This window comes from Mus musculus, chromosome 12 (genome assembly GCF_000001635.26).
Source record: "Mus musculus strain C57BL/6J chromosome 12, GRCm38.p6 C57BL/6J".
NCBI lineage: Eukaryota > Metazoa > Chordata > Mammalia > Rodentia > Muridae > Mus > Mus musculus.
Window position 1 is genome coordinate 54,160,171 of NC_000078.6, and position 72,089 is coordinate 54,232,259.

General features: G+C 45.3%; 1 protein-coding gene and 1 long non-coding RNA gene across 2 annotated transcripts; one reads left to right on the plus strand and one right to left on the minus strand.

The window, feature by feature from the left end:
- The first annotated feature begins 16,916 nt into the window (after positions 1–16,916).
- Positions 16,917–18,589, plus strand: Gm40424. The gene is made up of 3 exons (XR_872760.3): positions 16,917–17,327; positions 17,552–17,726; positions 18,346–18,589. It is a non-coding gene; the product is annotated as a predicted gene, 40424 (long non-coding RNA).
- A 221-nt stretch (positions 18,590–18,810) lies between these two features.
- Egln3 (egl-9 family hypoxia-inducible factor 3) lies at positions 18,811–43,704 on the minus strand. The gene is made up of 5 exons (NM_028133.2): positions 43,035–43,704; positions 25,371–25,490; positions 23,710–23,846; positions 21,461–21,534; positions 18,811–20,485 (listed from the first exon to the last, which is right to left on the minus strand). Exons 1-5 carry the CDS (start codon positions 43,389–43,391, stop codon positions 20,454–20,456), a joined length of 720 nt encoding a protein of 239 aa, NP_082409.2. The 5' UTR covers positions 43,392–43,704; the 3' UTR covers positions 18,811–20,453.
- Positions 43,705–72,089: the final 28,385 nt, after the last annotated feature.

Sequence of the window (72,089 nt, forward strand, 5' to 3'; positions counted from 1 at the left end):
GCTGTGCTACCTGCCACGGTGAGAAGTGTATCCCATAACCCCACATGCCCCGAGAGCATTTGTATAGGTGTATGTGCACCTGGGAGGAGGGACCTGCCTCCTGGAACTCTTCCCGAGGATGACTCTCTGTCAGGCAAGACTAGTGATTTGAACAGAGAGGTTTTACATGCAAAACTGTGACTGAGTATATGCTAATAAATGAGAACACCCTGGAGCCAAGAACAAAGCTGGCTGGGCTGTCCTGCATGGAGCCAGCAGCTTCCAGACTCCTCAGAGAAGATCAGGCTGCAGCCTGTTCCACACCGGATGTGGCCAGCACAGCACACAGGATGGATCAGTGCTTAGGAAGCTTCTAGAGGGTTAGTAACACCTGGATGTGGTGGCTGTGAACATATACATCACAAATGACCACCTGTGGTGCTTTGTATATGCTTGGCCCAGTGAGTGGCACTATTAGGAGGTGTGGCCTTGTTGGAGTAGGTGTGTCACTGTGGCCATGGGCTTTAAGACTGAAGGAAAGACCATCCAGAGACTGCCCCACCAGAGATCCATCCCATATACAGTCACCAAACCCAGACACTATTGTGAATGTCAACAAGTGCTTGATGACAGGAGCCTGATATAACTGTCTCTTGAGAGGCTCTGCCAGTGCCTGACAAATACAGAGGTGGATGCTCTCAGCCAACCATTGGACTGAGCACAGGGCCCCCAATGGAGGAGCTAGAGAAAGGACCAAAGGAGCTGAAGGGGTTTGCAGCCCCATAGGAGGAACAACAATATGAACCAATCAGTACCCCCAGAGCTCCCAGGGACTAAACCACCAACCAAAGAGCACACATGGTGGGACTCATGGCTCCAGCTGCATATGTAGCAGAGGATGGCCTTGTTGGACATCAATGGGAGGAAAAGCCCTTGGTCCTGAGAAGGCTCGATGTCCCATTGAAGGGGAATGCCAGGACAGGGAAGTGGGAATGGGTGGGTTGGTGAGCAGGGGAAGCAGGGGTGGGGGAGGTGGGAGGGGGATAGGATAGGGTTTTTTTTTTTTTTTTTTTTGAGGGGAAACCAGGAAAGGGGATAACATTTGAAATGTAAATAAAGAAAATATCTAATAGAAAGAAAGAAAGAAAGAAAGAAAGAGAAAAGAAAGAAAGAAAGAAAGAAAGAAAGAAAGAAAGAAAGAAAGAAAGAGAGAGAGAGAAATCTTGTATTAGCAGCCTTTAGATGAAGATGTAGAACTCTCAGCTCCTCCTGCATCATGCCTGCCTGGATGCTACCATGTTCCCACCTTGATGATAATGAACTGAACCTCTGAACCTGTAAGCCACCACACCATAAGCTATACAAATTTTACTGGTAGTAAGTCATTTGATAAGTGTGTTCCACCCTATAAAGCTAACCCATTTACCAATGCCACTTGCAGTATTATAGTGGTCCTAGGTGTCCGCAATTCCTCTAGGCTCTGCCCAACAGTTACCTAGCAACAATCTACATCTCCACCCTGGGTTCAGCCAGGAGCCAGCAGTATAAGGACTACTTGGCTTCTCTCTCTCTCTCTCTCTCTCTCTCCTCCATCCCTCTATCTTACCTCTCTGTGTCTCCACCCCCCTCCCCTACATGTTCCAGGCTGGCCTCTCCTTCTCTTCCCCTCTCCTTTCCCTTTCTGTCCCACCTGCCTTCCTCTGCCTCTAACCCCATCCCAGGCACCCTGCTGCTCCGTTCCCTGGCTCCCTTCCCCCAATAAACTTCTTTTGTTCTAGGCCTGTCATGTGACTTGATCCCAAGACTCCTTGGCAGGGACCACTGAGGTGCTCCCTCCAGCCGCACTATACTACATCATCTTATAAAACACAACAATAGTCATGATGGTGACAGAGCTAAGTGAGCCTCGAGAGACAACTGGTCCACTGAGAGTAAATGAAGTCGAGGTCCTGAAGTTTAAATTGCCTGGCAGCAATGTTCCCAGGAGCACTCCTGGGGCAGGGGGATACCCCATTCTCCTTTTCAAGCTCTGTAGTCTTGTCAGAAGAGTTTCTGTTTTATATATATATTTGAGGGGGGGCCATTCTGGGCCAAAGGATTAAAAGGAGAAAAAGAACACATTTATATAAAGTACTGAGGTAAGTTTATTCCCATATCCTTATCTGGGAAAGCAACAGGCAGAGATCATGTGACAGCAAACCCAAAACTTCTCCCCTCATATGGGGGGGGGGGGACGGGGACATGGGGAACGGGGGGGGGGGGGGCGGGGGAGGGACGGACACTGGCTGCTTTGATTAAATCTTAATGCAAAGGCTGCAGATTAAGTTGTCATTCTGTAGAAGTCTTAGTAGCTACAGGCAGGCATCTTAGCTGCCAGACCCTTGTGCTAATCATCGAAAGTCACAGCTGTCTTGTTTTTTTTTAATGGGTGTCCTTTATCAAGATAACATAAATTTACTGACAAAAGGAAATTCGTGGACAGCCTGGAGGGGAAGCAGGAGGTAGGTAAGAGTGAATGGCCCTGCTAAAAACAGCGCCCCACACCCAGGAGAAAGTGTCCCTGCCCTGGAAGTCAATTCACCTTCCCCGCTCCCCACTCAACTACAGTCTGTTAGGAAACCCCAGGCACAAGAGTACGCAAGACGGCAAGAACGAACGCCAAAGGAGGCTCGGAAGTGTGTGAGCCTCTGAAAGTTAGAAGCCAGGAGGAAAGGCTTGGCTAAAAATAGAACTTATCAGATGGATTAAAGTCCCTCCCGAGAATGTTATCTCTCCCCACAGGAGGGTGGGGGGAAAGTCTGTCAAGGGGAACACAGGCCACAGGATGAATAAGCAGAAAAATAGGAGGAAATGACCAAGCCAATGCACGGGGCGTGCGTGCTGTACGAGAGCTGGCAGAGACAGCGCAGCTCCGCAGCTCCGGAGCCCAGAATCGGAGAATTTGCTGAGGCAGGGCACTCCCCAAAGCAAGACACTGCCAAGTACGGGGCGGGGGAGCAGTTTGTCCTTCCTCCCCACCTTTTCAGAATTGAGGCATTCCCGTTTGATTGGATATTACCTTTTCAAGCCATTTATTTAAAAAAAAAAAAAAAAGTCTACAGAAAAGGTTTCTTGGGAAAGTCCGCCTTCCAGCATTTTATGGCACACACCCAATGAAATTTCCCAAATCGATAGTTGGTGAATCCTTAGATCCTTTCCCAAGTTCCCACTGCTTTCTGGGCCACCCCCAGCTTGGGTCAGGTCAAGAGGAACAAGAGAAGCTTCCTAGAGCTGCCGGCAGCTACTCCAGACCAGTGAGAGACCAACACAGTATGTCCAGTCCCCTCCTCTCTTCAGTCCTCTTCCTCAGAAGTCCTCAATAGACAAAAGGCTCTTCTACACCTTAATCCCAAGTTACCTTTTGACATCTACACACACACATACACACACATCACTCACATACACACATACACACACATACACACATACACACACACACACACATATACACACACACACATATACACACATACACACACATCACTCACACACACACACACACACATGTACACACATACACACACACACACACACACACACACATCACTCACAAACATGAGACATCCCGAATTGTGTAGTGTTTTAATCAGCTGAGTATTTATCCACTCCTAGAGCAATCTTTCTCAAGTTGGTAAAACATTATCAATAAGCTACAACAGTATTCCCTAAAACCAGAGATGTCTTTTTAAAAAGAATCACAAAATGACCTCTATAAATGTTCCCAAGAGTCAATTGGAGTGGCATACACCTTTAATTCCAGCACTCGGAAGAATCGAGTGGATCTTTGTGAGGCCAGCCTGGTCTACAGAGTGAGCTCCAGGACAGCCAAGGCTATACAGAGAAACCCTGACTTGGAAAAGCATACCCTGTCCCCCAAAATAATAAGAAAGGGAAAATAAAGGCACTCAGAAATGTAAGAGTTAACTCCCAGGAGTTAGGAGAAAGGCTTCCAGGAGAAAGGTTACTTGTCTTAAGTGGGGAAATCACCAAAGATCAAAGTTTTTTTTTAGTCTTATTTCAACACAGTTGTTCACACTGTTAAGTAGGCTGAAGGCTGTGTGTCACGGGGTAGGAATCTAAGTGTGTCAAGAAGAAAAGGCAGTGAGTGTTCCCTTTCATCCCTAGAAAGTGTATGTGACCCAGGAACACAGGGAGGTATCAGGCACACTGGCTAAAGGCTCCAAACTGCATTCCAGTGTTGTCTGCTCCAAACAACCGGTGCTGTTCAACTCTACCTTAAGGCGGGGAATATACCTCCAAACATCTCACGCCCTCGAGGCCAATGTTGCATAGAAACCCAAAGTCCCTCCTCAGTCTTATGAGGCAGGCAAAGAAAATCCTATTTAAGCAGCAAGAAAGCATTCAAGGACAAAGCTGCGGCTTCTGCACGCATAGCTGTTACTGAGTAAGGAGCACTCCTTTAGGAGGCTGGCCCTGGAACACTTGTGAATAACCCAACAGGGGGAGAGAAAATTTAAATATGCAGCAGCTTAAGCTTGCCTCTCCCGACTCTATTCGTGATCTTTATTTGCCATCCACTCTGCAGGAAGGAACAGAGACCACAAGGACCTGGAGGTCTGGAGTCCAGTCCTGTTATGCTACTCCATCACCGTAACCTTGGCAGAGCCACCTAACTGTTCTGAGTAGTTTCCTCATCCTGGAAAGAGGAAGAGCTGCCTCACTGTGGTTACAAAGAACAACAGTGTGTGCACGTAGCGCAGGCCCCAGGCACACAGGTATCCTCTGAGGACTCCAACCCGCCCATTGTTGTAGGGTTCCGGATGTGACTCTTTGAATCTGTCTCTGGCCTTGCAAATGTAGAAGCAGTGACCCGTGGTAAAGAAAGGGTGACTTTTAAAGGGCCCAGCAGGGATGCAGCGAGAAGCACCACATTAGAAATCATGTTTGGACAGGGCAAGGTTACTAACTGGCCTGGCAGTGTAAACCAGCACGTATTATTATTCCACAGGGTTCAAGTGTGGACCTCAAGTGTGGCTTCAGCTTGGGTTAGCTGTTGGTTTCCACTCTGTCTGATAAGTCTCTAACCAACCCTCTGGCCAGTGTTCTTTCCACACCACACAAAGAATTTAGGGCAGAAGCCAAGCTAATTTTGTATTTTTTTTATTATTATTCGAAATAGCTTTGCTGAGAACAATCCTTGCCCTTGATCAAACCTATATATACTGGGCATGCCAACTCCTGTCTCACACAAAGCGCTGACCAGGCATGGCCGTTCCCACCACTGCTTTCTGAGCACACAGAAAATTTTCAAGACCAAATGGCTGAATTCAGATGACCTAGTTTCTTAAAAAAAAAAAAAAAAAGAAAAGAAAAGAAAAGAAAGAAAGAAATACCGGCGTTACTTATAGAAGAAAACCAAAATCATGTCTGAATTGATAATTCATGATTCAGACAGCCCACAATCTAATTGGCATTAACTACTCTGCTAAAGAGTTTTAAAATGTACTTAAGTGAGGCGTTTTATTTCCATGAAATTGGATCTTTGCTCCAAAATTCAATCTCCTTCTGCGGACTCTGCCCTATTCAGATGATGTAACAGTGAGGTAGGCTCTTAACATTTCATTGCCAGGAATATAAGTGAAATTGATCAGATTATTTGCCAAATAATGTTTCTTCGGCGGGACCAAGTCCTCCCCTAAGTGGACTGTGAGAGCAAGGGACAGGAGAGCAGACACTGAGAATCGCATTTTCCAGTGTGATCTTGCAGGCCTCGGATCAGCCATGAGAAATTAGTGTGCGTGAAAAGTGATTTGTTGTGTGGTTTATTCGTTTAGGAGACCTTTGTCTGGAAAGAATACGCAAAGGTTAAAGAGTCATATCCCTTGCGGGGTCAAAATAATTCGAAAATGAAAGCTACAACATAGAGAGATTAGACAGTAATGAGCAGTTACGTGTTAAGCCCTCCATCCCGGGCAGCTGTGAGAGTTAGGTGAGACAGATACTACTTGCAACTGCACTGGGCAGGCTGTAGGTACTTCATGGATGCTGTAAGTAAGGATGATAGGCCCAGGTCCAGAGCACGAGCCTACTTTCCATTTGAGCCATAGGATGTCTCTCTGGTCCAGCGGAGTCTTGAGACTGAAGTGAACTCCAGACCTGATTCCTACCAGGACTATTTCATAGAACCCACAAATGTTTGGGTCCTCCCAGGGATGGGATGGCCTTCTCCTCAGATCTCAGGAAGCTTCCTGGGAACTGTGCTGAGAAGCGCCAATGGATGCTCGGGCAGGACCTTCCAATAGTGCAGTTCATGCTGGACTTCGGCCACAGAGGCTGAAGTAGAACAGAAGACTCTGGGTACCAGCTGATGGCTGTCACCTTCTGAGATCAAGTTCTGAGCAAATTTCCAACAGCATCTTCAGTAGGGGTAACCCCCATCCCCGGGGAAGTGGGGGGCAATCCCAGGCTCCAGCTTCTTCAAGAAACTCAGGGTTACATTGGTGGCTTAGTCCAGGACACAACAGCGAAGTCAGGCCGGGTACCCACATTGGGCCTACAAGGTTCCCTGCATTGCCCTGTACAAAAAAGCCCAGTTCAGCTGGGCCTCCTGGGAACACTGCTGAGTGGCTTTTGAGTTACAATAGCACCCTAGCCACCAGGGTACAGGACCTCAGGTAGTGGCTGTCACCTATCTTTTCAAAATCCTTCCCTTCTGTTCCAGAGAAGATAAACCAGCCCTTCACAGCCCTAGAGCCAATTTTAGGTGAGGGTCTTGCAGCTAGGCTGCCATTCTTCCATCTGTCCTGTAACCTGGTACCTTTGTGTGGCCATCCTGACCTGTAAGGGCCTTTGTCTTTCCTGGGGGTGAGCATCCTTACATGTCTGTTTACGATTTTTAAATGACACAAGAGATTCAGATCATCTGGCTTGGCAGCAAGCCCCTGAACTCACTAAGCCATCTCACTGCACAGCCCTTCCATTGCTGCAGTATTGCTTTCTCAGATACAAGGCTCATGGTTGACAGGTCTCTTCCTCCTCAACCTCCTCCTCTTCCTCACCCCCATCCTCCTCCTTCATCATCATTCATCACCATGTGCCATTAACTTCTGGTCTTGATGGCTTCAGATCTTCTGTCACTCACTCCATCTTCCTGAACAGGTACTGCGTTCATCTCAGACTGTTAAAGATTTTTCTCTTTTTTGTTTTTGTTCGTTTGTTTGTTTGTTTGGGGGGGATTTAAGTTACTGTGTGTTTTACCGTTAATTTGCTTTGGTATAACCTTTAGTTATGATTACCTTTGAGATCTTGAGGCTTTTTTCTGTTATTGTTGTTGGTTTTGTTTTTGTTTTGTTTTGTTTTGTTTTGTTTTGTTTTGTTTTGTTTTTATGTCTCTGGCCAAGTTTGGGAGCTTGATAGATACTATCTGAGCACTTTTGGGCCCTGTACTCTGTCCTCATTAATGCTGATGATATGAATCGTAGATGCCTAGGTGTTCAGGTGAGTGTCTCTCCCAGATCACTAAGGCTCTGAATGGTCTGTCTGTTGTCAGTTTCTTTACCTCTGGTTTTCACACTGAATATACCCTGATATCCTTAAGTTCTCGGATTCTAGGTACTGTTGTCTTTGGTTTAGTACCTAGTCTGTCCAATGAGGTTTTTCTTTGTTTTCCTTAAGATTTATTTTTATTTTATGTGCATGGGCATTTTGCTTCATGTATGTATCTTCATTGTGTGCATTCTTGGTGCCCGAGGAAGCCAGAAGAGGGCGCCAGATCCTACAGACTAAAGTTATGGACAAATGCAAACGGTTGGTGGGTACTGGGAATTGAGCCTGAGTTCTCTGCGAGAGCAGCAAGGGCTGTTAAGCACGGAGCCATCATCTCAGGCCCTGTCCATTGAGCCATCTATTTTAATTGTATTTTTCAGTTCTGCCATTTCTATATTTTACCACATCTATTTCTTTGCTGAGATAATTTTTCATTGTTCCTAGGGACTCTGTTGACACATTCTTATTGCAGACCTTTGAATCCTTGTGAAATAATGTCTACAGGGTTCATTTTGGTATTTGCAGCAGGCGATTTTTTTCTCATAAAATTTGTAATTTTCCTATGACTACTGAATTTCTGTTATTAATCCCAGACACTTTAGATAAGCTGCTGCAGGACTCTTGGGATTTAGATCACCTTTTGTGTTTTGTTACACACACACACACACACACACACACACACACACACACACACACCCCGGTATTCACATATCTGACTGAATGGTGCTTGCCCAGTCAGTCCTCTGCTTACCTGTAGAGTCATCCATCCTCGACAGACCACATACCTCAAACAGTGAGTTTTTCCACTTCTCTGAGTCCCTAATCTAGTCAACAACTAAAATGAACTAAGTTAGGCCCTGGGCAGGGTGGGGGTGGGGATATGGCAGCTGATGGCATGGCAGTATAATGGTCGGGATAATGTTGGAACTCTGAAACAACCGTGCCCAGCAAAGGAAGAGCCATGAGCTCCTCAGTCAGTTAGGACGCCTGTCCTGTGAGGCTAGCCAGCTGTCCTGGCTCAGCCACCAGGCTGTCTGGTGGCTTTCCTAAAGTTTTGACTGCAACGCCATGCTGCTTTCAAACCTCCTAATCCAAGCTGCCTCTTGGAAACCAGGTTCTCCAAGGAGACCCCTAAGATGGTGTTTGCAGTTACCTTTCTCTCTGGATCAGCTGAGCAGTGGGTGGTCCCCTGCTTAGAGAGAGACAGTTCCATGCTGGCTCAGTACCAGTGTGAAGCAAGCCTTTGTCCTGGGTGAGTAGAAAACCAGCAGGCCAGGAACACGAGTAGACAACTCTCTGGCTTAGGTCCTAGGCTCTAATCCTTTGGAAAGCTCCACTGCTGCCAGCCCCAATGACTTTACACATATGGCTGCCACCTCTCTCTGAAGACCTCGCTGCCGTGCCATCCTCTGAGACTGAAACGCTCAAACTCACAGGAACTTCCTAGAGTTAAAGCTGGTCTGTCCACCAGCATGGGTCACTTTTCAGTCTAAAATTACTTAATTTTATACATTTTGTTTCATACTCTCCTCACAAGTTGTCCATTAGCATCACTAAGTCTAGGCACTGGGCAGTACATGGAAAATGTGGTCAGTTTCTAATTCTGTATCTATATCTCAGGATAGCGTAGGCCTAGTATTAAACTTGGTGCTACATAAAACACACTGTATAAACGATAAAGATAATTTCTAGAGCATTTTTTTCAGACATTGTACATTCTAGAAAAAAAATTCTAGCTGGCGTCTGGGAATGTCACACCTTCATGTGAGGATGGATATTTGGCGCTTGCTTCATAGCTTTTACTTATCACACAATAGTTTCTCGTTAAACAATAAAAAGTACGGAGCTCAGCAAACCAGACCGGAAGTGCACCTGGAGCAATGGCAGTGGCTGCTGTGGACAGGGGCTTTGAATATGGCTCTCGCGACAAGGGCTGGAGAGATGGCTCAGAGGGTAAGAGTCCTGCTGCTCCTTCAGAGGACCTGAGTTCAGCTCCCAGCACCCTTCACAATCATTTGTAATTCCAGCACACACACACACACACACACACACACACACACACACACACACACACTTGAAATAAGTGGCATGACAAAAACCAAGCAGAGACGGTGAGGAGCGCACAGCCTTTGTACCGTGTCCACTTAGCTTTACTCCCTAAACCTACATGGAAAATAGTGATCTCTCTGTCGTGGGCAAGGCGCTTTACAAACAAAGCTGTACCTTTCATTAAAGATATTACTCACCATTAAAAATCAAAAAAGGAACCACCTTCTTTCAACATGTACTGTTGCTAGGTTACACACTAGGAGGACGGTGGCACAAGAAAAAGTTAGAGTCTCAAAGTGAATCCCAATACCCTTGTCCATTTTGCTTTAAACAAAATCCCAATCTAATTTCAGGAAAGGGAAGCTAACTGCCTCCCATCTCTCCTTCTCCCTCTGTCTTCATTTCTCTTTGCACCAATAAGTGGTGTTGAGAAAAATGTACACACACAATAAAAATCAGTTAACCTACTTAATGCTTTAGAAATGCAAATGCATAGTTAATTATACACCTGAATGTAAGGGCCTTAAAATGATTCAAAGAAGGGCTGGGGCTGCGACTCAGTGGCAGAGCCCTGGACTAGCACACGTGAATTAATCCTGGGTTCAATCCTCAGTGTCTATAAGATGAAATTCTCAAAGAAAATGCAGAAGATTCTCATTAAAGTATGACATTTTAGAAACAAACAAACATGAAAACCTTGATAAATGTGACGACTCAAAATGTAAATATTTTGCTCTTACAAAGACACTGTTCAAAGAACGAAAGGACAAGCCACACACTTGGAGAAAATCCATCCCTGAGAAGGGACACATGTTCAGAATATATAACTTAAACCTCTATGGAAAGACAGTTTGAACTGGAAAAAGATTCAGAGTAGACATTTCCTGGAAAATGATACGTAGATGGCAACAGAGCAAATAGAAAGCGGTCCCACAGCAGTCACTGTTAGGGAAATCCAAGTCAAACCTCTCAGGGTAGCACTGCACTTCCGGGGGAATGACGACATTAGCCGGACAACACCAACCGTTGGTGACAGTGGAGAGAAAGCGAACCTCACACAGGCACAGCCATGATGGACGGCAGGCTCTTTGGAAGATAGTTTGGAAGGCTATAAAATCGTAAACAGGAACTTCACAAGCGCACCACAGGACAGCGTCCATGTAGGCGTCTACCCAAGAGAAACGAAAACACCAGTCCTGAAAGAAAAGAATAAAGTGTAATAAGCACACAGGTATTGTTTTAGCTTCCTTACTATGGGGAGCCAAGGAAACCCCTAAGCAAAAGTGCAAAGAATGGATGGAGTCCTAAATGATGCACATTGTTTGTCACAGACATGTAGCCTGCCAAGGACCGCTGACACATTCTCATGGCAGCAGCAAAGCCTTCCTCAGGCCTAGTTCAGAATGGCAAAGCCTTCTTTTTGTCCAAGTACTAGAATTTTCCAACTATTTGGCCAGTTCCGGCAAAAACTAGCTACTGCAGCTTATGCTGCCCGAGTGCCTGACCACCTATAGCGACCTCCTACCCAGCCTAGCTAACCCCTCCCCCTGGGCTGTACATAGAAACTTACTGAGGCTCCAGGTTGTTGCAGTAGTTGCTACCACCCCATTAGAGAGTGCATGGACTATTAAACCCCAGCTGTTTTGTTCCTATATGCCTGCTAGGTCTTCCTTCATTCCCTAGTCACTCTCAGCAAGGTTTCTAGAACCAAGCCTCCTGGGCTGGGCTGCTCACTGAACTTGGAGATGATGATGATGATGATGATGATGATGATGATGAAGGTGATGGTGATGATGATGATGGTGATGATGATGATGATGGTGGTGGTGATGATGATGTTAATGATTTACTTTTATGTGTGTTGGTGTTTTGCCTGCATGTGTGCCTCTGTGAGTGTGTTGGATCCTGCAGAACTGGAGTTACAGACAGTTGTGAGCTGCCATCTTCCTTCAGAAGAGCAGCCAGTGCTCTTAACCTCTGAGCCATCTCTCCATACTGGAGATTATAACTTTAGATAGACTGGCTGGTAGAGAGCCGCCCTCCCCTGTATCTCTGCCCAAATCCCAAGGCTACAACGCTTCTGTGCCTAGCTTTTATGTGGATGCATTGAATCTGACCTCAGGTTCTCATGCTTTCACGCGTTTCAAGTCCTGATCCATCCCCCCGGCCTGTATCCTTGTGAGATTCCGCTACCCTGCGGTGTACCTTGGCTTGCTGCACATGGCTGTGAAGTGTAGACTGATTTCCCCACGCAGTTCCGAGCTTGGTAAGCATCTGAGTGTTTTCTAGTTGGAGGTGATATGAGAAGCACTGCTTAGCAGTTTTGGATTTATCTCTGCCACTGTCTTTCATGGTCTACTTCATAGAAGCCCACGGATACAATTGCTGAATCAAAAGGTGTGTGTGCGTGTGTGTGCATGTGTGTGTGTGTGTGTGTGTGCGTGTGTGTGCATGTGTGTGCATGTGTGTGCATGTGTGTGCATGTGCGTGCGTGTGTGTGTGTGCATGCACCTGTCCAGCACTGTAGCAAAGTTAGCAACTCTCATGAAGTGGATAAGAGCCTTCATCCTCACCAATGCTTAGCATGTTCAGTCTTTTCTCATTTGGACCTCTTTGGTGAGAATATATTGCTTTGTGGTTTTATATAGTTTGATGGACTCTCCTATACTGACTGACACCTTTTACCACTAGTGTCCAGACAGACATCCCTTTCATGTTGCTTCCTGTTGTTGTACATGGTGGGTTTTTGGGTTTTTGTTTTTGTTTTTTGTTTTTTGTTTGCCATTAGTTAGTTGTCTTCTGTGATGTTTTTATTCCATCTTGTTTCATGGCTTCTCGTGGAAGCTTTTTTTTTTTTTTTTTTTTTGAGACAGGGTTTCTCTGTGTAGCCCTGGCTGTCCTGGAACTCACTCTGTAGGCCAGGCTGGTTTATGGAAGCTCTTTATGGCATATATAAAGCTCATTCTTAAGCATATAGACTATATTGTCATAGATGGGAACCAAGACCCCAAAAGGGAACATGGCGAGCCTAAAGTGGAGTGACCCAAGTGTTTGGACCACAGTGCCATCCCTACTTCTGCAGGGTTTGGCCTCCTGAGCTGGCATGGTTATCATCATGTACTGTGGAGCTTCCTCCTTAGAAACTGGCTGCCCTTGAGCCCACAGATCCACCTACCTCTGCCCCCTGAGTATAGGGATTAATGGTGTGTGCCACCATATCCATCTATGCAGAGTGATTAAGCATATCCATAGTTCTATAGTTTCCTAGAGAACATGGTTGCGACCTTTTTCACAGGCTTTCTTGGCTAGGAAGTCACTGAAAAAGTTCTAACTGCTCCAGCTCACCAACCAATGCTGCCTGCTCTATATAGGCCCCGTTTTATGGACCACCGCCATGTTCTCATCCTGGTGTGAGATGGACTGAACACAGTCACATTGAACATCATCTTCCCATTCTGTTTCAGGGACCTGAGCAGGCCCAGATACTCTTCTTTATGTCCTACATTAGAAGGCCTATCTGACAGTCTCTCCAGGAGCTAGCCTCCTGCCTGATATAAGTACAATGTCTTGAAGTAACAGCAGAAAGGACCCTGAAGTATCTATTTCCTGGTTAGTGCCATGTAGATCTCACCTGTGCTCTGCAAGCATGAAGACCCATGAATAGAAATAAGTCATGCATGGTTATGAATAAACACACACGACAGTGCAATCTGCCTCCGGTGTCTTCTAAACACAGCAAGCGTGAGCAGTGCAGTTCTGATTACCAGCAAGTAATCTCAGATGGAGGACCTAGCCAGGCTATGGCGCCTTTCAGGCAGAGAAAGCCCTTCAGGTGAACTAAGGAGAGACCATCCTCTCAGATGAGGAAAGAGGAAGAGTAATCTAAACAAATGGATAAATGGGTGCAAAGTTTCCTAGTCCCTATATCCAAGGCCTACAACCTCTGCAGAGAATAACACCATTTTGGCTAGAGTTCTGGGACTAATGAGGCAATACAGTGCCTGGCTCCTTTTTTAGTGATGTGCCCAGGTAGAGAGCAGCAGGGTCTACCCAGCAGACTTTGTTTGCAGGGATGAGTTAGGCCTGGCTACTTTGCTGCTCTAGAACACACAGACTAAAACAGCTCCTTGCCAACAGGCCTGGTCCTAGGCACTCTGCCCTCCATCACCCTACCTCTCTCATACTTCTACCAGGAGAAGCCTCCACACAGAACACGTACTTCCAGAACTCAGGTGTCTTAGTTAGGGTTTCTGTTGCTGCAGCTAAACATCGTGACCAATAAGCAAGCTGGGGAGGAAAAGGTTTATCTGGCTTATACATCCACATTCCTGTTCATCACCAAAGGAAGTCAGAACAGGAACTCCAACAGGGAAGGATCCTAGAGGCAGGAGCTAACAAAAAGACCATGGAGGAGTGCTACTTACTGGTTTGCTCCCCATATCTTGCTCTGCTGCTTTCTTACAGGACCCAGGACCACCGGAGCCCAGGGATAGCACCACCCACAATGGGCTGGATCCTCCCCTGTCAATCACTAATTAAGAAAATGCCTTATAGCCAGATTGTATGGAAGCATTTATCCAATTAAGGTTCCCTCCTCCTAGATAACTCTGATTTGTGTGTCAAGCTGACACACAACTAACCAGCACACAGGACAGATAAAAATGACTCCCTGAGAGTTTTAGACTTGACCTCTGATCTCTAAGGCCCAGCCTCTGGCCACAAAAGGCATTACAGCTCTATCCAAAAGCCTGGCTATGGACTTACAAGATTTCCCGATGAAACTCTTTGTGCCCAAGAACAACTACTTAGTATCTCTTAATCCAGAGTGCGTCCTCTGTAAGGTTGATGCCTGTGGGCTGCTGTGAGGATGTGTCAAGACCCTGGTATATAATATCTCCTAGTGACCGACTCCTCTTCCCTCTGAAAACAAGAGGGACGGTTTAGATGCAGTCCATGAGCAGGCTGGCTTTGTTAGCTCGCCATCCACTTCTCTTGGGGAAGAGTCCAAAGGAAATAACAATGTCTCTTGAGCAGCACGAACATGGCCCTCCACAGGGAAGCCAGCCAGGCTCTTGGTTGGCACCTCTGTGTATCCCAAAGACTCAACGTCTCTCCGGCAGCCATGCCTATTTAGATCCACTTATTTGCTTGGCTTCTCCCTACAGAATCCCTGACTGTGCAACCTCCTTCCCCACCTGCTGGCTTTATAAACCAAAGGACTGGCTCAGCAGTCACATGCTCGCTCGAACCTGTTCTGACCCCATGAGCAAGCCACGTGGTGTCTCTGGCTCTGATTCCCATGTGGGGCTTACCTGGTGAGCATGGTCCTGGAGCGTAATGTGGTGCAGTGGTAGGCCTGAGACAGCAGGAATGTTTTGCCATGCCAATGGGAGATGACTTGGCCACTCCCTTCAATATGACGTGGTGCTCCACAACGGTCTGGGGACAGATTGTCGGAGTGAGACCTGCTATCCCCATCATGGCAGACACCAGGAACTCCCTTCAGTCTCTCAAGCATCCTTTGACCTTCAGCAAAGACACCTGGGGGTTTGGGAGGCTCACTCCAGCTGCCTGACATTCCTCTTCTCTAAACTCAGATCACCATTAGGCCTCAGACTTGTCTTCTACCACAGGCCGTATTTAATGGATTCAATGTCACGCTCAGCAGCTCAGGCAGAGATTAGTCCCCTCCATTCAGTACAGGGTGCAACCACTGCTAATTCCGGGGAGCTGCTCTCAGCCTGGAAAGTGCCCAGAAGAACTCTACAGACACCTCACTCAGCAGGACCCATCAAAGACTCTACTGCTGACAGCTGCAGCCCCGTGGCCCCCGGTCCTGATGTGGGCATCACATACAAGAAGCAATTTAAGGAAGGGTTGATTTGGGCCGGGGGTTTTGAAGGATGGAGAAGGCCTGGTAGTGGGCTCAGCAGGCGACAGAGAAACTGGTTTACCTGTATTGACAATTTCCTGGGCCTCACAGGGACCAAACACCTCCAGCTAGGCCCCACATCCAAGGGTTCCCCCAACTTCTCAAAACCATGCAGTCTAAGCAGACTGAAGAATTAGGGTTCTGCTGCTGTGGTAAAACACCATGATCAAAAGCAACTTGGAGAGGAAAGGGTTTATTTTCTATCACACTTCCAGGTAACCGTCCACTTCTGAGAGAAGTAAGGGTAGGAACCTGGAAGGAGGAACTGAAGCAAAGGCCATGGAGGAATGTTGCTTAGGGCTTGCTGAGCCTGCTTTCTTATATTACAGCACCCAGGACTACCAGCGCACGGATGGCCCCACCCACAATGGCCCTCCCCCATCAATCACTAATTAAGAAATGCCCTACAGGCTCACCTACAGCTTGATATTATGGAGGCATTTGTTTTTGGTTTTATTCCCTTCTCACTCCAGCCCCACTAGCTCCCGGCCCAAAGATTTATTTATTTATTACATGTAAGTACACTGTAGCTGTCTTCAGACACACCAGAAGAGGGTGTCAGATTTCATTATGGGTGGTTGTTAGCCACCATGTGGTTGCTCGGAATTGAATTCAAGACCTCCGAAAGAGTGGTCAGTGCTCTTAACAGCTGAGCCATCTCTCCAACCCCGTTTTTGTTTTTTAAATTGAGATTCCTACTCTCAGATGACTGCAGCTTGTGTGAAGCTGACATGAAACCATCCAGCACAGGGCCCAAAGATTCATGAGATAATGAGGGGCATTTCATATTCACCCCATAACAAAGACCCTTTCCACTTTATAATAATGAAAGCAACCATTAACAATGATAGTGATAGTCGGGACGCTTTGTGCTTCTGTGGGCTATAGACACCACCATTTACTAGGTAGGAAGTGTACACGAGGTGCTTCAATGGCCTTATGGCTTAAAATTCTGTAACATCTGGCTTTTACAGACCTCATCTCAACATCCAAGAGTATTCAGATCTTCACTTTAAACTGCGATCGTCTTAAAGGATCAGAGCCTCTGATACTATGGGTGCCTAACAAAATGTCGTTTCTAAGATGTCCCTGAGCATGTGGTGAACCTATATGGGCCTCAGAGGGAGACAACCACGTCACAACTTCCCCCAAGACCCTCATCAGAAACCTGGGACTCCAAAGACAGTGTGTTGATGTACTCAAAAGGAATAAGAAGCTAACTCAGCTCCCACCCAGGCCCAGATCCAGGGCTCTGAGTTGGCCCACCCCAACTTCTACCCCATCTGTGAACTACACAAGTGAGTGAAGAAGCCATCTTGCAGAACCAAAGCTGCAGGATCTCCATGATACAGGGCAACAACAGGATATCTGAGAGGAGTCCCCATGAGGATCCAGTATTGATAATGTAGTAGCAGAAGCCAGAGGGACTCATTGCAACGAACATTTGTAACTAAAGCAGTTTGGGTAAAAGGGTATACTGTGTGACATGCCATGACATCACAGGTATACTGTGTGACATGCCATGACATCACAGGTATACTGTGTGACATGCCATGACACCACAGCTTTCATGGCGAGATAGCTTTTTGTTGCTTTGTTTATTTTATTTCTGTTCCTTTTGCGGGGGAGGTTGCAAAGATGAAGGAAAGATAGGAAGGGATATGAGTGGATTGGGGTGCATGATGTAAAATTCTTGAATTGATAATTTTAAAAGGGGGGGACGACTGTGAATCCAGAATTCCACCTCCTCCACACAAGAGGTGTCCTTCCTATGGACATTGGAGATAAAGACCTTTTTTGTTGTTCTCCAACAAAATGCCATGTGAGTCATTAATAAACCACAGAAATTGACTTCTTGTACTAAAGGAACTTAGCCAGTTAAGTCTAATGTACCAAGAGCTGCACAGTGCAAAGAAGGCTGCTGTCTCTACCATGCACTCTGTTGCCCTCACATGCCTGAGGGCAGGACTGGTTCCTGTCCTCAGAGCTCTTCTCTAAGGGCAACACCTTCATCATAACTGTGAACTCCTGGGCCTTGTCACCTAGGTGCCCCACGTCTTTATTTTGGTGTGTTGGGATTGAAGTTTCAACAAGGATCTAGGGAGACACATGCTCACATCCAACACCACGGCTCGCTTCCCCTAGACATGGGAGTCTTTCATGCTCAGCTGGACAGTAGGCATGAACTGAAATCGGAAAGAGATTTAAGTGCTCTTCACAGGTGGGTACAGACAGGGGCGTCAGCAGTTCCTACCAGCTTGAGATGAGACTATGGCTTTCATTCAGAATCCTGTCACTGTCATGAATAATTCTGAAAAGGCAGTCGCCATTTTTACAGAACCTGAGATGCTCCATACATGACCTATCTCCCTACCTTCCTGTCCCTGACGTTTTGAAAACTGTCTGAAGGAACCTTCAGATACTCTTACCATCTCATAGCCATGAAACTGCAAAGGAAACTCTGCTCCTGGTAGCAGGGTTGTGTGGGGAACAGCCTTGCCTGGGTACATGTGTAGAGCAGATGAAGTCCTGAGTGAAGGTGCGTTGTTGATGTGGGCATGGCCGTGTCAAGGATTGGGATTGGCAAAGCCTGCCCTGTATGGGTGAAGGCCAGAAGGTCGGCAAAGCGCTAATGCTGACAGTGTGTGAAAGCAGGAGATTGTCTACTGTGTGCAGCTACCTCTTCTCAGAAGACTGCTACCCGACAGAGACCACCTACTAAGATGAGCTAACTTTAGTGTTGTACAAAATAAGGCCCTGTTGTTGTGTAGGAGGGACAAAGCACTGTCTACCCGATCCCAGCTTAAATGTCTGTCTGTCCTTTTGTCATTCTATTTCAGCTCCTAGTCAGATCAAGTCCCTGCTGTGTGGGACGTGGCACCTGTGAATGACCCACTCACCATGACCAGAATTTTCTATCCTCTCAGCCTAAAGTCACAACAACAAGAGCCATGACAATACAATTCAGTGGAAGAGGGCTTGCCTGGTAGGTATGAGGCCCTCAATAGTGGTCTCAGCCTTCTAAATGCTGTGACCCTGTAATACAGTTCCTCATGTTGTGGTGACCCACCCCCCAACCATAAAATTTATTTTCATTCCTCCTCCGTACTGTAATTTTGCTACTGATGTAAACATCTGATATGCCCTTGGGAATATAAAAGGGGGTGGGTCACATGGCCCACAGGTTGAGAACCAATTTCTAGATGCAAGAAAGAAAGAAATGCCAACAGTCTAAAGGTTAGAATCCAAGCTATAAAATCCAGCAAGCCTTTCCTGCCAGAGACGATGGAAATGAACCAAACCACTACAGAGGAGACTGAGTTTATTGAGCATGTATTTACTAAGCCCTTTCTTGCTATATGCCAGGCATTAGGTTAGGCGCTGGGAATATTGCATGGGTCAAAAATGTACAAAATCCCTGTCTTCGTTGTACTTAACACTCTAGGCATCACAGGCTAAAGAGACAATAAACAAAATAAATAAGGACATGACATTGCAAGTTAGAAGGTGGGAAATACTAAATAAAACAAAACTGAGCCACGGGACGGGGCACGGGTGGGGGTGTTGGGGGCGGGGGTGGGGTGTTGGGGGTGGGGGTGGGATGACAGTTCTTCCTGGACACTTTCCAAAACAATTAGAGGAAAAGTATCAACTTCTGTCTTGGAAAGTCTGTCTGTCTATCTGTCTGAACATGACGAAATAAAACACTTTCAGGTCTATGCTGCTTGTGGGATTCTAGCTAGGAAATTAAAGAGGTTTGAAAGTTGGGGAAGTAGCAGCAGAAACGAGGGTGGCTAACTTTCGTAAAATAGGTGTTTCGTACAGAGTTCGGGAGGAAGCGACACCTGCCCCCTGCAGCAGGAGACCCTCCCACGGTTCTGGGAAATCCCACAACTCTGGCCGTCCTACCAGCCAGTTGCAGTCAAGGATCAAGACGACTCAAGTGAGGCTGGCAGAGCAGATGATGTGGAAGAACTCCAATAGCTCTGAGGTCTTTTTATTTCCATCTCTTTTAAGAGTACAGCACACTGTTCTTTGTTATGGACGATGAACCGTTAAAGGGAACACACACGGATGAAAGGACCCTGTCTGCACTTCCAACCCCATCTCCCTCCCCGAACTGAACTGCTCGGGATGGGGATGCTCGGACGAATCATGTAAGTTGGGCTTTGCTCTTCCCATAGAGTTAGCAGAATCCAGTGCTGAATTACCAGGAAGCTTTCTATCCTCTGATTTAACTTCAAATTTCAATACCAGAAAAACAACCCAAACTACCTGGCGAATTTTATTCTCTGGATAATTAGGTTCCCCAAGTAAGAAGTAAACATAGTGCATAATAAATGCTGGGATCATCTTCCACAAGAGAGCCATTGACTTAGCAATGACCTTCAGAAAGTACGGGTCGTAAACCAGGAAAATGGAGCATCCACCGTGGGATATCTATAAATCGATTGCTAAGCAGCAGCCCTTTCTAGAGGTGATAATGTCATTAGGTCGTCGTCACTGTCTAGACTCTGGTTAACAACATCTGGAAATCGTTCAGATATTTCTCTTTCTTGCTGTGAGGGTTTGGAGGGTACCCCTTCGTGGCATCTGTCACCAACTTTATTTCTTTGCGAACCTCCTCCCTTCAAATCAGGACGCATACATAAAGTGCGAATAAGAAGCAGTCCTGGGCTCAACAGCCGAATTCCCAAATCTATCTTTAAACCGCTGGCCAGCTAGGATGTCGTCTGCAGGTATTTCTGGAGTTAGCAAATGAGTTCATCTGGCAAAGAGAGTGTCTGAAGGTCACCGCAGTCCCGGCAAGAAAACATGAAGTACCACAAACAAGGTGGGGAGCTGAACGACGTGGGCAGAGGGGATTGTATGGATTCTTTGGATCTTGACACTTAACATTTCCGGAACTGTTACTACACGAATGCGGCCAGCGGATTGCACACCACAGTCAGTCTTTAGCAAGAGCAGATTCAGTTTTTCCTGGGTTGGAAACGGGAAAAACAAGTTAGGGAGTCAAATTTGATGTATTATGTCAGTCAACAGCTCTCTCTCTCTCTCTCTCTCTCTCACTCACTCACACACACACACACACACCTTTGCAAAGCTGTCTGTCTGTCTTGGCATTTGATAGGTACAAAGGTCAAATAGGTAATGAGTTAGGTCAATTTCTTTATGTAAACATACACTTTATTAATTTGGCAGTGGAAAGAATTGTACCCAGGACACGCCACAGGTTAGACAAACGCTCTAACTCTGAGCTACATCTCCAGTTCTCCCTGTAAGATTTCTTAGGAACTCAACTCAATATACTAATGTTCAGTTACTCGAAAGGATACAGGACACAGTATTTCCTGTACTCAAAGAGCCAGGAATTTACCTTTTTCATGAACCACCTTGGTAGCATTATTGCTTTTGTACGCTTTGGGGCAGCAGGACATTACAGAGGTCAAGCTGACCTCAAATTCATGGTCCTTCTGCCTCAGCCCAGAGTGCTGTTCCACCATGCTTAGCTTAGAACAACCAGTATTGCGAAGCATAACTCATAAACACTGCCTGCAGGCGGCAGGAACGATGTTAAATCATATCAGTTTGATAGCGTGAGTGCCCTGCTTCTATACTGAGCCACAATCCCATACCAACTTAACTTGACCATTGGAGCTAGGATCCATTATATTTTCTATCTAAATGCCAAATTCATGAACAAAACTTTATGTTGCACATGACTGATTAACATTCACAATAAAAAGTTAATTATTTCTATCTACTACAAATCATCACACAGTCAGTGGGCATCTCGAGGGAAATTGTCCCACTCATTTCCTTCTGATGGTTTTAAGAGCATGAGAGCCAAGGCTTTAGATACCATTCTTTCTGAAGCTAACTCACAACTGAGACGAAACAGTGTTATTACAAAAGAAATAAAACTAAAGTCGGAGAAAATGGCCAGACACTTACTAGTTAAATTCCTGAATTTCTTTTTGGCTTCTGCCCTTTCTTCAGCATCGAAGTACCAGACAGTCATAGCGTACCTGTGGAAGCAAGGCATGTGCTATTAGAGGCCACCAAAACCTTCAAACTCACTCTGTGAAGCTCATAATATAATCATCTGTAAAACCACCACTATTTTAATTTATAAGTACTTCCTTGGGTTCAATGCTCTATAAATGTCTTATAACACAGGTGTTCTGGGGACTGCCGGGTCCTGCTCTGAGAGCTCAGAACTCAACAATGCTATCCCTAGAAACTTCTCTTAAGAGCTCGGGCTCCAGCGGATGATTGGATGGGTAGGGACTCATTTAAGACTGGAAGAGACTTGCCCTGCTAAGGATGGAGGCTCAAGATGATGGGAAGGGAACAGGGAAGGGAAAAGGAGGTAACATTTGAGAGAGGCTTTCACAAGTAGCTTCGTTCAGTCTCGGAACCTTTCTAACTCTCGGCCTGCTTTCTTTAGTTTTAGGCATTGGTGCAAAGACTCAGTACAGACACCTCTGGGATTTCCACTGCTCCTGGTACTCGCTTTATCCTATTCATGGGATAGACTGTAATTGGAGCTATCTCATGCTTGGGTTTTTAAACCTTTTACTTTTATAATTATTTTTAGCCACAGTACTTCCCATGGCATCCCATCTCATCCCCCACTCCACCCCCAAGGGCTTCCAATCACTTTTGCTAATGTTTTCTCTATAAAGTTGGTCACAGTGGGGCTGGGAAGTAACTCGAGAATCCTGCCACCAAACAAGGCCCTATTATTGAACCCCATAAAACAGGCCACAGGTAGATGTCAGCAGCAGTAGAGGGACTAGAGGCCTGTTTATACAGAACATGTCACAGTGTGACCAATTCTGAAACTCTGGGGCTCAGATGAGGATCTCTGCGGAAAGCTAAGCTTGGTAATGCTTAGCGCCATCCTTCCACACACAGCCTTTCCTACCTCAATGCCCTTCCCAGTATAAGCCCCACACTCCACATCACTCTGCTCTCTGCCTGGCCCACGTTTGGAAAGAGAAGGGAGAACTCAAGGCAGAAGAGGACATAAATACTTTTATCAGCTTTCTAGATTAAGATTAGACAATTCTAGCTGGGCGTGGTGGTACACTCCTTTAAGCCCAGCACTTGGGAGGCAGAGGCAGGCAGATTTCTGAGTTCTAGGCCAGCCTAGTCTACAAAGTGAGCTCCAGGACAGCCAGGGCTACACACAGAAACCCTGCCTCGAAAAAAACAAAAAACAAAACAAAACAAAAAAAAAGATTAGACAATTCTAAAATGTTCAGTGAAGGGGGAGGGAGGGAGGGAGGGAGGGAAAAGAAAAAGAAAGAAAAGAAAAAAAAAAAAGAAAGATGAAAGGTTTTAAGAACATTGAATTGTAGGTCTAGGGTCTACTCAGTTGACAGAATGTTTGCATTGTGTGCATAAAGCCCCAGCATCAGAAAAAACTACATGCAATGGCACATGCCTGTGATCTCAACACTCAGGAGGATCAGAGATTCAGGGTTATCCTCTGCAGTGTAGTGAGTTCCAGGCCTTGTCTCAAGGATGGATAGATGGATGGATGGATGGATGGATGGATGGATGGATGGATGGATGGATGGACGGAGCAAGCAAAACGATAACATCCAATTGTTATTTCATGGATAATGCTTGCCCGGGCAAACTTTAAGCTATGAAAGAGTGAAAAGGAAGTAAATTCAAGAAAAATTAACTCTTTCCTTTCCCAAGGTTCGTTCTTTGCTTGAACTGACTGTAATTTCACTCAAAGAAGCAGCACTCTTGACACATGGTAACCAGGGCTAGCTCAACCTTAGCTTGGCCTGTTCCCTGATGCTTTTGAGACTAGATCTCGCTTAGCTCATGCTGCCTGGAACTCTCAGTGCTCCGCAAGTGCTGGTATTACGGAGTGTACCCCAAAGCAGGCAACTCTAATTGTTTCTAATGGTCAAGAAGGAAGGGACAGAAAGACAGGGGAGAGCACTCTGAGGACCTGAGACTTCAGTATGCACAACTCACAGGATAGGAAGTTCATAGTTACTTTAAACTGAAGTTAGATTTGTATGCTAGTGAATCCTAAAGAGGTTCCTTCAATTTCTATCACTCCAAATAGGTTCGCCTATCAGCTTTGGGGTATACCCCAAATTAAAGGACATTAGTTTTCGGGGATCTGGGGTTTGTATGCACCCTGGAAGAGGAACTGTGGCCCCAGCTCTTACCTGGTGGCATAGGAGGGCTGGACTTCATGTGGATTCCTGCGGTCTGACCAGAAGAACAGAAGTCTGTCAAAAATGGGCTCCACGTCTGCTACAAACGATTTCCCTTCCGGAAATATCCGCAGGACCCCTCCGTGTAACTGAAGACCAAGAAGAGCATCAGTTATTTCCTGGTCTCATGTGCGGTTGGTTGATCAGCAATGTGTTAGCTCTATGCAGGAGAAATACTACCTGTTCCTCAACTTTAAGTGGGTTTCATCCTGTAAATACTTATTCCCCCCTCACACTTTGGAATCAGACTTGCATCAGACTTAGCTATGGATAGCCATATTCAACTTCATCTCAGCATCTTCCCCTTCCCAAGGCTATGAAGGCCACAGACACAAAATAGAGGACAGCCAGAGAGTGCCACACCAAACTATCCATGTCAACCTGCTTCAACCAGCCAGAAACAAGCAGAGGAATCCTGAGTAATTTCACAGTGCCACCAAATATTAAGTCTAAGCATGCTTCCCATACAGCTGCTCCTGCAGTAACAATTTATAGCCGTCCTCTGAACTCTTCCAATGCCCTCTGACCCCATTGACTGGGCACTTCTGTGACCTCTCACACCATGCTATCTACATCTTTCTGGACATCTATCACTCTCTTCACCGCCTTTTCCTTTTCACGTGTACAATCAATCTACTTGTCCTACTGGAACAACTATCTTCTGGGTAGAAATCAGGCTTCACGCATTACTGTTTTACACGACACAGTCTAAAACGCGGAAGAAACTCAAATCTCTGTTGATTTCGTTCTTTCTGGTTTATCACTGTTGTCCCACTAGCTCTGCTCACAATGGTATCCCAAAAGATACTTTTAAGCCCTAAAGGAACTGTTGTGGTCTAACTACGGAATAGAGTGGAAAGATCCAGGACCCCAGCTTAACAGTCGGAGTCTACACTAACAAACCGCAAACGGAGATGCAGAAAGTTCAAAAGCTAAATAAGCTTTGCAGAGCTCTCCGACCTCACAGACTCCTAAATCATCCCTAGCTCGGAGAACTTGACACGAACTCCACATCTCTACCATCTACAGCTGCCGTTCACAAGCGACAACGAATGCCACCCCCATGGGACATATCATCCTGAGATAGAGGATAGGGAAGTCGCTCTCAGGGACAGCGTTGAGACCCCACCACTCTGGGTTTTTTTTTGTTTTTTTTTTGTTGAATTCTCTCAGTGTTGCTGCTGGGAGGGAAAGGTATGCATCAGATGCTGAGCTGAGGGTCTCATCAACTCTGCATCCCAATGTTCAGTTACCTCCCTTCATTAACCCCTGACCACAGTCACCCTGCCACCCCCCAACCCCCTACCCCCACCACGTTAACTCTAGAGCCACTGATCTTAATCTTATCAACTCTGGCATTAATTCCATAAGTGGCAGGAGGCCGGGCAGGTCATAAAACAGTGGACACTGGCTATTAGAAAGTATAGCTTTCCTAAGGTTACTGGAAGGTTTTACCTAATTGGAACTGGCATACTCTTTTGATCTGAACTCTCAGTGTACCCCTATCGGCACCTTCTACAGCATATATAGATCCCCCAAGCTCGCCCTACCCCACAAAACACACACACACACACACACACACACACACACACACACACACTATTCCACAGTACCTTGGCGTCCCAATTCTTATTCAGGTAGTAGATACAGGTGATACAGCGGCCATCACCATTGGGGTTGTCCACATGGCGAACATAACCTGTCCCATTTCCTGGATAGCAAGCCACCATTGCCTGTAGAGACATCCCAAAGATGCTGTTTTAAAAGAAAAGCTTAGATAGTCTCCTCCTACAGCAGACACATAAAATACATAAATTTGGGTTACGATCAGAACATAAAACTAATATAAGGTAATCTTTGGTATGAAAGTGTAACAGGCAGACCCTGTCTTAGGCCTCAGTGCAGGATAAGTGATCCGGTAATAGTCCCACCTTCTAGAACATTGAGAACTTTCTAAAGAAACCCATCTACATCCTCAACAAGATGCTTGCCTTTCTTTAATATCCCTTTTTGGAAAAGCAGGATCCAGGTTCGCATCTGAGCCCTACGAGGTCAGAATCCAGAGATACAAGAGGCAGGCACAGTGGGCACATACATGTAAATGCCTGTACTTGGAAGCTGGAGCAGCATGCACGAGGCCAACCTGGCCTACAAAGGGAGAGACCCTCTCTAAGAGGAAGGAAGGAAGAGAGCGTGCAGAAAGAGAAAGAGTCTTTGGTGTGGGGCTCAGAGACCGTGCTTGGTTAGCAGTGGCCCTGAGCTGTGGAATCACGCTTGTTTTCTTACAAAACCATGTCTGATCCTAAAGGTGGTAAAGGTCAGACTTAATAAAAGGCAAGAAGAGAGAAGGGTCGGTGGGAAGCTAGACCTTAACACTCAATAAGAGTCAGCACACACAATACAGGGAGATCTCTTTGAAGGAGAAAAAAAAGTACATATATGATACCAATGAACTTGTAGATGGTTCTTTGTTGAAACCAAATTAATAGCTTTCTTCTGCCGTGAAAGCATACTTTCAGACATACTTAGGGGGTCTGAGTTGTAATATTCCTTGATAAATAGCAAGGTTACTTCACGAGTAAAAAGACTAGTCCAGACCAGTCCCAAACTAAGCCACTGACAGATCAGTGATTCCCAACAGAGCCTGAAAACAGAGCTGGGCCTCACACACACTTCGTGCTAGAGGATGAGTAGTGGCCTGGCTTTGCAATGAACCTGAAGTTTAAATCAGAGGATATCTACACCTTTTATTTGTCGCAGCTAGCAATCCCTCAGCCCACCTCAGAAAGAGCCACTATGCTGTCACGTGTAGAGCTGAAGTTGCTCTGTTAGCCTGAACGTCTGTCTCCCCGAAAGTTGGATTTTGAAGTGACTGTAATAAGGATTTGACAAATTATGGCATTATCAAATAGATGGTGTCTTGAAAAAGGGTGATTGCTGGTGTGGCTGGAGAGGAAGAGACAAATGAAGTTGCCTACAACATAGGGAATTACCTATTCCTGGAAGCAGTGGCCAGAAGTGTAAGGGCCAACAATGAAAGTCACTTAGCACCATTACTCCATGATTTCCCCCACCATCCCAGTCTCCCCTGCTGTCAGTCAGTGCTTTAGCTTTATATTCCCAAACAGCTCTGCTCCCAGAAAAGGTCAGTGGTCTGGATGCCTGCCATCTACCTCGTCTGCAACTGTCTGTGGTCCCAGGCTATTTCACATGATGAGGAGGACGGGCTGTGCAGTTTATATCGATTGCCGATTTGACAGGATGTAGGATCACCTTGGAGACAGATCTCTGGGCTTGTCCGAGATAGATTTTGTAGATTGGGTTAATTGAGGTGGAAAGACCTGTCCTAACTAAAAAGGGAGAAAACGAGCTAGCTGGCCACCAGCATCCTTTTCCCTCTGCTTCCTGACTGTGGAATCACCCTGACCAGCTGCTTTGAGCTTGCACCACGACTTCCTGCCACAATGCACTGTGCCTTGGGACTTGAGCCAAAATAAATCCTTCCTTCCTTCAGTTGCTTTTGTCCGGTGTTTCGGGTGTTTTGTTACAGCAACGAGACAAGTAATTGACACAGTCCTCCAACGTCCAAAGAGAGAGAAGACTCGATCGGAGCTCAGTGTACCGTGTGTGGAGAGAGCAGTGTCTTGCAGCACATTAAGAAGCACAAATGGGCTTTAGAACTCAGCTTGAATTAAAATACAGGCAGGAAATACAGACTGTTCCCACAAACACACCCTCCACTAACTGCTGCAGGTATAAAAGAGAGAATGTGCCGGCACAGTTCCTTGTGGACTTACCACTAAGACACCTCTCTAATTGTGAGCATACACGTTGTGAAGGGAAGGGGAAAAAAAATCTTTTTTTCTGGCCAGAGTGCAAGTCACCCTCTCTCTGACTCCAGAAGCCATGTGCACCACGTTTAAACAATGGGAGGAAACCACGGGCCGCTCAAAGGTCCCGCCGCAACCTTACTGACCAATTGTACCACTGAGGTTTCTGGCTGAGTGCCATAGGAGATGGGTTTTGGCTCAGACACATTCCCAACTGCCAGGATCTCAAACTGTGAAGCTAAGGATGCACTGATGGGCAAACCTCAGTGTTGAGTCATCAGACCCATGCCAATTTGTGCACGGGGCAGTAACAGACTCCGGAAACTGATGGGCTTATCAGATCTGTTATCTAAACCTCATCAAGTCTGTAAAAGGAGCCAGAGTGCAGGTCCGAGGGAAATGTTGCAACACTTCATTGTTTTATGGGAACGAGGAAGGTATCTTACTATAGGGGTTTTTTATTGGTAAAAACTTCCTGACTTGACCAATACTTGAAATCTACAGCAGTTTAATAGCACATCAGTGTCCCTGTGGTAGCATGGTCACTGTACCCCTGGTTCTAGGCCTGGGCTTGCAGATGAATCAGCGTGTCTTCTGATTCTGCACATTCTCTGACGTGTCACCGGCCCCGGCACTGGCCCCGGCACTGGCCCCGGCACAAACCCCCCATCCCCAGAGGCCTCTCCACAGCTCTGTAGCAACAGGAAATGAGAGGAATGAACCAGGTGTTCCCGAGCTGGCTCAACACCAGAGATATGTGCTTCAAGACACCTCCATGGTCACGTTCAGGCAAGAAGAAGTGCACACATATAGAAGAACTAAAGCAGAATCCAAGTATAAAATCTACTTTACAAAAGGCCACCAGGAGAAAAGAAAACCATGCATCTGTGAGGGGCTGTGGGAGAATTACTGTGTTCAGAGATCAAGCCCAGGGTGGACACTCCAAGGCCTCAACTGGATGTTCCAAAGCAACCAGCCACAGCTAGAGTAAGGAGACAGTTTTAAAACCAGTATGCACAGCTTCAACTGTTCACTCAGCAACAATGATCATTCACACTTAGTACTTCTCTACAGATCAAACTGCAGATGGGGGTGGAGGAGGGGGTGGAGGCAAGCAGTAGAGTCACACCTAACATGTGCCACAGCATAGGTCTGGCTCCTAGCCGCTCAAAAAGAAAGAAGCCATACCATGCATTTTCATTAAAATGAGTATATATATATCACATTACACATTGCTCAGGACTTTGGAATCATATTTCTTGGTATAACTTGATCTTTACAAATGCAAAGTTGCATGTTATGCAAATTTTTACTGAGCAAAAAACTTTTTAAAACTGATCATTTTATTTATAACAATTAACAATTGATATACAGATATTGTTTAAGCCTGAAACAGTATCTCACAGCTGTTACTCAGTTCCTGAGGTGGCTGAAGCAGGAGCATCACACATTTTAGAGTAGCCTGTCTAACAAAAGGAGATGCAGTCAAAAGGAGATACAACGAAAAGCCAAACCATGAGCAGTAGAACTGTAAAGATATCTGGCTGAACAGCCTTTAAATTTTGGTCTACTGACAAATTGGACCTCTTACTTACTAAACAAATATTAGCAACAGCTTTTCAAGAGTGTTTTTTAATTCTCCTTTTGGGGGGGGGATTTAATATTATTGCTTAATTATGTCTCCATGGGTAGGAAAGGACTGGTGCTGGTGGAGGCCAGGAGGTATCAGATCCCCCTGAAACGGGAGGTACAAGCCACTGTGAGCAGCTTGACCTGGGTGCTAGGAATCAAACGCAGGTCCTCTGCTAGAGCACTACACACTCTGAGCACTACACACTGAGTATCATCTCTATGGCCCTGCCTGAGATGGGGAGGAGGAGGAAGGAGGGGAAAGGAGGAGGGAGAGGAGGAGGAGAGAGGAAGAAACACCTTCTGTGCATAGCATAAATCTAGTGAGTACAGCAGTCTATGTACAGGGTTACCAGGATCTATGTACAGGGTTACCAGGATATCCAAATGCTCTCTGCAACGGTTAGACCACAAAGACCAGAGGGAACTGACAAAGTAGCCGAGTTGCAGTCTTTGCAAGGTTTGTTCTTGAATGTGGTGGGTTTTTTTTGTTTTTGTTTTTGTTTTTTTTTTCTTTTTGTTTTTGTTTTTCGAGACAGGGTTTCTCTGTGTAGCCCTGGCTGTCCTGGAACTCACTCTGTAGACCAGGTTGGCCTCGAACTCAGAAATCCACCTGCCTCTGCCTCCGGAGTGCTGGGATTAAAGGCCTGCGCCACCACGCCCAGCTCTTGAATGTGTTTTTAAACTTAAAGACAACCGAAGCTGGCATGTCAAGTTACAGTCTGTATTTGGCTTTGACAAAGAGCAAAAGGACTCCAAATATCCTTTACAAACTAAATGCAGAGAGCCTTGGGGTGCTGACTGGAACTGCAGCTTCAGCCCTCAGCCTTCAGCCTCAGTCCTTTAAGGACCCCAAGATTAGGTTCCTACAACATTAATGGCTGAAGAGCAGTGGTTGACTCTGGGAAATATGCCTGCCACCAAGCCAGGCTACCCAAACTCTATCCTTGGGAGCCACAAGGAGAATGAAGAGATCAAATGCCATTTGTTGTCCTCTGACCTCAGCCCTGCACACGATGGCATGAATGTGCTCATATACATTTGCATGTGCTCACGAGCATGCATGTGTGTGCGCGCACGCGTGCGCACACACACACACAAACTAATGTGAAGGCCTCTTAATAAGATGGCAACAGTCATGCAAAGCCTTTTCTAAACTTAGGAAAATGTCACCAGCACAAAGTTCACAGTAGCCATCAGCTGAGCCAGCATACGAAATTGAACAAAAAAAGGAAGGTCTGGATGTGAGGGCGAAACCCTACTCAAAATGTTTTAGAAATTTTTTTAGCGGCTTCTTAAAACTTTTCTTCTTATTATTATTATGGTGTGTGTGGTGTGTATGTGTGTGTGTGTGTGTAAGCATGTGTACACACATTCAGAGGCCAGAGGACTAAACTCAGGTGGTCAAGTGCCTCTACAAGGTGAGCCATCTCATTGCCCAGCTTTAGAATTTTTACAAATTTATTTCAACCACTTACGGGGTTAGAGAAAGGAGCTGTAGGCAACTCGAGCTCTTAGAGAACAAAGGTAGGCAAGGGCTCAAAGTGTCATTGGTTATCTTAGCATCTTGCTTGTTATCCCCATCAATGTGTCCCATGAAGCCCTCCCATTTCCTCCTTTCCAGTGCCTCTGGCTAGAGACCAAGGTGACCGAAAGAAGGGAGAAAAGAGAGTGTGGTTTGGTGAGCAGCACCATGGCTGCGTCCAGCTCCCCCACTTTCCTTCCCAAAGGAAGTAGTGACAGAGTCCAGTGTATGTCAGGTTCACAGTCCTCTCAACAAACTCCAAATCCCTAGGGCTCCCTATTGGTCCAGTCTCACAAGGAAAACTCCTTCTGCCCTCCTCACATGCCCTATGTTCACGCTAAAGCCAGCGCCAGTCCCTGAACCCACACGCCCAGTGTACTGCTACACATTAACTCCACTGCCAGTGCAGCGTGGTGATGTGTGTGCCCTTCCACCTGAATTGCACAACCAAGAAGGAACTTCGGGACTTCTGCAAATGGGTGTTACAAATGGCTGAGTTCCTTTGAAGTGGGTCTGCCTGCCCTTCCGGTTCTGGCAGGGGCGCCGTACCTGGAAGGGCAGATTAACTCACCATCTTCACTTTCCAGCCACTCCTCTCCAAGTTCCAGCGAACTTGGCCCTAGCTTCCAGATCACACAAACACCAGCAATTCTGCAGAAGATAACCTTCTATGAAATTGTTCCAAGGTCTTGATGATAGAGCTAACAGGTACCGAGTACCATAGTCTTTTGGGATCTTTATGTTAAAGAAATAAATTGGCTCCACACTCTGAGAAGAAACACTCACAAGAGCACACAGACATCCCCCCCATCCCCCCACCTCCACACACAACACATACATACGCCAACAAGTTTGCAGAAAACTATGGGAGACCACAGACTGTAATATCTACTGGTATCCCGTCAAAATGCCACTACGGAGGGTCCCTACTTGTGCATGAACTTTTGAGTGAGTCACTCCCCCTCCCAAGGGCGCCCCTGAAACGCTCAGGAGACCAGGGCTTGAAGGGACAATCTTCATTCCTTTCTCAGCTGTAGCTAATTCCTTGGCTTGAAGGGGATTCTTCTAAGTCCTGCAATTAGGCATAGTAAACAGGCCTGGCGACATCCACAGATCAGCGCAGGCTGTCTGGGTTTGGGAAAGCAGCCCTTCCCGTGGAGGTCTGGCTCTGGGCCAGCAGGGAGATGACTGAGTGACAGGGCTACGTGCGCTTCGTGAGAGTGGCAGCCAGCCCACACCCGAGCACAACGCCAGGCAGCCAGAGGAGGGAACAGACTCTGGGGAGCCCTGGCTCCTCCCCCACCGCTCTCCAGTCACCAGAGAAAGGCTTTCGGCGGAGGCTTCCTCCCGGCAATTACAAAATCAGCCAGTCTAGCAGGCTGGAGGACGCTAAAACAAGTGGTTAACCATCTCCTTCCCAAGGCTTCGACCCAGATGTTAGCAGTTGTTGCTTCCTAAAACCTTATGGGCCCGGTGGTACTTCTACAGAACCTGTTTAATTGCCTGGTTCCTGGGAGGGTGAGCAGAATTTGTCCGGACTCAAGGCTGTTCTCTCAGAGGGAGTCATTAACCCTGGTTATTATACGGACCTAGAGGTTACCAAGTGTCCCTGCAGAACAAATCCATTAGTCACCCTAAAGGCAACATGGGGTTGGGACTCACAGCATTTAACTTCCTTAACGTGAGAAACAAACTTATCAGGAAAAAAAAAAAAATCAAACTTCACCTGTAGTGCCTCACTAAAGACTAGACACAATATGGAAAGGCATCTCTGAGTGAGTGTCTTTATGCTTTCATCTTAAATTAATCCCAAAGTATATGAAGGAATCCACAGTGATTTAACTGCAACCTGTAAGAAAAGACTTTATTAACAGACATAGCTGCCAATCAAAATGTCCTGGAGAAGAAAAAAAGGCCTTCCAGATACACCGATGAGATAGGAGAATCCTATATTTGCACTTCAGCGCTTAGGAAAATGCATTTGCTCGGTTAAAGACTCCACGCACCAAAAGACAGTGCAGTCCACACAACTCAGGAAATGCAGCACTCACGCGCAGTTACCGCACAAAAGCTCATGCAGCACTGACCACGTCCCTGATTGTAATGGGTACATCACAAGTAGTGTCGCATGTGCACCATGAGCCCACCAGGAGGGTATTCACACTTGCAGCAGAAGAAATGGAGGCGCAGGGGAATTAACTTGTCTTTGGGTCAGTCTGGCTGAAGACTGTGAGGCTGAAATCCAAAGCTTAACAAGCAAGCTGTTTAAGGTGCAAGACTAACTAGCTTGTCCCGAGCTTCCTGGGGGATTTAAGGGTCTTCGGTTCTAGGACAACTCCAGGATCCACCTCAGATCACAAAATACACGCTGACGACCTCCAGGTAAAATGCTGGGGTGTTTGCACTTGGCCTACCCAAACCCTCCTGTGCTCTGTAAGTCATCCTGAGTCAACTTAAACACCTTAGAGCATGCTATGCAAATAGCTGTCAAACTCTATGGCTTAGGAAATGACAAAAAAAAAAGGACCTAGACATGTTCAGTGCAGAACCATCTTTTCCTAATATTCTCAATCCAGTTGAGACTGCATCTAAAGATTCAGAGGAGACAGCTATAATCATTTCACTGTTTCCCACAGAAAGAAAGTCATGAGAGGCAACAACCAACCAATCAAACCAAACCGAAAAAGAAAAAAAAAAAAAACCTACAAAAAACAAGAAATGGGTGTGCTTGAAGTTATTTATGAATTATAAGCTGCGGGCTGAGCCAGAGGTAAAGGAAATAGCCTAAATCTTGTGGCAAAGCAGCGCTGGTCCAGCTGTTGTCTTGGCCTGTGTTACCATACTGCAGAGACAAGCCCACCCAACCCCACCATCAGGTTGTGGCTGCCCCTCAGCCTCTGCATCAGCCCCACACAGGCCCTTGGGCTTCTTCTCCCCTCTCCTTTCCTGATGCTCCAGTCCTCATTGTTAGCCCAGGGCCAGTCCACAGCCAGCCATGCTGTCCTTCCAAGGCCTGGGTTATTGGGGGCTTCTTTCCAACACCATCCTTCATAGCGCATGTCAACAAGCTACGGTTCCCAAACTGGCTTCAAAGTCAGCTGATAAATGGCCAATTCAGAAAAAAAATTTTTTTTCTTTCTTTCTTTTCTTTTTCTTTCTTTCTTTCTTTCTTTCTTTCTTTCTTTTTTTTTTTTTTTTTTTTTGAGGAAACATAAAAGTTCATTTCTCCCTGGAAAGAAAACGAGACTCACCAAAGTAAAAGCATCCTGGGGAAGAGATCAATTTTCCCTGCTAGGGCATAAAGCTAGTTTGGGAGACATCTGAACTCAGCTACTAGCACATTAATTAGAATTCACCAGACGCAGAACTTCTATGGTCACGTTAATTAGAATTCATTGGATGCAGACTGCTGGCTTAAAGGAGGGAGGACACCCAGAAGATCTTTAACGGGGTAGGAGGAGGGGGGCTTCTCGCAGAGAGAGAGAGAGAGAGAGAGAGAGAGAGAGAGAGAGAGAGAGAGAGAGAGAGATGCCTCAACAGTTTTGAGGAATGTAAAGGGAACTAGAAAGAATGCCTGGGCCCAAGTCAAGCAGTTAATTCAATTGTCCAGAAGCTCCTCAGACACACTACGGTCCCATCTGACAAGTGGGGAGAACAGCCAGGTATGAGCCCACACACTTGTAATCCTAGTACTGAGCCTGAGGTCCATGGCCACAAGTTCAAGATCAATCTGGGCTTCCTAGTTAGATCTATCTTAAAAACAGCAAAGCCCACTAAACAAATGTGAGAACGGAGAGTCAGAGGGAGGCACTGGACATTATGAAGCTAAGTAGGTGAGCCAGTGTTCCAAAGCAAGGACTTTCCACCACTCAACCCTGTTTCCAAAATACCAGGGAAAGTGTTGTCTGAAATAAGTGCTATTCTTTCTAGACAGGCCAGGAATGAAACTGCCTTCCTTCAACTCCAAGATAAGCGATGAAGCAAGGTATGGTGGGTCAAGCCAGTAATCTTAGCACTTGGGAAATGGAGGGGATCCACAATACAAGGACAGCCTCCCTAGATCATACTGCGTTCAAGGCAGCCTAGGTAACTAGACTGTCTCCAAACAAACAAAACACAACAAAACAAGCAACAAAGGAAGAATTCTAAGTTCTTCTGAATTACCAAATATACCTTCCAACCCCCAACTGGATCAAAATGAGGACATCCATTCCTAAGCAGGAGGGAGCAAAATGGCAGCCACACCCTGATTTCCACTGAATCACACCTTCGATTCCAGTCAAGAGACAGTCAAGAGATTTCAGGGCTGAGAGTCCCAAACTTTGGCTTTCTCACGCCATTTATAGTTTAGGCATCTTTATTCTGAAGGGCTAGGGATTCTGGGCTCCTAAGTGTTATCCATAGTTGGAATATATATATGTGTGTGGGAATTTTTTGGAGACTCGGCAATTTGGAAGACACTCCAGATTTGCAATCACCAAAGTGACCATGAATCTTTTTTTTTCCTTTCTCCTAACCTATGGTCATCACAATTTACTTTCCCCTTGATTTAGAAAAAGGGAGGAAATCAGCTCCAAGCTTCCTTCCATCTAGAGTCTGAAAAATGAAGTTTATTGGCACAAATAATAGAGAAGACATAGACGTGTATGGCATGGTTGCTCCCCCGAAATCTCACAAGTGAATTAAAATGGTTGTTCCCTGTTAGCTTCAGCAACAAATACATAAGCTTGGGTTTGATCAACCGAACTCTTGCTAACAGAGGAACTGGGAAAAGACCCACACTCTTCCTCATGAACTTCCCATGGTAGCTCTCATGATGCAAACTCCTTTATCTCCTAGCAAATCATATGTGCTTTAAAATAATTACACACACACACACATACTGACATCCACTGAGTTCAAAATTCCTTTCAAAGATGAAATGAAGCTAGCCATAATCTTACGGAACTGTATAATACAAAGCACAGTGGTCTCTGAATTCAGGAACTTCTAAATTGAAGAGAGGCAGAACAAGTCCTGGGGCCACCTAGGCAGGAGACAGAGGATAGACTTCCCAAGACAGGCATTACATGGCCTGGGAACTATAGAGTAGAAGACAATGGAGAGGCAAGCTGGCTGTGCCTAGCAAGTCTCTTTCCAGCATTTCAGGGTATAGGAATGAAGGTAGTTGGGGAAGATTAAGGGTAAAAGGGCCAGGAGGTCAGACAGAAAAGGCCTCTAGGATTCAGCAGAGGCTCAAAGGGTTATTACAGTGGATAATGGGAAGGGAACGGCTCTGGTTATTATCCTGCTTTTAAGAATAGGAACTCCAGACCTAGGGGAGCCTGCACAACCAGATTCTAGCAAAGGCAGAGGGAGGGATTAACAGAGAAAGAAGGTGAGAAGCCAAGGCAGCCACTCTTCTTCCTTAAGGATGTCTACTGAAGACAGAACATTCTACTTGAAAAGAAAACCAGGAAAACTTGCAGTTCCACGGTGAAGCTGTGAGCTACATACTGTTACAACAGCAACATGGGCCCGGTTCTGACCTGTGTGTCCCTGGCTAAATGGTGAAGAGAAGGTTTGATGGTCCATTCAAATCACTCAAAGTAACCTACAAAACAAGGTGAGTATGGAAAAAGCTGGGTTTTGTTTGCTTAAAAAAAAAAAAAAAAGACAAAATTGTCAAGAGGAGGGAGCAGTTTTGTATACTGTCCCTGAGGTTGGGATGAGCTGGCTAGAGAGAGGTGCTTTATCATTCATCCAGTGAGTACCAGAGGCAAGCCCAGGACAACATGCAAACAACGCCTCCAAACAGCCCCACAGCTTCACGGTCTCCCATTAAAGTCAAAACCAGGCTTCGCTGGCACTTGGAACTGGGTTTCCCATTTTGTCTTCTGACTGGCAAACAATCCAGACTACGATCACATCCTTCAATTATACGGACGTGGAGGTTATTTTGGTTTTGAAAGGCAAAAAATAATTAACATAAGACACACGCGTTATTTTAGTGATTTTTCTGGTTGATGTCACCAAATACCTGACAAGAAGCATCTTAAGATAGGAAAGGTTTGCTTTGGATTAAAATTTGAGGGAATTCCTGGCCAGGGAAGGCATAGAGAGTGGGGAGCTGCTGCTCAATTGCCGACAGCCAGGAAGCCAAGAGTACATAGTACATGAGGGTTTCCAAACCACGAGACCCTCCCCCAGTGACCCACTTCCTCCAGCAAAGCTCCACTTTCTAAAGGTTTTACAACTTTACAAAACAATGCCAACTCGGGAATAAATGTTCAAACACCTAAACTTACGGAGGGGGTAGTTTACATCAAAGCGACAACCCATATTTACTCTAAAACTTGGGCAACATTATCGATGTGGCTTCTAAAGAATCAAAAATTGGCTTGCCTTAATAAGGATGCATCGATGCTGTTCTGAGCATAGGGGATACTGGGCAAGCGGCCAAATAAACCCCAATTCAAAACCTGAGGGGCTACATTTAACAGTGTAGAGCAGGAGTCAGTAAGGCTGAGATGAGCAAGGGGTAAGAGATGCACAGTTCACCAAAACCATGGGCAGAAACTCATCCACAAGAGGAGGCAAACTGAAGCAAGTGCTATTCTGGGTGAAGATAGAAATAACCGAGAGAAAAGGGTACAAGTCCTATGTATAATTAACCAAGCTCACTAATCTTACTTGGCAAACACCCACAGAGCTACGAATCCAAGCCAAATCAATGGTTCCTGGCCATCTGCCAAAGTTGGATTCTTTCGTCTGGCATCATAAAATGATCTGTCTGTTGTATTTACAATCCCAGTACCTCTGGATTCAGTCACCCACTGGGCACCCCTGGCAGATACCCAGCGGAAAACATCAGAACTATCATTACTGTCAGAACGTGTGCATTTGACAAACACCGGAGGAAAGTGACAGATATCTCGAAGCATTAGTTAACGGCCACAAAGTACTGCTGCAGAGGAAGCGTCAAATCTGTGGCTAAAATAACTTTAAAAAACAAAAACAAAAATGAGTAGCCTTGTCCACTGTGCGAACTTGTTCACTACTCTTCGGTCTTCAATAGGCTCGAGTCAAATGTTCTTTGTTTACCCAGCATCAGAGAATTCAGCCAAAAGTAGAGATGCCGAGCAGACCAAAGTCCCAGGGGAGCAGCCTTCTGAGCCTTGCCCTGAAGGACGCATCGTACTGTGGCGTTTGAAGGTGCTCACCTGGCAGTGCCGTTCAGTAAAAGTCTTCAAGCCTCGGCATATTGTCTCCCATATAAGGCGTGCTCCCAGGATACAGTCCTGGGATGCAAAACTATTTTTATTATTAGGAAAAATCTAGTTTTCCTAGCCAGAGTCAGGAGTGAATTTACCAAATTTGCATTAAGCTGTCAGAAAGAGAAACAGTTTCCTGACATCCAAGAGCCCTTTATAGAGATAGGCAATTAAGCACCATGAAGATGCTTAGCATTTTCAGTCTGAGCCATATTTAAAAATTTCAGATAAAAAACTGAATGCACATGGCAGAGTTCACCAGCCAGTCCTGGGCCACATGACTCATGATGACCCAGCCCTAGCCTTGGAGGCACCTGTTCCCACAAGCCCTACCATGAAATCTCCCTCACTCCTCTTACCAGGGCTGTGTTCTATAAATGACTTCCTCAGACAGTTTAAGATTTTGACCACAGAGACACTGCAAATCTCTGCTCTCTAAGGATCACACCTTGTCATGGGCTCAAGCAACCGTATTTGTGACAAACAATTCTCTATGCTTGCACCACCCCAACCAGGTCTCCTAGTTCCCCAGAGCTAAGGTCAAAACAGTGAGTGCAGCTTTCCCCAGGGCAGTGGAAGCTGGGAAGCTGGGCTGCTGTTCAAGCTTCAGGCCATCTTACCTAAGAGCTGAAGCAGCCGGTGCAAGGCATCACCATGAGCCATGCGTGTGGAGCAGCAGCAAAGGCTGGGTTAGAAGGATGAAGGGGAAGAAACGCAGAACAGAAATGGAGAAAAAAGAAAGGTCTCAAAACTCAGAGAGCGCAGGGCGTGGTGGCACAGACTTTAATCCCAGCACTCGGGAGGCAGAGGCAGGCGGATTTCTGAGTTCGAGGCCAGCCTGGTCTACAGAGTGAGTTCCAGGACAGCCAGGGCTATACAGAGAAACCCTGTCTCAGAAAACAAAAAAAAAAAAAAAAGAAAAAAAAAAACTCAAGAGAGCTCACACCAGCTGGGTAGGAAGGCTCGAGATTTTATTGCCCACCCCCCCACCCCCCACCCCCGTTCTCTGAGACTCCTGACTGCTTTTCCTGCACTTGTGTCTTGAGAGAAGTCAGATCAGCAAGGTACATCTTCCCATTTTTGCTTAGAGTCATTTCCAACCAACATAAGTTCCATTAAGTAACAAGCATTCTTAACAATACCAGAAGGGCAGGCCAAACAGCTGCTCCACTAGGGGAAAGCAAGCCCAAGCCCCCACCCCCACCCCCACCCCAGGCTACACACTCTTGTTCATTAGCCTCCTGCTGCTCAGTCCTCTGTCTTGTCACAAGGAAAGGACTGATCTGTCTGCTCACAATACAACCTTTTTAACCCCCTTGCCCACAGATGCCCTGGTCAGGGTCCTAACAACCAGTCTAGCAATGCTTGCCTAAAACCAACACTGGAAGAACTAACTCAGCACTTCCCTTGCACCTCAGATGCACTCAAGTGGCCCACACCATATCCACAGTGTGTGATGTGTGTCTCATGGCTTGAGACACAGTTAACGAGGAACTAGACTAGCCTACAGTTCACATGTATTTGTGAGTATAAGCTGGCTCACAGGAGTCCTGCACTGAAACTCAGAGACACACATGCACATTTGGGGTGCTAAACAGGAAGGCCTGAAGTTACGAACAGACTCAAGTCAGACTCATTTGAAGAAGAATCTCAAAACTAACCTGGAGCTTTTAAACAAAGACGAAAACTGGACATTCTAAGAATTTTACATGTATTGGTATAAAGTTCTTTTTCCTAAAGCTTTTGAATTATTATTTTACACTTGATAGGGCCCCAAGTGACTTAACTTATCTAAGGCCACAAGGCTTAGTAACACCAATCCTCCCCCAACCTCTTTCTAAAACTGCCTCTGGGCCCTGACTGAGAGACTTTGGGTCTATTATTTAAGTGCTTCGTTCATTTTGGGCCAAGGCTCAGAGACGAAAGTAAAATAAGTACTGTGCTGAGCAGAGGCACCAGGCAGCACAAACTGCTCAATAAACGGTATTTATTATTGTTAGCGTTCCCAACTCTGAGTCTACAGTGAATGCTTCAGGCAAAGGGACATTCGGTTCTATAAATTACACGTTCTCTGGAAAACAGCCATTTGCAAGCTCTAGGCAGCCAAAGAAAAAGGAGCAAATTATAAGCAGTATTTATCTTGGATATGGTCTAGATCTTCAGGAGGGAGTAGGAACAGATAACCATTGCTAGTTGGAAAGCAATGACCACACTTGAGGGTAGGGGGCGCCATGATACTCCTCGGGACCACAGGGACTTTTCCCAGAGGGACTCCAAACCCCATTTTGCTATAACAGAGGCAAAGCAGAAAATTTCTAACACACACACAGACATATGTTACACATACACACACATATACATATATACATATATATATATGTATATATATATATATATATATATAAAAATGACAGGGACAGGAGTACTAAGAGTCCTCCCACAGTCTAGGTATAGTAAATATTCTTGTTTATTCCCAATACCTTTGCAATCCTGCTCACATTATTCAATGACCTTAACAAATCCAATTTAAAGAAAAAAAATGTAATGAGGGTGTATATGAGTACAATGCATAGGAATGTAAAGTATATTTAAAAAAAAAAAAGTCTAAACTAAACGTACAAACTGGCAGTTGCTAAAAAAGCCTGGTGGGAGTTCATGCTAGCCTGCCTACATGTGTGTATGCTTGAAATTCCCTCGATCAAAAGTTATAAATAAGTTGAAAATCAGTACAAGTTCTCTCCATGAAGAGAACAGTTTTCCCCTGGAAGCATAAGCAGGAAATTAGGTCTATCTATATCAGTACTGTGGGAAGCAGTACAAAACGAAGGACACTGAGGGAGGAAAGGCACGTAAGAAAGAAAACAGGCCAAGTGAAAGGAAGCCAGGGTAGCCCTATAGACAGGATGTGACTTGACAATGCATCACCAGCAAACTCCAAGTACGGGACCCGAGGCCACAGGCGTCCTTACAGAAGTAAATCAAAGTTTTACACTTAAAAGAGAGAGAGAGAGAGAGAGAGAGAGAGAGAGAGAGAGAGAGAGAAAAGAAAAAAAATTATCATAATAGTTTGTTGAAACTTATTTGGTTTTGGTTTTTTTGTTTTTTTTTTTTTTTTTTTTTTTTTTTGGTTTTGTTATTGTTTTGGTTCTAATTAGCCAGGGAATAGTCCAGTCTAGGGATGGACTTTGTGAAGGGTGTGAAGGAGAGCTTTGTGCCAGGGACAGTCAAGACAGCCAGAATCTGGATAAGGAAAGATGGCTCTTCCGTGGGCAAGACAGATTTTCTCTTTTCGAGCGCAGTCACCTCACACAGTTAACTGAAAAGTTACTGGGTCCACCCCGGGATCTACAGAGCCTGCCTGCTTCTCCCTGGCACTTTTTTCATTCCCTATGAATTAAATTCTAGCTCGGGGTCCTCCTGCCATCCACTAAGTCAAAGCTAAATAATAAACCATGCTAGTGATTCGACATATCTTTAATTCTAATCTCCCTCAGAGGGGAAAACATTACTCCTAAACCACCGAGGGTAAATTCTTTAACAGCTAAGCTTGGAAGAAACTTTACAGAACTGATAAGGTGTCATTTGGCCTTTCGGATTAAAGCTACAAGTGCCTCCCAATACAGAGGCTAAGCCCGGGACTATCAACAAGGTTATTTAGTGCAGAAACACCCCAGATGAAAATGCAGATGATCCAGTCTACCACCAGACTGATGGAAGAAAAAAAAAAAACAAACAAAACAATAAAACCCTCTATCATCCATCATTCTCTAACAGAATTCAGGTAACTACTCCCAGCATTCAGAAACCAACAGTTCCTCTAAGATTTACTATGGTTCCATTCATAAGGACACTCGTCAGACAGTCCCTTCACCTCCTCCTAGCCTGACAGCAGCCTGCAGCTCCCAACTCTCTTCACCCATCACTTCCAGACATTTCCAGTTGATCACTTGCTTTTTATAAGGGTGCTCTTTCCAGCTTTGGGGACAAACAAGACTACAGTAGTTGATCCCAAGGCTGAACCTACACTGAGAAACTTTACAAGTATTACTAAAGAGCGGCACATGGTTCAGTGCCCACAATTCCTCTGCTGCTAGCATGCTCTACCTTGCTGGACTTCAAATGAAGTTTTCATGACTCTAAGAGTCCCTTGTCCCGCAGCTACACGGGGGCAATTCTCTCTGAATTGCTCCTGGAGAGAGAGTTTGACTATCCTTATAGGAAGAAATGGCCAGGAGCAAGACTAACCCAAAGTGATGTTACAGGCACCAGCTCCTCCACCTCCCATTGGTCTACCGGCCTGCCAATCTACCTGTAAACATTTTCAAGATAAATCATCACCACCCACTGCCCCCATTACGGGCTATGAGAACAACAAAAACAAGGTTTCTACCCAGAGGTACCTCACCACTCTCTTCATGGACCTTATCAGGTTGTTTGAGTGGATTTTGCCATGAGTTTATAGGAAAAGAAAGGCGATGGCGTGGGGCTCAGCACTTGGGCTGAGGGGTCTATGAGAATTCTGAGCCCCAGGGCTCAAAGGCTGCAGCAGAAGTGGAGGACTTAACCTTGTCATACCGAACTCTTCCCTCCCACCCTACCTAACTCTACAAGCCAACTAACACAAGGCAAAAATTAGACTTGCCTCTAGTAGAGTTAAGAGTGCCTCTGGCTACTGTGAAGGGCAGTACCGGGTGGCTTTAAAGGAGGCACTTCGGATCATGGACATGCGTGTCGCAGTGTTTCCAATATCTTTTCCCTCCACCAGCCAGTTGTCCTTGCGGTCATCACCAAAACCAGGGCAATTCTTTCAGAGTCAGCAGAAGCTCATCATCACGAGACACCTGAGCCCCTTAACGTGGACTTTTGCTTAAGGGGTTAGGCCAGGAGGTGGAGGGGACGCAAGTAGGGCAGATAGGCAAGCTGACTTCTTGGTTAAAAACCAAAGTTCGCTGCACCCCAGCGAAGGCGACACAACACTCCGAATGAAGGCTTCCCGTCCCCTGCAGCGCAGCTGCGGCTGGGCACCCGCACGCATCCTACCTTGGACCGCTCCTTGACATAGTATTTGCCCAGCCGGCTCCCGCAGTACAGGACCAGCCGGTCGATGAGGGACAGGAGGAAGTTGATGGCCTCGCAGCCCTCCTCGTTGCCCCCGATCCACGTGATCTGGTCGCCTCGCAGGTGCCGCTTGGAGACGCCGGCGCACGGCCCGGCCAGCTGGCCGTCACGCAGGGCCCCGTTGTAGTGCAGCTGCTTGACTCGCTCCAGCACGCAGTCGCCCACCACCTCGCCTAGGAAGTTGTCCAGGTAGCAGAAGCCGACCTCGTGCAGACAGGGCACGATGTACTCCAGGGCGATCTTCTCCAGATCCAGCCTCATGATGTGTCCCAGAGGCATCTCGCCCACAGAGCCGAGGCCGGGGACCCCCAGGGTGCACGCACCCAGGGCTTTCCCAGCGCGAGCGCACAGCGAAGATGCGGAGAGCCGGGCCGGGGACTCTCCCACCTGCGGTGGTCACAGTCCCCGAGCCACTTTAGCTCCAGAGGCGGGGAAAGTTGCTCGAAACTCTGAAGAGAAGGGATCCCGGCTCTGGGACCGGCGGGAGCAGTGTAGGGCTCCGCCACCCAGCGCCGGACTGGCCCAGTGAGAAGTCGGAGGGCCCTTTTTGGAGATGCAGAGCCACCGCCGCGGCGGCCGTGGCCGGGGGAGGAACGAGAGAAAGCACCGCCTTGACCCCAACGTCATGGTCCCGCCCCCGGGACTGCCCTCCTCCGGGCTCTTCCTCTTGGACTGGTGCTGCGGAGCATCTGGGTGAGCTCCACTCTAGCTAACCTGTGTGTGACCCAAGAAAGGGCTGGATTTTTTTTTTTTAATGCTCTCGATTTGCATATTGATTTGCGTTAAATCCCCTAACAAACTTGAAAACCTGGATCTCACGTCTGAGATGCACATGAACAGTTTATTGCCACTTTCTGGGCTAGTCACCTCTCTGGTGACTATATTTCTTAAACATTAAGGTTTAAGCTCTACCTAGTGTCTTTCCTTCTTTCCTCTTCTGTTTGATTCGGGTCTGGCTGTTCCAACCCCTGTGAGAGAGAGAGGTGAATTTAATTTTAACCAAAACTGACTGATTCATTAACAAACATTCCCCTTGACCTCCCCCCACCCTGTGTGCCAGGCTGGTGTGTATCCCCTGAGAAGGGAGTGGAGGACAGAGAGATAGGGAGGCGCCCCGGGAAGGGAGAGCACTGCCAAATCCTGCAAATTTTTGTATTTTGTCCTGCGGGAGATGTTCATGCACCATTTATACTCAAGCTTTTTACTAAAAGGTTCTGAAATTCTCTCTCAAAATCACTCGCACTCTCCCCAAAAGATACACTGTGTTCCAGGTCTCTCTGGCTTCTACTACATGCAACTTGCACTAGAGCCCTAGGCCCTACCCAAAAGGCTTAATTATCTACTGTAAGGTGGTCTCTATACAGATTTCTGATGCCCTTTCCTTCCAAATGAGAGAGAGAGAAACAGAGACATCTAAGACAGAGGGAAAGAGAGACAAACACAGAGAGACAGAGAGACAGAGAGTCAGTTCACATCTTTGCACATTTAGATTTTCAGTTAAGTCAAATGAAAAACTGCACCGATTTTTCAAGCATCACTAATTTTGGACATAAAGTCCTTTTTGCTTTTATTCTCTTCCCAATAGCCCCTCTGCTCACCTTCTCTGAGGGGAGAAGTGGGGGTGCAGTTCATGTGAAGGAGAGGCAGAGGAGGAGAGAGTGCTGACAGACTGGGAAGAAGGCTGTATTGTAGTCAGTGAGGGCAAACAGGGCCTTGGGGAGTGGCAGTCAACCAGAGAGGGTGTAAGCAGCTTTGAAGAAACCTAACTAGCTCCATGGAGAACAGGGACCCTGTTAATGGCCTTGCTCAGTTGGCCTCTTCCATATGTCTGTCCAGGAGAAGGTGTATTTCCTTAGGGTAAAGGCTCAACTTCAAGAAGCTGTTGTCCAAAAGCCCATAGCAGCACTGGGGTGACAGGAGCCCATGTCCTTGAAACACTGATGCCAGCACATGATAGATGGTTGGAAAACAGTCTCCTGAGACACTGACATCTGAACCTGGGCCCTGCAATCACCAGCTGGGGTTTTAGACAGGAAGCCAGCAGGACAGGACCTTTTGCAAGCAGTACTGAGGAGCCTCCCAGGGTATCTAGAGCAAGACCTCAGCGGCCACTGGAGGGGGACAGTGAGAACTTCTGCAGAACAGCTGTCCTGTCCCATCCCAGTAAAGGCAAACAAAGCAAAGGCTGGAGAGTAATTTATCTTCATTGGGGATAGAATGGAAATGAGTTCCAAACAGGAGGAAAGGCCATCTTCCCACTGTTATCTGAGCCCCTCTCTAGGAGCCACTCTGACCCCTCTTATGATCTGCAGGGACACCTTGGAGTAGGAAGCTGTGGAAGGTAGTACCTTGGGGCTTTTGCAGCTTTGGAGATTGTAGTAGACTTCAGAAATATCCCAATAAAGTTATTAACTTAATATTTAAATGGATTTCCATAATTTCAGAGCACAGTGGCTGCTAGTGTAGTCACAACTAGAACAACAGTTCAAGCAAGTTCAGGCCTGATGCGGTTCTAGATGACTTCAGTTCCAAAACGCGTGCTGGTCAGGAAGGGAGTCAATCCTGTAGCCCCATCCCTGCTTGGCTTACTAATCAATCACAGGGAACTTACTAATCAATCACAGACCTGCCAATCAACTCAGAGCTGCCAGCACTGAGAGCAGTAGGGAAGTCAGACATACTGTGACTGGGAGAAATCAAAGTTCATGATTCTACAGAGGGCACAGACAGGCAGGAGCCAAACGGGCTCTGAGGCTGAGCACCAGATGGGCAAAATCCAAGTTACCTGTAAATACATTTATTTCAGATATTTGTCCATTAACCTAAGTCATTTTAAAGGTGACTATTATATTCATCAACTTTTCATTGCTTTGGCAATGTACCTGAAACAGTCATTGTGGTGGTTTGACTAGGAGTGACCCCCTCCCGTGAACTCTCGGGTTTGAATGTGTAGCCCAGAAGGAGTGGTACTATCAGGAGGTGTGGCCTTGTTGAGGTTGGTGTGGCCACGTGGAGTGTGTTGTGGAGGAACAAGCTTGAAGTCTCAGAAACTCAAGCCCAGGCTCAGGGGTGCACAGCCACTACCTGCTGCCTTTGGATCAAGATTTAAGACTCTGAGCTCCTGCAGGACCATATCTACCCGCATGCTGCCATGCTCCTGGTCATGACAATAATGGACTAGAACCCTAAAACTGTAAGCCAGCCTCAATTAAATGTTTTCCTTTATAAGAGTTGCCACGGTTATGGTGTCTCTTCACAGCAATAGAAACCCTAACTAAGACAATCATTTAAAAGAAACAACGGTTTATTTATTTTGGCTCATGGTTTTTAAGGTGTTGTCATAGTCTTTGGGGACTGTGGCAAGGCCCATCATGTCAGGGAGAGGCAAGAAGAGTGATAAAGAATCCAGGGATCCAGAATCAGATACAAGGGTCACCCCCAGTAACCTAACGTCTTTCTACTAGACCACCCTTCTAGAGGTTCTACCATTCCCCAGCAATGCCACTGGCTGCCAATCAAATCTAAACATACGTGCCTTCAGGAGACACAAGCCAGACCATAGCAAGTATTAAAATAACTTCAAAAACATACAACCAACTTTGTTTTCTTTTTTTTTTTCCTTTTAAGATTTATTTATTTATTATATATAAGTACACTGTAGCTGTCTTCAGACACACCAGAAGAGGGCATCAGATCCCATTACAGATGGTTGTGAGCCACCATGTGGTTGCTGGGACTTGAACTCAGGACCTCTGGAAGAGCAGTTGGTGCTCTTAACAGCTGAGCCATCTCTCCAGCCCCAACGTTCTTGTTTTTAATTCTGTTATGATAAAATACCCTAATAGAAGCAACACAGAGGAGAAAGGCTTATTTTAGCTCAGAAGTCACAGTTCATCATTGCAGGGAAGTCAAGATACCAGGAGGTAACGTAGCTAGTCACATCACATGCACAATCAACAGTAGAAAGCAGTGAGTGAATACATGCATGCTTCCCCATCTCCACTCTTACACATTTAGGATTCCCTGCCTAGGGAATGGTGCCACCCAGAGTGGGCAGGTCTTTCCCACTCAGTTAAGTAATCAGTTAATACTTCTACAGTCTTCTTACAGGCAAGCCTGTCTATATAATTCCTCTCTGAGGGGTTGGAGAGATGGCTCAGGAGTTAAGAGCTCTTGGTGCTCTTCCAGAAAACCAGATTCCCTTGTGGTAGCTCACGGCCATCTATAACTCCAATTCTAGGAAACCCAACTTTCTCTTCTGATCTCCAAGATAATCGGACACATATGTAGTGTGCATAGAAATGAATGCAGGCAAAACATCCATATACATAAAATAATAAATGAAATATAGATGATTCCTTACTGAAACTCCCTTCCCAGAAGATTCTAGATTGTGTCAATTTGGCAGTATTCGACATCACATGATTTCAAAGTGAAAACTTCAGCATCATTTAGCATGTTACATTCATGTTACAGCATGTTACATTCATGTTACAGCATGTTACATTCATGTTACAGCATGTTGCAATCACTACCTCTGTGCTGCCAAAACATTCTAACTGCCCCAAAAGAAAATTCTACACCCCTTGGTCAGTAATTTTCTGTTCCCAACTTTCCTCAGTCCCTGGCAACCACTGATCTGCTTCTGTTTCTCTGAGTTTACTTATACCAGACATTTTCTCTAAGTGGACCATACTATATGGGACTTCTTCCAGCTGGCTTCTTTCTTGTCACATAAAGTTGTTTTTCAGGTTCACCCACATTGTACCACATATCAGTGCTCTCTTCTTTATGGCTGAATAATTGTGGCTATGCCATAATATCCTACTTATCAGTTGATGGATTTGGGTTCTTTCCATATTTGAGTTAGTGTTAGTAGTAATGCTGTGAACATATGTGCCTAAGGATTTGATTAGCCATTTTCAACTTTCGGGGCACGGGGCGGGGGGGGGGGGAGTAAAATATTGAAGTCCCATTTTGAAGAGCCACCAAACTATTTTCTTAACAGCTTAACATTTCACATTCCCACCACTAATGTGGAAGAGGGTCTATCTGGTTTTGTTGTTGTTGTTTTGTCAAGAAGGATCTCACTATATAGTCCTGGCTGACCTAGAACTCACTACAAAGCCAGGCTACCCTCGGAGATCTGCTGCTTCTTGTGTGCTGGAATTAAAGGTATATGCCACTGTGTCCACCTCAAATTTTTCTTTTTCTTTTATGTGTAGTGGGGTTAGGCCTACACGTATGTGTGTGAAACATGGGTGTTCCTGTTGCCTGCAGAAGTCAGAAGAGAGAGTCAGATTCCCCTTGGAACTGGAGTTACAGATGCTTGTGGGCTGGGGCTGGGAGAACAGCTGGTGTTCTTCAACTGCTGAGCTGTCTTTGTAGTCCTTCAAATTCTTCCTTAATCCTCGTGTAACTTATTATTTCCCATCAAAGTCCTGCCGTGTCTGAGTTTTCTTTTATCCTGGTAGGAGCTTGAGTATCATTTGCATCTGCGTGCAACTAGAATACTTTCATAACACTTAATATGGTGTCATAGCCTTTACAACCACTAATTCAGTTAATTTTTATAACACTAAGATATAACTTCTATTACGAGCCCCCATCGTGAATATGACCAAAAAAAAAAATGTGGGACATGAGGATGATAAATAATTTGCTGAAGTTTACATTGAAAACACATCAGTGTAAGATGGGCAGGTCTCCCAGTGTACTGAGGGTGTGGGAAATGCTAAGCCACATGCCGGGTATAGCAAGAACTCACTCCTGAGCACTTTTTTGTTTTTGCTGTTGTTCTTAGTTGGGATACTTTCACGTGTGATGACATTTTTAACTCTTGGCTCCCTCACTAATACTTGCTGAAGATGGGATATAAGCAAAATATAATCATACACTGTTTAGATGACAGTCACTTTCCAAACTGCAAACTGAGATCTGCTTCTTGCTCCATCCTAATTATAGCCCACAGTTCCAGGATGCAAGACATAGATTTCAGTGATGTATTAGCCTGTTGAGAACAATCCCTGGTCATGAGTTACGTTTCGGTCCAGGCGCGGGGTGCTTTTAAGGGACACAGGAAGTGAGTTCATTTCAGTGCTGCGGCTAGTGACACAAGACCAAAATGAATTTATGGCTGTAAGCTCATGGGTATAACTCGGGTTCAGAGAAGGAAGTGTTTAATTACATTGTTGTCCCTGTGGACCTGAGCCATCCTGCTCTTTCCCAGGTCTAAGAGGAAGCCAAAGAAAGCCAGCTTTGTGTCAGTCCCTAATTATGTCTCAGTTCACAGGTGTGTTTGAGTCCATCTCATTTGTTCCCTGACTATTCTGTCAGGTTCTGGCTTTTGGAAACATGAATAAAAATGTTCATTAATATTTTTCAGTTTTCTCTTGTTTAGGCTTAAAGTGTCTAAAAATCTTTTGCATTAGTCATAAAAAAATACAGCTGTGTCAAATTTTAAGCTGGAGTGTTTAAGGAGTGTTTTAAAGAGTCTCGTTGCTTAATTTTTACAAAGGCTTTTCCTAAAGTGTTTCTACTCATTAGAATTTTACACCATATTGTATTTTTTTTTAAATAACCATATCCCAAAATAATCTTAGATGCAGAGGGAAGCTGTGAAGACTCATGTGGAGTTTTCAAATACCCCACAGGCTGTTTCCCCACAGTTAACATCTTGTATTGTTTGGTAGAGTTGTGGTAACTTATGAACAGTGCTGATGTATTCTTAGTAACAAAAGCCCTTATTTTTCCAGATTTTCTTTATTTTTACTGCAGTGGCCGTGATCTCTTCTAGGATCCTGTTGACACTGTATACAGGTTGAAAGAAAACCCACACATTCCCAGCCCTGTAGCTCCAGTAGAAACCAGTCCGAAGATCCCTGGCATGAAGACAGAGAGACAGCAATCGGACCTGCCCGGTTCCTTCCTATGAGGTCATGTGTGTGCCGAGGAGTTAGTGAGATAATTGGGAGGTCTCTTTTGGATACCCAGGGGGTCTTTAGGGCCCAGGTAGCTGACTTTGCCTTTCTTTCTCCAGCCCATGGCTCCAATGTCCTGCCAGACCCCCATCTCACCTGACCCATGTGTCCTTTCCCTTGTAACAGAGAAACAATTTCATGGCCTAAGACAGGGAGTCTCAAACTTGAGCACCCATCAGAATCCTTGGTAAGCTTCTTCAAATGGTATCCCTGCCGATCCTCACTCCTGGTTCAGCAGGTTTAGAGTGGACTCCTAGTCTGTATCCTGATCGGTTCTGGGCAGCCGATTCTGCTGGTCTTTAAAAAGTTCAAATAAATAGTGTTAGATATACATCATTGCACAAACAAAATAACAGTAAGCAAAGAGTAAAGCTTCGCTGTGGTGGCCAGAACCAGCCTGCTTGAGCAGAAGAGATTTTACATTAAAGAGATCTTTTCTGCTATATAAGAAAAGGTGACACAATCCAGAGGCAACCAACTGGATACCATCAGAGGAGCCTCATCTCAGGATGTAGCCCACACAGGGCAAGGCAGAGCAGAGCAATGAGGAACACTGGAAACAGTGACTTCTCAGAGTGGCTCATCTCTCATTTCTTAGAGTTGTTGCACCTGGGATTTCCAGTTATGGGAGAAAACGTGTTTCCTCATTCTTTAAGTCAGTGTATGACACAATTCTCAGCTACCAGCCTTCAAGATCATCCTAACAGATACTGAGAAATGTGATCGCCTTGTGATCCTAAGAAACAGTACCTATTTTAAAGCAGGGGTGGAGTGATGCATATTTGGGTGGAGTGATGCATGTTTTTAATCCTAGCACTGAGAAAACAGAACAAGTCTGGTCTATGTAGCAAGTTCCAGGCCAGCCAGGACTACATGATAAGACTCAGTTTCAAATAAATATATACAAACTACAGACACACACACACACATTTTTTTTTAATTTTATTTTTGAGAGGTCTCAAAAATGTATAACTGGCAGGCCCAAGCTCACTATGTAAATCAGCCAGGCCTTGAACTCTCAGAAATCTGCCTGCCTCTGCCTCCTGAGTGCCGAGATTAAAGGAGTGCGCCACCACACTTAGCTAAACATCTATTTACCTGAGTCCCTGCCTCAGACGACGCAGGAGAGGCCAGACAGGCATCAGGTGAGGACGGGTCTGATGTAAGAATGAGGATGGGCCTAAGGCAGAGCCTCCAGTCTTCACACTGCTTACCTTTGCCCAGAAGTTCTAGGAACATCTCGCTGCCAGGGAAAATGAACAGAGCAGGCCACGACCTGGCTTTCTTGTATATTTAAAAATGATTTATTTTCTAAGTAAATACAAAATGGTAGTCCAATAGAGGTCTATGGTCTCACTATATTCTGCATGAACTGGTTTTTGTTGTTGTTGTTGTTGTTGTTGTTGTTTTGGTTTTTAATTGCAGTTTAATTTTAGCCAGTAATTCCTTTTTTAAAAAATATTTACAGTTAGAAATGTGATAATGCAGAACACTCAATTCCGGGATCTAGAACAAAGGAAACGCCTGTTAGATGGTTTATTGCATGCATTTAGTATACTGGGTTACAAAACAGAATATGAGGTCGAGAGAAGGGGAGAGAGAAGACATACTGGGGAAGTAGGGGCCTTGGGTGAGCTTTTGATGTTCAGTTGTTTGTGCTTTCTTTCTTTTTCCTAATGGGCTTGTATTACTTTTTTAAGAAAAAAAAATATAACTAAAGGTATGTTTTTCTTTGCCCGGCTTGAAAACAAATCTGTATCCTCCTGTGCCGGCCCTTCTCTGCACTAAGTGCCCTTCCTGACTGCACTGCTTCTTTGGTGGGGCCTGAAAGCCTGCAAATTGCATTTCCCAGAGGCCCTTGCGAGCTAGCGGTACTTGGTGCTGCCAGGGATGAGAATGCATGTAAGGAGGAAGCAATCCCCACACTGTCCAGAGCTTTTAGACATGGCAAGGGTAGGTGACACTGGCAGCAGTGGGGTCCTGTGGCTTTTTAACATTTCTAGGGACATAATGTTCAGGGCAGCTCCAATTCTGTTGGTGGCTTCTCATATGGGCAGAGATCCTGCACTCCTCGGTCCTGATAGCTCCACACTTTTCATTTTCTGCCAGCTGTAGAAGTGACAATGACTTATATTTATCCCTAGGTTATCACACCTGCTCCTTCGAGCTTCTCTAATTGGCCAACATCTTTATGACTATTTCTCTGTGTTCTGTTCCCTCACATCAAAATGTCTTCTGAGAATTCTGTCATCCCAGTTAAACACCGATGGATTTGCCCGCACATCCTTCAAGATTACAGAGAATCTCCCAGAGAACGCTGCCAACGCTACCTCCGGTGCCTCTTTTCCCTGTGACCATTGCCTTAGCCAGTCCACATCCATCAGCATTTCCAGTAAGGACCACAGACTCCTGCAGACTTCCCAGCTTCCACACTTGGGCCACCTCCACTCCACTCACCGTGCAATTCACAGAAACCCCAACCTCGTTCCCGGGGCAAAGGTTAGATGTAGTCCTCCTCTTTTTGTGAAATCCCTGAAGTTAAAATTCGAGGCCAGCCATAGTGGATACTTTCTGGTAATGCCAGCTGTGCTAGATTGTTTATGCTTGGCCCAGGGACTGGCGCTATTAGAGGGTATGGCACTGTTGGAGTAGGTGTGGCCTTGTTGGAGTAGGTGTGTCACTGTGGGTGTAGGCATTAAGACCCTCATCCTAGCTGCGGAAGTCAGTATTCTGCTAGCAGTCATCAGTCACACACAAAGCTCTAAATCGGGATTGAGGAGATTCACTAAACTGGCAGAAGCATAGAGACCTGAGTTCTGAACCCCAGAACCCACATAATCCCAACCCTGGGGAAACAGAGATTGAAGGTCCCTGAGGCTTTCTGGCTGGCCTCAGTGAGAGACCCTGTTTCAAAGTATAAGGTGGAGAAGCTACTGAGAAAAACATCCAACATTGACCTCTGAGTGCCACAAGCACACATAACACACCTGTGCAAACACACATGAACACTTGTGCATGTATGTGTGGGAACAGAGAGACAGAGAGAGAGAGACAGAGAGAGAGACAGAGACAGAGAGAATTCGGGCTCATGCCTCGGCCCAGCACTGTCCCTGCCTCTTCCTGATTGTGACCTATTTCAGTACCTTTCTCTCGGTTTCCTAAGCATGCCAAGCCTCTTGCCACATCTGCAACGTGTGTATCCTTCCCCCTGCCCTAGAAGCTTGAGTGTTTCTGATCTCAGCACTCCGAAGCCTGAGGCATGGTACCAACAAGCAAGCCACATCTTTGTTGGTTTGTTTTTACCTTATTTCTATCCCATCCAGGACTAGGTGGGCAGGAACATGCCAGTCACAGTATTTCTAGTGCCAAGCACTAAGTCTCACACAGATCAGCTGTTTGCTATAACCTGGATAAACGTTCTGTATATTTTACAGTCTTCATTTTCAAACATAGGCATCGACACTTATACCTCTTACTTTCCTGAGTCCATCCATTCATCTGTCCATTTATTCAGTTGACAAGTATTTTCTTGCAAGTCTCAGTGCATTCTGGCCCCAGAAGCAAAGCCAAAGACAAGATGACAGACTGAATGCCTTTGCCTCTGAGGCCTTCCTGTATATCAGGAAGCCCCAGGATAAGCAGAGAACTTTAGGCAGCAAGAGAATAAAATAGTTGATTATAGAGGTTGTGGAGGCCACATCAAGTCCATAGCACCTTCAGAGTCTTCCTTGAAAAGACAACCTTTGTCCCGAGGCTAGAGATTACCAGGAGGAAAGGAGAAGTTACAGTCTCTCCTCCCACCTTAGGTAATTAAAAGTACACAAAACCTTAAAATGTGCAAAGGTCAGCAAAATCCTGATTTCCCCACTTAGTGGCAGCTACCCGAATACTTTTATGATAATAACTAAAATCGAATTCTTTCCTAATAATTTTTCCAGTTTTAGGCTTTTCTCTGATGATCTCCTATAATCCATTTGTTCTGTGTTGCCCACGCAGGCTTGGAGAAATAGACTCTAATATGAAAGCTAGTGCCCCCTGCCCACGGAAGGAACAGTTTTATTAGAACAATCGGGCTTCTTCTTACATGTATGCTGTGTATGGCTACTTTTCTGTCAGCATGACTTTGAGAGTGGTGTCCCCCTCATCAGCGTGGTAGGACGGCACAGTAAATAAATCACCATGCTGATCATTGTGGTTACGACATGGGCTTATTTTCTCCCTGAAAGAGTCCTTGGTGCCCTTCGGAACACTGACTGGCCAGCCAGCCTCTTGCAGATTACCTCCACTGAAGACAAGAACTAAGTTATCGCTATAAATCAGGCTGTAAATCAGGGTTCCCACCACGCTTTCCTTGTAATTGGCCAGGGTGACTCACAGTGCTCAGGGAAACACTTGTGAGCAGCCAGCTGCAGAGACAGACAGGGCAAGGCAGTGGAGGGCAGGGCTCCCAGACTCGCTTCTTCCCGGTCTTTGCAAGTCTATATCTTCAGGGCCAGGGAAATTCCTCCAGGACTTCTGTAGACTTTAAGACTTTAAGCTTCATCAACTCCCCTGCCCCTTCCCCTTCCCTTGAGGCAGGTCCTAATCCAGTTGTGGCTAAGGCAATATATTAACATAAATTCAAGTGTCATCCAGTGGATGTTTTTAGGATCGACAAAAAGATACACCTATTACTCAGAAAATTCCCAGGGTTTTAAAAGCTGATGACAGAAACCAGGAACAAAGACCAAACCTACGACACTGTCTTAATTACCTTTCTTTTGCTGTGATAAAACACCCTGACCAAGGCAACTTGTTATATAAGGGTTCATTTGGAGCTTCTGGTTTCAGACGGTTAGAGTCTATAATCATCAAGACAGGGAGCCTGACAGCAGGCAGGATGGCATGCAGTTGGAGCAGTATCTGAGAGCTCACATCTTGAGATATAACCATGAGGCAGGGAGGGAGAAAGGGGGTGACTAGGAATATGGGGGTGGCCAGAGTCCTTGTTGTCTTCTTCTTCTTCTTCTTCTTCTTCTTCTTCTTCTTCTTCTTCTTCTTCTTCTTCTTCTTCTTCTTCTTCTTCTTCTTCCTCTTCTTTCTTTTTTTTTTTTTTCTGAGACAGGGTTTCTCTGTCTAGCCCTGGCTATCCTGGAACTCACTCTGTAGACCAGGCTGGCCTCGAACTTAGAAATCTGCCTGCCTCTGTCTCCCAAGTGCTGGGATGAAAGGCATGCACCACCACCGCCCGGCAGCCAGAGTCTTTTGAAACCTCAAAGTTCAACTCCAGTGGTACACCACTCCAACAAGGCCACACCTCCTAATCCTTCCTAAACAGTCCCAACTAACTGAGGACCAAGTATTCAAACATATGAGCCTATGGGGTCCATTCGCATTCAAACCATCGCATGCATCCTCTTTGCTGGTTAATTATGTGTCTGAGAAGATCAAGGCACCTCTGCCCAATCAAGACACAGAAGCTTCCTGGCTACCTGGCTCCTTACCATTCCTGCACCTTTGACTGTTATCAGAGGCAGGGGCACAAGCCAGGCTGCAAGGAGCCCACATCTTCTGCTAGGAGCAAACTGATGAAAACTGATGAGGCTAAGCTCAGAGCTACTGAGATCTTCATTCTGCCCATGCTCCTCCTGCCAGGGGATGGGATCTCAGTCTCCCGGCCCTGAGCCAGCCAGTGTTGCATTAAGAGCCATAGGCTGGCCAGGGCAAAACTGCTCCCTTCTTGGGACCTGTAACAGCATAGCTTGGGCTCTCACTTGAACCTTACCTTACCTTGCATCCTTCAGTCAGCTCCCATTTGCTGCTTAATGTTTCTGCTTCTCTTTTCCTATTTGCTCTTAGTATTCAAGTATTCAAGACCCAATATAATTAAATAATAATAATAATAATAATAATAATAATAATAATAATAATAATAAAGCTACTTCTCTTAAATTGCAATGGAGTTGGGTTGGAATTAGAGTAAAAAATCTTACCATTTTGTAAGTTTACAGGCAAGCAAATGGAGGCAGAAGAAACAAGGCACCATGAGACAATATTAGTAAGAAACTTATGTATGTATTCATGTGTGCATGTATGTATGTATGTATATATTCATGTGTGCATGTATGTATGTTCTGGAGAAAAAGTCTTTAAACTCTCATTCACCTGCCTCCTGTCTCTACCTCCAGAGTGTGAAACACTAGGCCCAGCTACCTGTATGCTTTAAAGAACAAAAAAACAGGCTAGAGAGAACGCTCAGGGGTTAAGAACAGTGGCTACTCTTTCAGAGGTCCTGAGTTCAGTTCCCAGCAACCACATGGTGGCTCACAATCATCTATAACTGTAGCCTCATGGGATCCAATGCCCTCTTCTGCTGTGCAAATGTACATGCAGGCATATACACAAATAAATCTTTTTTTTTTAAGGAACAAAAACACATTTCGATGAGATACCCATAACCTCCCTTGAATTGAGTGTTCACAACTGACTCTGTAGCCTCCTCAAAACTTCCTTGCATCTCTCTAGCATGTTTTATCTGACAAATGGCAGAAAAGGGAGCCTACAGGAAGTTCAGAGCCAGATAACTTTTAAAAGAAACGCTGCTTGGCTCTAAGAAGACCTGGAGCTTAAAGATGTACTCAGGTAAGTACCCCACGTACTGACGTCATCATGGTCCACACTAGCTGAGGGGAGGTCACGTGTTCATGAGAGGTCAGAAGCCAGGGAGAGGAAATGGGGTGGGGTGGGTGGTGAAGCCCCCTAACTCTGCTTCCTCCCCACATTAAAAGCTGGGAGAATGGGGCTGATGATAACAGGGAGGCTTTCCCACATAGATACAAGCTTTTAATAGCATCGAATTGAACCCTTTCAAGAATGGGCTGCTGTCGCTATGCTCATGCATGAACGTTCCTCTGAAGAAACTTCTCTCCAGTGGAAACCTTGGTTTCACACAAAGAGCAGGAACAAATGCTCTATTCAGAAGGTACTGGCCTGGAACGTGCTGGAAGTATCAGCGGCATTGAAAAAAGTCCTTGGTGCCAACTCAGAAGGGTTTAGACAGACCACACCAGGAAGGCACTGAAGGTCAGGCACCAAAAACGAAAGCATGTGGAGATTTCAAATATTATTATAGTGATTGTTCCTAGTCCAGGGTGGGGATGAGCCCTGGTGTTCATTAGGGAGTTTCCTGTGGCTGGGAGTTTCCAGACAGATGCGCCACACAGCTTGGTTGGATACTGCTAGGAGGCTGACTGCCCGTGAGAGGTGGATGATGGACATCTGTCACCTTTCTGGGAGTACCAAGATTTTGAGAGTGTCTGATAATCAGCATTCTAGAGCCTCTCTTTTCTCATGGGATCTTTCTCCCTTCTTTATTCTCTAGTGTGTTCATTCTCTCTCTCTCTCTCTCTCTCTCTCTCTCTCTCTCTCTCTCATCCACTTCCACTTGATGCTACTGCTGTAACTGGCCTGTCTGGCAGGAACGAACATGTTCTAAAGAAAGGTTGTGCTCTCTCTTTGGGATCAGGATCTTGAAAGGATGAACCCCAAGAAACTAGAATTTCCTCAGGAATCTCTTGCAGGGAATAGGAAATGGCTGACATTCTGGGGGCAGCCAGAGAAGATAATTTGTCTCCTGGAGAAAGACTTACAACTTGTTAGGTAGCACCTCAGGACAGACTGCCCTTGTACGAGAGACCAGGAGCTTGACCAGTGGTGGGCAGGAGATACATAGCTTGTCTGACTGTTTAGTTACTCACATTTCTTGCTTTATATTTAAACTCTACCCTGATCCCTCATCAAGATGGACTCAGAAACTGTTGCTTTTCTTTGTCCATCTTCCTAGTGTAGCTATATCGAATAAATCTCTTTTTTTTCTTTTCTGTTTTTCACTATTAAGTTGGCTCCATTCATTGGTTTACTAAGGATGGGTGTCAAACCTGGCTTGTAGGAATCCAGCTGGGATACAAGTATGTGTTCTGTCTCTACCTAGTACTACGTGCACCTGTGCACCTGCCAATGGATCCCTCTTTGACCTAGGACTATCTGAGGACAAGGACCACTTTTTTTTTTCCCTCATGGGCCATATTTTGGTGCACAGCTACGAATCCATAAGGCCTTCAGTACACAGGCAAGGTTAATGGCTGATTGTCAGTTGAGATCTAGAAACAGCAAGCACAGACTGGTCTAGTCAAAATTAGGAAAATAGCTATCAGTGGGATCTCAAAGGCAGCGTGTGGCAAGGACCATGGGAATATAATGTATTAGGGACACTGGAAAACTAACACCTAATACCAGATTTAGAGAGAAGTCTGGGAGGATCTGACACTGAGGTAGGAAGGAAAAGGAAGAAGAAAATGGGGGCAGGATAGAGCTGCAGTAAAGGGACTGGGGAGAGGATAGAGAGGGGGTTACATGTACTGAGCACCTTTTCAAGGCCAAAAACAAAGAGTATTATAGATTTGTTTTTTCATTTAATTTCAAAGCAACCTCACAAGGTAAGAAACCATTATCCCCAGGGCTAGGAAAATGGCTCAACAGGTAAGAGCATTAGCTATTATGGGAAAATAAGTTTTGGGTTTTGTTTTTGTTTTTGTTTTTCTGTTTTGTTTTGTTTTTGTTTTTCAAGACAGGATTTCTTTGTGTAGCCTTGGCTGTTCCGGAACTCTTTAGACCAGGCTGGCCTCCAACTCAGATTCAGCTGCCTCTGCCTCCCAAGTGCTGGGATGAAAAGCATGAGCCACCACCAGGCGGAGAGTACTTTTGATGTTGTAAAAAGAAACACATGAACGAAACAAGAATCCTGGCAAGGCAATTTCCGTTTTTAAAGAAGGTTCCACTATGATCCAAACTACCCAAGAGAAGCTGGGCTGCTCCTCATTAGCTGGGTTCCAACCTTCATAATCTACTCAGGATTGGTTAATTCAGAAGCCAGTACAGAATATCGACTCTTCTCATTGATTCTCGGTGGATAACCACACTTTATTGGGGGGAAGAAAAGTTTTTCACAATTCACAAACATGAACGCCTGAGTTCTATTCCCAGCCCCCATGGGAAAAGCTAGGCATACCACACAAAACGGTAATGTCAGCATTTGTGGAGGCTGGAACTTGGAACTACACATAAGGCCAGGCATGGTGGTTGATCTATGGTTAGCCCAATACTTGTGTCGCAGGACCAAAAACAACGTGGAGGAAAAAAAGGATTTATTTCAGCTTACAGTCTATAGTCCATCAGAAAGTCAGGGCCAGAACTCAGGGCAGGAACCTAGAGGCAGGAGCTGATGCAGAGACTGCGAAGGAGTGGTGTTTACTGGCTTGCTTCTCTCAACCAGGAGTGCCTTCCTATGGGGGCAGTGCTTGATGTGTTTATAAAAAGATAAAGGGAGGGGGGATATGTTCTATGGAGGTGTAGTCAGGTATGGGGGAAGAGGGTGCCTCAGTGGGCCCATGCTGTAGCATCCCTTCCCCCTGAGGGACCAGAAGAGTAGAGGCTGGCCATGAGCACGTGGAGAGAGAGTGGGTAAGAGATTGGAGAGAGAACGGGAGCAGGAAGGCAAGAGCAAGAGAGAGAGAGAGGAGGGGGCAAGCAGCCCCTTCTATAGTGAGTCAGGCACACCTGGCTGTTGCCAGGTTAGTGTGGGGCAGAGCACACCTGGAGCACTAACCCCGTCACTATCCTATCCCCAATCCCTTTACTGCAGCTATATCCTGCCCCCATGTTCTACTTCCTTTTCCTTCCTACCTCAGTGTCAGACCCTACTAGACTTCTCCCTAAATCTGGTATTAGATGGTAGTTTCCCAGTGTCCCTAACTGCCAGTGCTGCCAGGTAACTGTGGGGCATCTTAGACAAAAAAAAATAATAATAATAAAAAAATGCTAACCGTACTCCCAGTGGGTTGTGCTCTCTCACATCAAACATTAATCAAGAAAATACCCTGCAGAGTTGCCTACAAGCCAAACTGAGGCATTTTCTCACCTGAGGCTTCTTTTCTCAGAGATCTCTAGTTTGTGTCACGTTGACAAAAAACTAACCAGGACAACTTGGAGGCCTGGACTAAATATTGAGTTTCAGGCTATACAATGAAACTGTAACTCATAAAGAACTAAACAACATCGATAACAACTTTATCTACTGAAATGGGTTGGTCTCAAGAGCTTGTATTGTAATGTTAATATTGACCCCTAAGGCCTGATTGCCCCCAGAGAGACTGCTAGGCCCAAATGACACTATGTGATCTTGCCCCCAAAGTTATTCCAGATTGGTGCATACAAAGGCCTACAGACTATAGCTGGGCAGAATTGAGAAGGAATTTTTGAGTAGAATCAAGAAGTAAAGAGAAGAAAGTGTAGAGAGGAAGAGATGTCCTGGGGTAAGAATGTTAAAGTCATAGCCATGAGGATTGGCCAATTGGAGTTGGGGGCAAACCAGATGGAACATAGTAACTAATAACTCAGGGTTATTGATAAGAAAGTATATTCTAATAGCATAGAGGGTAGACATCTGCCAAGCACTAGTGCTAATTAAAAATATAAAGGTTGTGTGTCTTTTATTCGGGAACTGAACACTCAAAGGTGGGGCAGATTAAATATTTCTATAACAATCTTCTACAATTTAGAGATGAAAGTGAGCCTGCTTCAAACTGCTGCATATATTGCTGCATAATTCATTAGACTCTTAATCTCATGATTTTCTCACCAATGATAGAGAGTTTGTAGACATGGACAAAGGGAAATATTTACAAGTGAGGAGATGGTGTAACAACAGGAACTATAGCAGAAAGCAAGAGTTGGCTTTCTGCTTTTATTTTTAAAAAATTAATAAATTTTTTCACACAACAGCTCTCATTTTATACCCTTCTTACCATGTCTTGTTATTAATAGATGCAGTAAAATCCGTGAAGTAGATCTACAAACCTGCGACTATAGGACATGATCTACCACAAAAGACAAAGCGCATGTAGTTAAGCATTGCCAATGTATAGCTAGGGTAGTTTGGTTGGTTGGTTGGTTTTTTTCCAACACAGGATCTTGCTATGTAGACTTGGCTGCTCTGGAACTCGTTATGTAGACCAGGATGATTTAGAACTCATAACCAGCCACCTGCCTCTGCCTCTTGAGTGCATGCAACCACCATGCCCTGCATAAATCTGATTTTAGAGTGCAATGAAAGCCAGTATAGAAGCAACAGTGCAGGCTGACTTGTGCCCAGTCCTTGGCGATTCTGCCAGCCTTTGCTGGTTCACTGCTAATCACCGTAACTCCAGTTCTGAGTCTGCCACTCAGTTGGTGAGAGCTATTTGAAGTCATTTCCTGTCTCTGGGTCTCAAGGTTCTCACCTCTCTCTGAGGGGGTAAGGGATCTGACAAACTTTGCATTCCCACCACTCCCTCCTGTTTCTGCTAAGGAGAGCTACTTTGATTTAGGTGTTTCATCCAAGACTCACATGGTAGAAGGTTGGCTCTCAGAGTGGCAGTTTTGAGTTAATAGAGGCTTGAGAAAGGAAGGAGTAGTGAAAGATCCTGGGATCGCTTCTCGGCCTTTTGGCTAAGATCAAGTGTGAAAGATCCTGGGGGAAGCTGCCCTTTGAAGTGACTAACGCTGTTCTCAGAGGCCCATTAGAGCCCCAGAGCTTTTCCCTACAACCTCTCTGGCTTCCAGTCTCATCATATACTCTCTTTATATGCACCCTGGCTCTTGTGATTCACCCCTCCGGGAGGCCCTCGCCAGAATCCTAGACGTTTAGCCTCTAAAGTTGTGAGCAAAATAATCTTTCTTTATAAAATCCCCAGCTTCCAGCATTTTGTTCTAGCAATAGAAAATGGACCGAGGCACAAGCGCTGCTAGGATATTGTATGAGAAGAAAGGACAACTGTTCTATCATTATTTCTCTTAAAGTAAGGCGCGCTCGCCCTGCCAATAAAACAGCCCACTATCACCTGGTGCTTCCCTCTGTGGGTCTTTATCAGGATCATCGTCTCTGTCCGTTAAAGCATTAAAGGGCAGGGAAATCTTGAGCACCCAGATGTGGCTGGGGAAATCAAAGGGCGAACAGGAACTGACAGACTCAGCAGGGGAAGAAAGGGTTTTTAATTAGGGGTGAGGAAACACATGCGCGTAGCAAACACACCTTGCAAAAGAACCTCTGAGAAGCAGAGAGCTTCTTGAAGGCTGGGAGGTCTTAAAGTCTCTGAAGGTCTTCCTCTTATAATTTAGGGTTGGTCAAGTTTAAAGAAAGACAAGATGGCTGACTGGCTCACATCTGTTGTGTAACACGTCCTCATCTCACCTTGAACTCGTTGTGTGAGTCCATCAGCAGGGGCCAGCTGGTGGGAGGTGAAAACTTACACAGCTTTTCTTTGTCTCAAGTCTGAGAATGAGGAAGAGGCTGTCATCTTGAAAGTTTACATCTTGATCACCTAGTCTTGGCCCCCTACCTCTCTGCCTATCAAGGAGTCTCTAACTCCAGTCCCCCACCTCACCAGTACAGATGCTGCCATGGAGCATGACCACATGACTCTAATAGCCTAAGAGTCATGCTGTGAACCAAAAGGCTGGCTTCAATTTGATTAAAAATCTAATCCAGCCTCACGATAAACAATTTTATTTAAAATGTTGTTCTTTGTTTTTAAGTTGCCCCATTTTTTTAAAGTTCGCGATAATTTGTACGTATTCTTGGCACTACCAATAATAATAGACAGTGAACCATCTGTGGAATTTCTGCAACGTTTCTGGTAACTTTTGTGGTGCAAGTCCATTTGATGAACTCGGGCAGGTCGCTGAAAGGCATAACGCCCTGGAAAAGGCTAGAAGTTGGTCTTTAATTTCTGTTTTAGACACATTATAAACTTGAAAATTTATTTCCTAGTTGATTCAATCTGCCACCGCTAAATCTTTAGGGAGAATTACAGGAAGGGAGATAAAATCTTGGTAATTTATTCAATTTTATCACTTCCACTGATCCCATAAAAAGACTCCATCTGTCAAATTATCTTTTCCTTAAAAAAACAAAACTTTTCATCACTTTCTTTATACGGGTGTGTTGAAAACGGGGAGTTTAAGTATCTGTGTCATGAAAACTATTGACGTTCCAATAAAATCTGTTCTTTTTGAATTATCTGTTCTGTGCCTCTTTAGAGAGGGAAGCGCCAGCATCTATCATTTGCTTATAATTCGCTCCTGCAGCACAGGATTTATTGCTTTGGGGGAATACATTATGGCATATTTGAGAAGTGTGGAATGAAATATTCTTATGCTAACACATTCTGTGATTGGGATTCCAATCCATAATCAGTACATCTTTCTTTTACAAATTTCTGTCTGGGTTCTCTTGAAGGCACAAGTGGGGAGGATAAAAAAGGAGAGAAACTGCTTGAGTTGCTCTTCAATCCTGTGCCTGTGCCCTTGTTTCTGAAGTCACAGGCCATGTGCAAGCCCACACCCAAGAACCCGAATTTCATTACAAAGCCCTCTCTCCACTGGGTTTTCTGTTTTCTAACTTCTGAGTGTTTGGTTAGCTCTCACACAGTGTGAGGGTTTTCCTTCTCTCTTCAAGAGGTTCCTAGGATTGTGAGATAAAATTCAGGACACCCCAATTAAATGTGAGTTTCAGACAACAGTGAATACCTTTTTAGTAGATGACCCACATGAAATTTACTATATCCTATATTTTTATTTGCTAACTCTGGGATTCTGCTCCTGACATCTCCTTCTCTCAGGGTAAAAATGGAAGTAGCGGAAAATTTCTCCACTTCTACAAATGTGCCGTCTGGAGACACACCCAGACCTGTCTCCTTCATTCCAGTTGCTGGTCACAGAAATGATTCCCTCTTGAGGTCTTGTTCACTTTTCATCTCTGAGTCACTGGATGTCCTGACCTTTGGGTGCAAGGTGCAAAACCACAGACTACAGTTCAGTATGAACAATTTTATAAAGCCTGGCCCTAGATGGATGGACAGATGAATGGATGTGTGGATGGATGGATGGATGTGTGGAAGGAGGGATGGATGGATGGATGGGTGGATGGATGTGTGGAAGGAGGGATGGATGGATGGATGGATGTGTGGAAGGAGGGATGGATAGATGGATGTGTGGAAGGAGGGATGGATGGGTGGATGGATGGATGGATGGATGGATGGATGGATAGATGGATAGATGTGCACAGTAAAGTGAACCTAAAATATATAGGTCCCCCAAGAAAAAAACTCTACCGAACTTTGTAACTTGTATAAGAAAAAGAAAATCTGTAACTGTAGTATTGGGGCAGTTAAAGCCAGAGGGATCTCAATTCTAACTAAGCCTGGCTTCTGCTACATCCTGAGACCCTGTGTGCTCCACCAGCCTGACTTCCAGGGACTCAATGCCAGCAGCTTGTTGCCATCACCTGTGGCACATTCCCATCATCAACTACGCATTGCTTACTTTCCTATGCTACATGCCCTTTAAAAAGTCCCTCTCTATATCACAGCCCCCCCCCCCTTCCTGGTCTCTCTCTCTCTCTGTATGCCCGTTTGTTTCTATCTCTCACTCAAGATATCCAAACTCTAAGATGGCCTTTTCCTCTCCCCCTCCCCCAATAAACCTCTAGCATTAGATCTGTTGCATGGAGCGATCTCTGTTGCACTAGGTTAAGGCATACCTTGCCCTAGACCCGCCAAGGTACCACCCCACCCCCACTAAATCCTAACACCCTGTCACAGAAAACAAAACAAAACAAAACAAAACAAAAAAACCAGAACACAAATAAAACAGAAGCTGGAAAAGAAAACGAAAACATACAATACGCAGTATCATTTTCAATACGGTGCTGAAAGAAAGTATTTTTGTTGTCATCGTGGGTTGTTTGTTTGTTGATGGGCTTTCACTGTTAAGTCTTGGCTGTTCTGGAACTTACTTTGTAGCTCCACCTAGCTCTGCCTCACAAAAGCTGGGACAAAAGGCGTGTGCCAGCACAGGCAGCAAAGAACTGTTCTTAACTAGCTATTTTCAAATGTTTAAATTAGCAAGCTACAAGAGAGATTAAGTTACTTTCTTTTTACTCTGTGGAAAATTACATTACAAAGCCACTGTCAAATGATGTGATTAAGAACTGTCAAGCCAAAGGCAAGAAGTATCTCGGAAGTATTTAAAGCAGGTCTTTCCACTTTATAGAACTGTTTCTGACTCTCCCCACGCTGAGGATACAACTTGACTTTTTAGAATGTGGAATTCTTTTATTTTTTCTCATTCTAAACAAACCTACTTTGTTTGCCTACTGTTTTAGGTATGGTATTGTATTGTTTTTAATGTATTATTATGGGAGGGGATTCCTGTCAAGACCCATGTGTGGCAGCCAGCCTGACCTCGGGTCACAGGCATGCTAAGCAAGCAACTTTACCCACAGAGCCATCCCATCCAGGTGTTCATAAACAGTTTGCATCTTTGCGTGACCTTAAAGGTATTATCTAGACGGGAAGTCCTTCAGGTTTGGAAAAAGAAAAGAATAGGATTTGTGAATGGAGCAACCAATCAAAGTGAGAAGTGGTGGCCACCCAGGCTAAAGGCTGAAAGGTCCCAGCGGGTGGCAGGTGATATTCTAGGTCAAGAATCCAGAAGTTCTTGAGGAGAGGTAAGGAGGGAACTTGACACATTCCAGAGACCAGCACAGGCTTGTGGCAGCCAATCACACGTCCCCTGGGTTCTTTCTCTTCACTGACACAAGCCCCATTAACAGAGAAATGGCTCCTTTTCTTTTGCTGTCTTCATGCCACTATCTTCAGGGTAACTAATGATCCCCTCCTCCCTCTTCTGCTTTGTGTTTGTTTGTTTGTTCGTTCCTCATTTTATTTTATGTGTATGGTGTTTCATACGCACGTATGTCTGTGCACCACGGGCATGCAATGCTCTCAGAACCTAGAAGAGGTCATTGGTTTGATCCCCTTAAAATAAAGTTACAGACGCCATGTAGGTGCTGGGAATCGAACCTGGGTCCTCTGGAAGAGTAGCCAGTGTTTGTAACTGCTGAGTGTTAGGTCTCAAATGGGACATAAGTCTAACTGAGGTGCCTATTTAACACATCAAAGCTCACCTGGCCACTGTATCCCTCAGTCCCCGTCTGTGACAGGTTATGGCTGACATACCCCACCCACTACCCTAAACTTCTCCAGTCCAGGGGCTGGGCTGCCCTTTTCTCAGCTGCCCTTCTCTATATAGTCCAGCCCTTTTGATTATCCAGCCCTTTTGTCTATTCTTTATTATTCTGGTCTCTTGGCTTTACCCTCCTCCTCTTTTCAGGGGCCCCAGCTCAGGGTCAAGGTCACTAGCCTTTCCCAGATGTCCGGGCCTCTAGCTATGCTCTGCCTTTTACCTTCAATAAACCTTCCCCTCCACCACCCCTAGGAGCAGTCATGGCTTTCCTTTTTATTGTCTCTTTTCATTCACTTGGCCATTCTCCGCTGGACTGCTTCCAGTGTCTATACTCTTCAATGAGTGCCTACAGTGTAAGGAATTTTCACACTATTAGTAGGAACCCACTTCTCCCAAGGGTCTTGTTCACTAGTCACTTTCTGAGGCATTGAGCACTTTGTGACTTTGTCCTTCAGCCAAGACAGGAAAGCCTCGTAGTCATTTGGTGTTCCTGCCTCAAAGCCCCAGTCAGGTAAAGTAGCAGCCACCTGGCCAGGGTGGTCAGTTCTTTTTCTGTGAATATATAAGTGAGAGAGAAGGAAGAAGATTCCATTCACATGCCCTCTTTAGAGAGCTGGCTGTGTGTTAAGTTGGAGCTGCAGAGTGAGACTGGAACTTAGCCTGACTGGTATGCAGGAAAGGAAGTATGAGCTGTGTATAGTGTCCAAGCTCTATAGGTCTCTGTGTCAGTAACCCACCCCTAACCCTCCAGGACCGCAGTGCCAAACATCTCTGTATTCCCATGAGAAATTTCTCCTTGGACCTTAGTGCAGGCAAGAGATAATTTACAGTGTATTTACCCAGAAGACGATTCCTAACTGTTGCAGACAATTACTAAGCCATTGCAAATGCAACTTATGATGAAGAGCCCTTTCTTTCCCAAACAAGGGCTGCAGCAACCGGAACCTGAGGGTTTTCCTAGGGGAGGGTTCTTGGCCCACACTTCAACTTGATTATAGAAAATGACATTGTGACGCATCACGTGGGCTTCATTCTGGTCATTCAGATCATAGTCCAGCTGGTTTTTATGCAGCTATAACTGGATGTAAATTGGCTTTCTCTATGGGAGATTTAGATTATGTTGTATATCCTGGAGTGATAGAATGAGGGGCAAATTGATAAAAATTATCCTATGGGGTCTACTAATAATAATTATGAGAAAAAATTTTTTTTCTAACAGGCACATTTCATTGACTATAGGCAAATAAAGTCTTTATTTAAAATTTTAGGAACTGACCTTGCCTAATGGTTCAATGTGTTATTGTCTTCATAATTTCCAGAAGGACATTCAGCTTCACAGGCGAGAATTCAAGATTGTGAAGGGGGCGCCGGAGAGTTGGCTCAGCTGCTACACATCTGCTGCTCGTGCAGAGGGCCCACTTCAATTTCCATCGCTCACAAGGCAGCCCTCAATCACCTGTGACTGCAGTTCCGAGGGACCGGACACTCCTTGAAACATCTTCTGGCCTCCTTGGACACCCACACATACAGACACACAGAGACAATCATACAGACGCATACATGTCTTTAAAAAAATATATTATATGAAAGAGGATTCTCTGAAGTGTAATAGTGTATAGAAGGATGGTTAATTTTCAAATGTTTTGGTAAAGGGAAACTTTTTAAGCTCTTTCCCATAAGACACACATGATAGTGTATTCATTGCATCATTGTCTAAAATTTGAAAACATTCCATACACCCAACTAGTAGGATGGATGTTGGTTAAGTGAATTAGAGAAGTCTATGTGACTAATACAAATGATGATGTAGGTTTGCAGTTGTCCATATGGAAATGTATTCCATAGGACAAATGAGATATAAAGCTGCATACCATAGTAAAATGAGTGCTGAATGAACCTGAAATCACAGCGATGTATATAAAATGTGAATAATACAGCTCTCCTTTGGGTCAAAATATGAACAAACAGTTTCAATTTATGAATTACCTTTTTTTTTGTTACTTGTTTCTTTTTCCAGACATTCTCGGGCTCAAACAAACGCTAGGCAGGTGTTCTCTCACCACGGAGCTAAGAGTGTTAGCTTTTACCTGGTTTTTAAAAACAACGCACACATATTATTTCACATCTAGAATCAACAATAGCAGTGACTTTTATTTTTAAACATCTCTTTACTTCTGAAGGGTAAACTTAAGGATTGCGGTATAAAAGGCACTGGAAGATCCCCTATCCAACTTCTGCTCCGTTCCAACACCCCCCTCCAAGGAACTCCCTTCTGGATGTCTGACAGATGGCCACTTGTAATTAATAGGAAACTCGCTATTTTTCAAGTTCACAGTAATCCTGATAGCATTCAATTTGGATGGATAATTGTATTAGCAACATTCCACTGAGAAAGGGAATCAAATTTAAAGAGCGACAGAACACGTTGGCATACTCTGGGTATGATGAGACCCCTGAATTATGACCACACGCTCACAGAAAAGTGCTCTGTCTGAGATGAAGAGAATAATACAAGGTCTTTATAAAAGGAATGAGGGGCAACTGCAGAGGAACCAAGGTCAGAGGGCATTTACTGGGATGGAGAGAGACTAGGATGGCCATGTGCATCTTTTAGCGGGGCTGACTAAAAGTTTTCCTGGTATTCCAAGGGATTCTCTCTCTCTCTCTCTCTCTCTCTCTCTCTCTCTCTCTCTCTGTGTGTGTGTGTGTGTGTGTGTGTGTGATGTACATGCTGGAGGAAATGGGAACCTGTGTGTGTGAATGTGGAGGCCAGCGATGGATATTGGTTGCCCTCCTCTATCATGTCCCACATTATTTTTTGAGACAGGGTCTTTCACTGATCCTGAAACTCACCCCTTGTTAGACTGGCGGCGAACAAGCCTCCTGGAGCTCTCACCATTGGGCTTATAGGGCGTGTGCTATCAGGTCTGTCTGTTTACATGGGTACTGTCTTTTTACATCCTAAGTTGGGCCCCCATGCTTGAGCACAAAGCAGGTTGCCCACTGAGCCATCTCCTTATTCTGCCATGTGGCTCTTCTGTTCTGTTTTGCCTGTTGTATCAACAGTTCCCATCCTAAAATGTTTTCATTCTCACAAATTAAAATTGAGGGGAGTATTTTTTTTAAATCTGGATTGATATGCAAAATTGATAAAGCACAATTTAGAATAAAGAAAGTGGGGAATGGTCTTGAGCACGTTGGCACAGGACAGGACTTCCTGAACACTGATAGCACAGGCAATAAAGAGCAATAGTCAATAAATGGGACCTTGTGATACTGAAAAGCTTCTCTATGGCAAAGGACACCATCGCATACAGAACGGCAAAGAGCTTTTCAACTACACATCCGAGAGAGGCTTAATATTTAAAATATATAAAGACGTTAAAAAAAAACCTGGACATCAAGAAAACCAGTAACCCAATTTAAAAACGAGGCACCTACCTAAACATAAAATTCTCAAAAGATAAAACACACAAATGTCTGAGAAACATTTAAAGAAATGCTCAACAGCCTAGTCATCAGGGAAATGCAAGCCTCATCCTACTTTGAGATTCCATTTATATCTGTCAGAATGGTCAAGATGAATACAACAAACGACAGCTCGCGCTGGCAAAGATGAGGGGTAAGAGGAAGACAATCCTTTGCTGGGGTGAAGGCAAACTTGTACAGCCACGATGGAAATCAGGGTGGCAGTTCCTCAGGAAGTGGGAATCAGATCTACTCTAGCATCCAGCCATCCAACTCTTGTGCAGGTACCCAGAGGGCTCTCTGCATCTTACAGGGAAACACTTGCTCATCTATGTCCACTGCTGCGCCATTGATAATCACCAGAAGTAGGAAACAGCCTGGATGTACATCAACAGAAGAACAGATAAGGAAAATGTGGTGCATTTACACAATGGAATATCACTCAGCTGTTAAAAGGGAAAGCACGTCCATCACAGGTAAGTTGATGTAACTAGGGAAAACAAAACAAAACAAAAAAACCATCCCGAGTGAGATAACCCAGACCCCAAAAGACAAATATGGCATGTATTCTCTTATATCTGTCAGCTTTTATGCCTTCAATAGACATACTGCTATTCAGATAACCAGAGGTTAGGCATAAAGTAAAGGACTGTGGGGAAGGGAGGACCTCTTAAGGAAGGGGAAATAGAACTTACAGTTATAGAGAGATGGGGAAGAGACTGGGATGGGAGGGTTACACACAGAAGGTAGGGAAGAGGAGGAAAGAGGGGAATATAAGGAAGGATGATTAACACAAGGGACATTTGAGGGGTCATTTGGAAACTTGCTACAGTAGAAGCTTCTTAAAATATATACATATATGAAAGAACTCTAAATGGAGACACCAAATAATGGGGGTATGTATGACAACACCCCAACTAGACATCTCTTGGCACCAAATATAACTTCCCATGCCAGGAGTGGGTTAGCCACGGGGGCCCCATGGAAATCCCCAAACAACTCTCTACAAGCTGATGATAAGGTTCTATGGCTGAAGACAACACTCACATATTTCACTGAACATGGAGAAGTCAAGCTGGTGCCTAGCTAGAGCCATGCCCCCTCCTGACTAGTGTTCACAGTACTGGGCAGTATTCTACACGCTACCAGAGGAGAAGGTAAAATTCAACACAGCTCTAAACCCTTCAGTCCACAGTGGTGACCTGCCTACCCGACACTCTGGAACACATTAGTGGCACAAAAATTGTGGGATTAACCAACTGCTATCTAAACAGATTTGAGATGGAACCCATGCCAGACTGACACTGCTCTGGTGGCCAAGGACCTGACACTAACTAGGCCAAAGACCTAAGGGATAACCAAATTCAGCCAAAAGAATATAACAAGGAAATGCCTTCTAACAACATGCAGCCATAACCACGGATCAGTGTCTTGCTCAGAGAAACTGCCTCTGGAAGTAGATGTGAGCTTACATAGATAGAGACCCTTGACTGGACAATGTGCAGAGTGAAGGAATTCAGAACACTCAGCACTATAATGGAATGTCTTCGTTGAACCTCCCATCAGAGCAAAGGGAACTCCGCAGATAATGAAACAGAACAGCCAGTGGGGAGTAAAGACACCAAAGCAACAGTGTCTTCCAGACAAAATAGGATCGACACTCATATGAATGCACAGAAACTGTCAGCAAGAACAGGGCTTGCACAGGTTCAAGCCACACAGGGTCCCAGTGCTGGGAGGGGACGTGAACATGAGTCCTCCTCCTTAACCAGGAAACTATCTCCAACTGATTTCCAGCTTGAAAAGGGAAAACAGCCGTTTTCTCCAATGGAGTCTCACTGGGGATACAAACCACATTTAAGAGCAGGCCCTGTGCCCAGCAGTAGATAACCAACACAAAATAAACTCAAGGGTGGCTTTTTTTTTTTTTTTGTCTCATATTGCTTTATCTGGGCATTTTGTTTACCTTACAGTCTTTGCTTATATATTATAGTTTCCTATTTTGTGTTTTGGTTTGGTTTGGTTTTGCTTTTGTTTTTTGAGACAGGGTTTCTCTGTGTAGCCTTGGCTGTCCTGGAACTCACTTTGTAGACCAGGCTGGCCTCGAACTCAGAAATCCACCTGCCTCTGCCTCCTGAGTGCTAGGATTAAAGGCATGCACCACCACGCCCGGCTCTATTTTGTGTTATTTATAGGTTGTGTATGTATGTGTATTGTGTGTATGTGTGTGTGTCTGCATGTATATGTTTTTCTTTTTCTTTTGTCTTAAAAAAAATTCTGGATTGTTTGTTTTGTTTTGTTTTAACATGCCTGTTTGTTTTCTAAAGAGAGAGAAGAAAGGCATAGAGTTGGATGAGTGGAGAAGTGGGGAGGACCTTGAAGGAGATGAGGGAGGGGAAACTGTGATCAGAATACATTGTTATGAAGA

What these genes read in the sequence shown, in the direction of transcription:
- Egln3 (NM_028133.2), bottom strand. Translation starts at nt 43,391, where the DNA reads ATGCCTCTGGGACACATCATGAGGCTGGATCTGGAGAAGATCGCCCTG. An exon ending in ATGTCAAGGAGCGGTCCAAG is followed by an intron (nt 25,491 to 43,034) that starts GTAGGATGCGTG and finishes ATGTCTCTACAG; the next exon opens with GCAATGGTGGCTTGCTATCC. An exon ending in CAGCCCTCCTATGCCACCAG is followed by an intron (nt 21,535 to 23,709) that starts GTAAGAGCTGGG and finishes TTGCTTCCACAG; the next exon opens with GTACGCTATGACTGTCTGGT.